The sequence below is a fragment of the Topomyia yanbarensis genome, chromosome 3, assembly GCF_030247195.1.
Source record: "Topomyia yanbarensis strain Yona2022 chromosome 3, ASM3024719v1, whole genome shotgun sequence".
Taxonomy (NCBI): Eukaryota; Metazoa; Arthropoda; class Insecta; order Diptera; family Culicidae; genus Topomyia; species Topomyia yanbarensis.
Window position 1 is genome coordinate 77362682 of NC_080672.1, and position 57751 is coordinate 77420432.

General features: G+C 37.2%; 1 protein-coding gene across 3 annotated transcripts; it reads left to right on the top strand.

The window, feature by feature from the left end:
* Nucleotides 1-230: 230 nt before the first annotated feature.
* Nucleotides 231-52637, top strand: LOC131689451 (aquaporin AQPAe.a-like). Of its 3 annotated transcripts, none has more exons than XM_058974543.1 (4): nt 231-654; nt 51469-51723; nt 51782-52075; nt 52133-52637. In XM_058974543.1, exons 2-4 carry the CDS (start codon nt 51475-51477, stop codon nt 52340-52342), a joined length of 753 nt encoding a protein of 250 aa, XP_058830526.1. In that variant the 5' UTR covers nt 231-654; nt 51469-51474; the 3' UTR covers nt 52343-52637. The 3 variants fall into 3 exon arrangements, with proteins under 3 accessions (XP_058830526.1, XP_058830525.1, XP_058830527.1); XM_058974542.1 differs by having other exon boundaries at nt 238-650; XM_058974544.1 differs by lacking the exon at nt 231-654 and adding an exon at nt 50158-50302.
* Nucleotides 52638-57751: the final 5114 nt, after the last annotated feature.

Below are 57751 nucleotides of genomic sequence, written 5' to 3' on the forward strand. Positions count from 1 at the left end.
ACACATCTAGTCACGAAATTAATCTTCTATGCAAAGTTCCACACCTGCATTGACCAATATTTACTCGGCAAACTTCCATCAACCCCTCGCAGCTTTACAAACAAACCATTCGAGCACCACGGTGCGTTCTGCTCGACTTCTCGCGCCCTATCACACACCGAAGCCACATCGCATCGATTATTATTCGATTCGTCGCGGTTTCTGTCTTAGTCACAGGCACGCGTTTACTTACACCGTACCAACCGAAACGAACGATTTGTCGCTGCTTGTGAATGTGGGCACTACCGAGATACGGTAGCACAAAAGTGCACCACCTCAAGAAGCTCCATTATCAGTAAGTAGGAACGTACGGTGGCGATACGGCGCGCGGAACTTGGCTACTGCGCGCGCGATTGTTTTAAACCGATCTTCGACTCGGATCGTCCGGTAGAAAACAGTCCATTTTCGACGGTGGAAGGCACAGGATTAGCATCAGGATTCCTCGCCATCAGCCAACAGCTGTGATTGGATCCGTGCGAGGTCGAAGATAAATAAACATCAGAGGCGTAACGATAAGTGAAACACGTGTCTAAAGTGCAGTGTGTAAATTTGACTTGAACTTAGCCATCACACCGGTGCCCCGGCGCGGAGTAGAATCCATTACGAGACAGGTGGGTAGGTGAAGAATTCTAATATCTATGAGGATTGATAACGACTTTGTTTGGTGAGGGGGAAGAATGGTACGGAAAGGTACCGGAAGGGGTTGTTTTTATTCGTTCACGGCCTGCGTCTTCGAAATGACATCGAACCAACCGAAAATGGAGCAACGGTCATTCGGTGGTAAAATGCACGCGCAAACGATTGCAACCAGCACTTTGTTTCTTTCTCGTGCGCCTGTGTGACCGAGTGGAATAAAATATTCCGAAAACAGAGGACGTTGGTGCGTCCGACGACCCTTCCGCAATGTGTGCGCAAGTGACTGAACTGTGTTGGATTGAAATGTTTAATTTTGTGCTATCGATTTGGTACCAGAAGTATGTCAATATTTTCTGTCCTGTTGAAGAACTTGACTTAGGATAGTGTTTTGAAAATATTTTGTGATAAACATAAGTTTTGAAGTTTCGGCGCAAATAAATCGACGTAAGATAGGGAAACAAACAAACTGATAGAGCCATTTAATTATCAGCTTTAACCGGTCATACAGAATAAACACGCTTATGTGAATATGATTGAAATGATTAAGTTATTCAGCTCAAGTACATAGGGCAATAATAAACAATGCCGTTGTAGATTTTGACCTTTTGTTTTGGGTTGTTTCGCAGTCGATTTTTGCATACAAAACAATTACAATGAACGATCCTACTAACACAAATTGCAGTAGGCTCCGATCAAGCTAATCTCACCTTCGGATATTATTCTTGATTTTAACACTGAACCCGGTTTTTAAGATTGATACTTGTCTTCACAGAACTGGATGTCACTAAAAGAAAACTCCGCAAAAGATGGTCATTAGACTGCCCAGACAAAAAGGAATTTTTGAAAACTCAACCGACCCACCCTGAGTTGATTCCTAGTAATAGGAGTACTTGCTCCAAATTGGAAGCAAATCGGACAAGTCTAGCTACCGAACCAGCGTGCCTGAAGTTTGAATAGAATTTTTCGTAAATTTGCATGGATAAAACCCCCTAGCTCGCATTTTTGCCGCTAGGTGGCACTGTATGCATCGTATTATCACTTTGAGTAAAAATAAGAGAGATAATTTAATTGTCTACAACTTTGTCGAAGACTGCTAGTCAATCCGACTTTGTTAAAAGAAGTTATTAATTGTCAAATTCGTTTAATAATAAATCTAGTTTCATGGAATTCCAATAAACCCACTGAAAAAGAAAAAATTCTCGATTTTTTCTTCAAATATAAAAATGGAATTAAGCTTCAGCTTCTTTTATCTTCTAACAATCGGTTGTAATTTACGATTTACGGATCCAGCTCTTATCTCACCATGTGATGTAATTTTTCCTGCTCCATTTATTTATTGAAATTTTCCCGACGACTACTTGAAAAATATATTTTTTTGGCTTCCAAAACATGTAAAATTTTAAATAAACTCAAACACCTTTTAGGTGCGCATGCAAATATTAATGTCTTTTATTTGAAGCAAAATTGAGCTAGCAAGAAGAGGTTCCACTAATTTTATCGGCCCGCAACCATTCTGTGGAGTCTCATCGAGTACCCTCAAAATGGAGCATCAATATGATGACCGTACAATTCGTAGTTGTTACTCCGTTTTTGACCAGACTAAGCGAAATTGCATAGAGAATCAACGAATGGGGCTTGGGAGTAGCTATCCATCTTTAATGTACGCTAGAGTGACAGGAAAAATATGACCCCTATAAGCCCACCCCTGAGTCGATTCCTAGTTCCACCAGGAGTATTTGCACCAAATTTGAAGCAAATCGGACAAGTCTAGCTATCGGACCAACGTGCCTGAAGTTTGTATGGGATTTTTCAACAATTTACATGGAGAAAACCCACTAGTACGCTTTTCGCCGCTAGGTGGCACTGTATGCATCGTATTATCACTATAAGTGAAAATAAGAAAGATAATTTAATTGTCTATAACTTTGCCGTAAACTGCTAGTCAATACGGCTTTGTTAAAATAAGTTATTAAACTTTTAACGAAGTGATGTCTGAGCCAGTTTTGCATGGGGCCTAACAGTGCATGGTTGTGTATCAGTACTCGATTCGCACTAACTAAACATTTTTGTGAAATAATCGTTGGGTTTAGCCCAATGATATGTTCAGAAGAATTAAAGTAAACAATACGAGTCATGTTTTGATTAGAAAATTTTAGTTCCACATGTTACCGCATAGAGGGCGCCAAAACTAACTTTTCAACGGAGAGAGATATAAATTTGGTGTCTTCAACAAAGTTATAGAACAGACATTTTTCAGTATTTCTTCCGAACATCTTGATACTCCATCTCTCTTCTATGAAAAGTTAGTGTTGGCGCCCTCTATGTGGTAACATGTGGAACTAAAATTTTATAACCAAAGCATAACTCCCATTATTTACTTCAATTCTTCTGAACATACTATTCAGCTAAATCTAACCATTATTTCACAAAAATGTATAGTTCGCGAGACTCGAGTGCTAATACACAACCATGCACTGCTGGGCCCCATGCAAAACTGGTTCAGACATCACTTCGTTAAATGTTTAATAACTTCTTTCAACAAAGCCGGATTGACTAGCAGTCTTTGACAAAGTTGTAGACAATTAAATTATCTTTCTCTTTTTCACTTACAGTGATAATACGAGGCATACAGTGCCACCTATCGTCGAAAATGCGAGCTAGTGGGTTTTCTCCATGTATATTGCTGCAAAATCCCATACAAACTTCAGGTCCGTTGGTCCGATAACTAGACTTGACCGATTTGCTTCAAATTTGGTGCAAGTAGTCCTGGTGGGACTAGAAATCGACTAAGGGGTGGGCCGATTGAGTTTTCAAAAATTCATCATTTTCCTGGTGTTCGGTATCGAACGTCAAAATTAATTGAAATCCCTCTTGCCTTTCCCTGATCCCCTGCTAAGCCAAGACAAGTTTCGGCTTCACTTGTGTCTCATCGGCATAAACAGAACTTCTGCTCGAACGGGACATCACGTTTGATCAGTCGTTTGATTGAAACACATAGTGTGTTTTAGTTTTAAGGGATTTGCGTCAAGCCGGCGCTAATCTATTCCGACAATGTGTTAGTGTCGGTTTCTGATGAGGCGAAGCCGAAACACAACATAGTATGAAATAAGGATTTGTGCCCTCCTGTACAAAGACTGGTTTTTACCAAAAAAGTTTCATCCTAGTGAGAAATTTTGGTTTTTACCAATTTTTCCTCCTTAGGGTGAAATATAGCATAGTTTCCCTGATCGATATTTGCTATAAATCCTCCACCCACTATCACCCAGTCCATTATTAAATCGTTCTCTTGGAAATAAATTTTATTCCATACTTATATTATTCCCCCCATAGTTCATAAGTAGAAATAAAATGTTCAATCATATCCTATCAAGAAACCCCCTCCCGCTCAGCCGTACCGTCATTAAGGATTTTTTTATGAACGTGTCCACTGGAAAACAGACCGAATGACCGGAACGATGAGAGTGAAGAAACGGAAGAAAATTCACCTTTATTGGAAACACTGAGAAAAGATATGAGACTGGGAGATCGCAGGTTCGATTCCTGCCTGAGGACATATCTTTTCTCAGTGTTTCCAATAAAGGTGAATTTTTCCCGTTTCTTCATTCTCACCTTTCCGGTCATTCTTTCTCTGTCTGTTTTCCAGTGGACAAGTTCATAAAAAAATCCTTAAGAAAGGAAAAAACAAAGACTCACGTCCAAACAAGGAATATATAAAACGTGCCATCATGCTTTTTTGTTTCAATGGAGGTGGGAGGAGCCAATATCATACAAGGCCGATGCAGAACTCGGAAAGCAATCAGCTATAAAAGAAATGCATTTGAACGTATCAGTATCAGTATTTTTGTAAATTTCAAACCGTAAACATCGCGAAATAAACAAATCTAAAGAGAATCCGGAATTTTCCTTTCTGCCACCGAAAGAGCACCAATCGTGTCTCGTCCTCCACTGCTGGATCTGAGGCATCCGTTTCCTGCTGTTGCTGAGCCATCGCAATACAGTCCACTGACTTGCTGCACATCGGAATGCGCACCCAAGGAAGCAATTAGTGTTCGTCCCATCGAACTGATCCACATTTAAACCCTAGCCGCGGTAATCTATTGTGGACACCAATTCGACTAGCACACGGACAACCTATTTCTGTTCCGAATCGACAACCGTCGTCGTTTTGGAGTACCATCAAGAGAAGCCATCCAGATTCCTGATCCCGTACATTGTGTACCGCACACCTGGGCAGTCTAATGTACACGTTTCGTGAGTTCTATATTGTGAAATGACAATAACGGCACTGGCCCCATCCTCACAGTCATCGGGGAAGGGAAGGAGTGTTAGTGGAACAAACGTTATTATGGAGACCATGTATACCTCAGCATCTCCCGTTTGACACGGGAAGGAGATTTTGTTAGTAGGATGGGGTAAAGAGTTACACAAATCTGGATTCACCATGACGAGTGACACGATCAATTCAATTGCTAAGCCAATTCAAGTTTTTGTACGAATAATTATAATCAGCGTGATCAGAACTCCGATTCTTGTGGGACATACCGTAGAACAATGGGTTTGCTCAGAAAGTAGAAACACAAATAAAGTTTTCGTTTTATGTAGCTAGCGTCAATCTGGCTAGCAATGAAGTTCAGCCGGAAATAAGCCGAAATTCTGGCTGGTTCTAGTTAGTTATTTTCCATTGGCACAACCGATTCTAAATAAAAGCGGTAGTGTCACTGGAGCAGGAATACGAAGCAGAATCAGCCAGCATTCCGGCTGAACTTTAGTGGGTAGTGTCAGGTTCTGATAAGAGGAACTCGAAATGCTTCTCCAATAACTAATTTACTTATAGGTGTTGTGCCCTTCATGCGCGAAATAGTTTTTAAACTAAATTTCCTCAACTAAGGAGAAATATATCATAGTGCATATTGCATCGTTGCCTCTGGTTGAGCAGTGGAAAGATTTCAAATAAACTCGTCTTAGACCTATAATACATGTAGAACAGTTCAAAGTTAGTTTCCAGTTAAAAGTGAAGATGTAGCATAATCTGAAAGAAGTGACCTACGTACGGCTACACCACGTTGGAAATTGTGTATTGATAACGTTTAGAAGCTTAGTCCAAGTATAAAGCTTCATTGCAAAGTATATGCAACACGGAATCGAATACGAAAATGTGGAAACCAAGATCTCTAAGTATATACAAATGAAGATAAAATCGAAGTACGCCAGCACGACTTAGCACCACGCACTAGACTATAATGCATCAAGAGATTCATGTCGAACTACGGAGAGGTGGAATACTGGAAGAAACTAACTATTCCTTCCTATCTGACTTTGGAAGTCAAGGGAGGGGAAGACATTAGCAAATAATACTGTTTACCTACTTCAATCAAAACGAACGAATTTTGTATCCAACATACGCTGCTAAATAAACATTGAAATGATCAACTAGTAACTAAAGTACTTTAAACCTCGACACTAACTACCTGTACAAATACCGAAAACCAACTTCCACCACCACCAATAAGGATACTAATGCCGATGAAGATAGCGCCCCAAAAGAACCAAACTAACTACCGTTAATGGCTTGAAAGCAGTACCGATAAGAACATGGACGTGAACGATAACGCAAGAGAAGGCAGACGGACTGACCCATAAATCGCGATGGACAGCGCAGCTAATGCATAATCGCTCCAAAAAGGATCTCAAAACGCAGAATCATTTAGCGCCAACGAGATCCGACAGGCAGGCAGTAGCTTAGTGTTGTTTTTCATTTTTACATGTTGGTAAAATATGAAAGACCCACGGCTCAGTTATGGTAACGCATTAAGTCGTTTCAGATAAATTAGAAGAAACCATATCAAAATTGGTCGACCCTAATATTGCGTTCATACTACGAGTTAAAACGTGTTTTAACGCTATCTTGATGACATTTTTATTGTTACTAATTATTATAACATGTTTCAACTCTGTAGTGTGACCGTGGTATAATAATATTAACAGTACCATTTTTCAAAGTTGGTCATTTACAATAGACAATATAGTAAAAACATCAATTGAATATTGCCAGAGCTCATTATTTGCCTTTCAGTTGTGTTAAACATATTTTAATTGTAAATTCCACATTAAATTTAAAACTGTTTATAAAAATATTATTAGCAAAAAAGATTAGGGTTACTCCATTTTTAGAGTTTCATGATTCCACCTATAGCCAGCTATCTGTACGCTTCTTATTTGAAAAAAATGGACTTATATTACAGGTCACCAACAGTTCTCCTGAAGTACCTTCCTTCTCTTCAATATTTCCAGAAATGAAGAACTACGATAACATAATTTTGCATACCCAAAGATTTGCAACTTTGACTTGTCTCCTTTTATCTGGTTTAGGGCTATGCCAAGAAAAACTTATTTAGATACTTTCGTCATTTTACATTAATTTTCAAACTCTTTTGTGATTTTACGAATTTTTTTTCGATTTTCGGCTCAAAATTTCTGTAAAAGGCGAAGTTCCGGAATGTTTGAAAGGTTAACTAATCTATTTTAACTCAAAAAATAACAGTCTATAACGAACCGGGCGCAGTGGACGATGCGACACCAGCCACACCAGTGTCAGAGCTTCGTGAGATGACGATGATGTCATAATAATGATGATGATGATGATGATGATGATGATGATAATAATGATAAAGGTATATGAACCTACCATCACTGTATGGAATACTCCGGTGTTGCACTTTTAACAGGCAAGAATAAAATTATGTTATTTAAAGGGCTAAAAAAGCGGATCCATAAAAAGATTTATTTATACGCAATACGAAGTGGCAGAGAATATCCTTCCAACGATAAAATACAGAAATTTTAATAACGTCTTTTCCAGTACTTATTAAGGAACTACCCGATGAGTTGTGTAAGAAGGGTGCGTCATTATTATTACCGCTCGTCAGATAAGAACATTATCAACATAGCTCTGGAAAATTATGTCATTTTTTGATTATGTTTTCCATTAGGAGTGCCGTACTTGCGATACCGCAAGTTACCGCAATGAAATATTTCTTAGTTGGTTACTAGCTAGCAACCATAAGAAGATGCTACTCCAAACAGAAATTGGGCGGGATGAAAATTTCTTCAACTTGCTTTAGGTTTAATTGGTATAAGTGGCACAGTAAATTATTTTCTAGGGTATATGGAGGGAAAATGTAGAATAAAGATATACTATGGGACTAAAGTTAAGAAAGTTATGGGTAAAAATAAAGCGTTGAAATTATTTTTAAAAAAATCGCATTATCTCATAACCTTTAGGACTTGTTTTGTTAGCACCTTAGAACGAGTTGCTGATAATAGCATTGCCTAAAACTTCTTCGAAGACACCATCCTTCTATCATGCCTCATTAAGTGGAGTGCCACCCTAGCGGCCGAGTTCCAAACTACTTTGCTACAACCACATAAAGGCCTAAATGACAAGCAACTTTGCCGAACACTTAACACGGGGGGTTATTAATTTATTCCACCTTTTTCCGACTACTGTGCACCGTCATTAAATCAGTATTTGCGGGGTAGTACTGAGCGAAGCAGCCAAGCTATAATTTAAATATTATAGTACACTGCAAAATGCAATCTAAGTTTTTAGAGAGACTTTAAAAGTGCTATAAAACTTCGATTGCTACTAGGGTGATGATGATATGATTTGTCCCCCATTGTAGCAAGAAAACAACCAGTAGCAATGGCTAGTCTCTCAAGAATAAATTGTTCATGCTTCACATACTCGTCATATTTAACCTGTCACTGTCTTAAGGGCCAAAATGGAAATGGATGGACCCGTAAGCAGATACACTTACGCGCATTCTACAGACATTATAAAATTTCACCTTCCAATGATAAAATCTTCATCGCCACCCTCCCCTGTTACGTAAATTTATTCATCCCCACCCTCCGCTGTTACGTAACAAATTCCTAGAAATTTTTTTTTCTTCGGTGAAAACATGTTACGTAACGATCTAGTTAACTCCTCCTATGTCACAACATGTCACAACTTGTTGTACCCCCTACCCCCCCCCCCCCCTAAAAGCGTAACGTAATTTATGAATGGTCCCTAAGCGTACCGTACCGATGTGTTTGCTGTTTTATTGACTGCTTTGCCGAAACTCACAAAATAAATATATACCCACACTCGTCAAACATCCAGCTATACTAAACCTTTTGTTCCCTCATCTTTAGATATTAGGTACGTCAGCAGGGATTATGCTCTAGTTCTTTTTATTTTGTGCTAATCGTTTGTGTTTTTTTTTTCATTGATACTGTTTTTTGCGTGCTGTCCAATCCAGGCCCGTAGCCAGGATTTTGTTTCGGGAGGGGCTTAACAAAAATTGCATAAAGCTTTTAATTCTGACAATTTGATATAGTCACTAGAAACTAAATTAAATTTTGAAAAGCTCATAATGAAATGAATTTCAAATCTAAGACAATCCTAAAAATATGTTCATTGTCACAAGAAAGGTTATAGTACTTACTCTCGTTACAACAAAGTATATTCTAGAGGTCACAGTGTTTATGCGCTAACCGAATATGACAATGCTTGACGGTGCTGGAAAACACTAGGTGTTCCAAGCTACACCTTTAAAAGGCGTAGAAGATGCTAAACCGAAATGAGTAGAAAAATATCCATAAAATGTTCGAACGAAGAGAATGTCGAAATTCGCACAAAATCTTCTGATTTAGCGAGCGATTTGTAGATGCCCAGAGACGGTTCAACTTCTATTTTCTTTGTCTTGCGTTCTGCGAGTATTACCAGTTCCATTTAAATGAAACTATTTTCAAGACTAGCCTTGGTCTGGTAGATTAGAGCCCCAGTTAAGAAGGATTTTTGGTGATCAATAGGATCAAAATATAAATTTAAATGATTAAATGAACTGAAGGAAACTGCCCACAATTTAATTTATTAAAGAAAATTGTCTACAAATCGAACGAAAACACTGATTACTAATATCTTCTAATTTTCCTTCAAGTCGCCAGTCGCCGTGCATGTTTCGTTCACCGTGCTGTTTCAAAATCACGAAATTTAAAGAACTAGCTCCCTGAATCTATCGGAGAGATCCAGATCCCAAATCCTCTCGTTTCATCGTTTTATTGAAACATTCCAACTAAAGTTGAATCAAAATTTTAAATACATGGTAAGTTGATCATATAACGTGCACTGGTGCCAAACAAACTACTTATTCTCGTTTTGTTGCTAATAGTTTTATATTATTTCTAAATTGTGGCGTATTTAGATAGGTATTTTTACGGTGACTATGAGAGCGGTTTTCATTTTGATAAAAAACAGAGTTGGAAGTCACGTCAAATCCACCTAAACGCACGGTAACTGGTGACTTGACGGTACGTGAAATTTGTTAAATGTATTACCAAAAGAACTAGAATGTCTATCTTCTGACGTCGCAAAAAGCAGAAGCAAAAAAAAAATCGCTACGCTTTAGCAGGCTATAGGCACCAGTGAATCAAGCTAGCTATTGTTCTATATCAGTGCACATACAAATTGTATCGTTGCTCCTGGCTGCGGAGTGAAATGAGTTTGCCAAATGAAGCAAAAGTGTCTGTGCTACGGGATAACACGAACAGTTCAGGAAGTGGAACAATTAGTTAAAGTGAAAATGGAGTTTAATCTCGCTGAAGTTACCTACATTCAGCTACATCACGAAAAAAACTGTTTTGATCACGTTTAGAAGCTTAGCACAGGGCGAAAACTTCATTGCAAAGAACAACATGCAACACGAGGTCGAATTTAATAACACCAGAATCAAGATCCCCGTGCATATGGAAAACGACATGGTGGACGTGCGTATCCATAATTTGGCCCCGCGCACGAAGGAAGATTTCATCAAACGAATCATGTGCAAATGGAGAAGTAGAATCTATTACGAATGATACCTAGAAAAAATTTTTCACCGGCATTCCCAACGGCGTTCGTATTGTGAGAATGCGAGTGACTAAACCAATACCTTCTTACATGACTATCGAATGCAAATCACCGAAGGATGGCGTGACCTATAAGCAAACAACGCTAATCACATATCCCGGGCAGACCCCAACATGCCAATTCTGTAACTATACAGCGTACTACGGAAAAACATGCGCCGAAGCAACTAGTCAAAACTCATCTACTACAGCCAACTCTAACTAGCAGCCACCGATACCTTCAGATAAACCTAAAACAACGATCCAATTACCCAAAAATGCAGGTACAACGACCACGACAACCGCTCCCAAACCAACAACTAGCATTGCCAATAAAGAAGCAAATACCGATGAAGACGGATATACAACAGCGACCCATAAGAACAAGAAACAAATAAGAACCTCTGATCGTGAACAGCAAGAAAGCAGTACCGATGACGACATGGACGGGAACGATAACGCGAGAGAAGGCAGACTGAATGACCCCCAAGCGGCCTCACCACCAAGGAAAAAGATCTCAACACGCAGCAGCAAACTGCGTCAACAAGATCTGGCAGACCGACATTCTTAGATTTTTTTTTTAATTTTTACTTATTGACCCACGGCTCAGTTGTGCTAACGCATTGAGCCGTTTCAAATAAAACTTTAGATTGGAAAAAAGAACTAGATATTATAAATATGAACAAGCTCAATAATTTCAGCATCTTTTTATTCCGACACATGGACGGGTATACATCGCACTTACTTCACCTCTGCCGAAGAGTAACGTAAGGCCAACTTTCTTTGATGATTTCTGTAGTTCTGTAGTTGAGTGCCCAGAAAATATAGAACAGCTGCTCTTGGGTCGATTTCAATTTATTTATTATTTTCTCTCTCTTTTTCTTCGTGATCTCTGCTCATCTCTCTCATTTTATTTCATAACGAACACAAATAAAACGAAAACATGAAATCGAAACATTAATCCCAACTTATTGACTGTAGACTCAACTAGTTACAACATTTTAGTCGCTCTTCGTGATAGGCTATTGATGTTTGTTCACTTTATCGTCACGTCGTTTTTAGACTTACATGGACATTAATTGGAAACCATCGAAAGAAACAGAAATGCTACTGCTTACAGCATTAAGTTTATTATGATTGATTGACTAATATGTGGTTTAGCATCAATTGACATCCGTTGAAAAGTAAGGATAAAATTACAACAGATAGTCCTACCGCTACTATGTACGTTTCTGTATGTCAACAACATTAGTAATATACGACGGTATACAATTCGTGGGTTGATGAACATCTCAGAAAAACCACTGTTTTACCACTTTTTGGCTTGTTTATTTTTTGGCGTTTTTCTTGCTTATTGTTCGATTGTTTAAAATATCACTACTTTGCGGACTAATAATGTTTAAATACGGAACGCATTCTCCGCATAAAATGAAATTGAGTGTCAACCGAAATACTTTACTATTGCATTAAAATGACGCGAAAACAAAAACTGTCTTCTCGACTATATTGTCATCAACTAACGGAAATGTTTTTGTCTAGCACGCTTGAGTGAGATGCCTGATGTTTCTACTAAGTGTACAGTGCACTAACCTATTACAGAAATTCAATTTGCTTATGCTTTAACTAACTTTATTCTGGCTAATATATAACATGATATCTGAGTTTTGTTAGACACAACCACTAGCGATAAAGTTCTCATTTTGGGACAGTTTTTGAGCTCACTTTTCTATAAAACTTCTGCATTTTATTATATATTTCGTTTATTTTATTCGGTTCAATGCATTAGCTATATGAAGCCTTGTGTCTTCAATATATTTCCATGATGTGAACAATGAAAGTGATAAAACGTAAATGGTTGTCCTACAGATCTCGTGCGAACAACTAACGATTGCGTGTGGAGAACTATTTACTAGGCTGGGAAATATTTTTCCTAACCAACAGTGTCGCGGTGGTTGTTCATTTCTATCTCGTACACTTCCTTATCATCATAGTGGTTACTGCCATGTCCATGTTCGCGAATTTCTGACGGGTCACGAGTGTCGACTTCCTCAATGATGGTGCCGACCATTGATTTTGAGATACTAGACGCAGTTTTTGCCGTCAATATTATCCGAACAGCAGCCAAAATTTGGCAAATGTTTGTTTTTCAGGAAATGGTTTTGGAGACTATGTATATGCAAAGATATAATGTGTAAAATAATACTATCGCATTCAGTTTTTACGTGCAGGGTCAGGTTGGAGGAAATATGTCTGTTCACCTAGATTTTCACCACAAAAACACCATTTAATATATAGGGAATTACTTCCTAGATGTGTCCTTTATAATAAATACCATTTTGTTTTCAAATGTGACAGGAATCTTTTAATAGTCACGGTGCAAGTAAGTGGTATCAGATCTTGTAGCCGAGCAATGATTTTCTCATCGTCCATATATATGAGGATCAACCACATGTTTCAAGTTGTTATGCAAAATGACTGGTTTCGCTGGGCTAATTTGTTAAATGGCATCAGTACTGAACGCCTGACATGGTTAAACTCGTTAAAGGCGATGTTCGTAAGCATAACCTCCATATTCACCTTCAGCAAATATTTCACATCATGAATGTTGCTCCAGCCAAATACGGAGGCTATTGACTTCAGGTCTTTTCGCATAAGATCGACCTTATGCGAAAAGACCGGAAGTCAATAGCCTCCGTATTTGGCTGGAGCACTACTTCTTGCTTCTGCGACTCAATCATTCGACAGATCCCCACAGCAAGAATTAAAGTAACAGTTTCTTTTGTTCTTCCGGCGAGTCACACAACATGAAGGGAACTGTTTTATCACACTCAGCATACTGAGTAGATATCCTGACCGCTGTCTTCGGTGGTTCGAAATAGCAATCTTCCTCACAATTCTCGCATTAATTTGTTGAAACCAAACAAGATACATTTTGTTTAAGAGTCACCGAAAAACAGGTTGTTTCTTAAATTTATTTTTGAAAATTTTCGGGGGGGGCTTTAGCCCCCTAGCCCCCCCTCTGGCTACGTGCCTGGTCCAATCTGCGTAGCATAACTGACCTGCTCAGGTCAGCTGCAAACCTGCCATCTGCGGAGACGTGAACTGATCCAGACATGCCGACTATAACGACTTAATTTCTTTACAATCATCTACGCAGAATTTCGGTGCTGAGAGTTTCCCGGAGGCTGAATTTCTCCCGATACCTATTCCCGTTTTCGCAAGCCAATTAGTTCTCAGTCACTCTGGCACAGAGATCAGCTGCGGTGAAATTTCTCTAGGCGATGATATCCCAATTTTCTCCGAGCTCATTTTGTTCGTTCGTTATATTTCCTCCTTAACTTCTGTTGTAAGCTCGCCCACAAACCTTTGCTTTGCTGTTTAACTGATTTACTCACAATTGTTGCTAATATCGAAACTTTTCGAGACATTAACCGATCCACCGATGCCGACCAACTTGACTTACATTCTTTTACAGCCATCCTTACAGTGCTTTTTCAAAGACAAAGACATTGTGTGCAAAATAGCTTGCAGTTTAAAAGTAAGTTCAAAAGTAAATCAAAACTCTCATGGGAGAAGTTTGAACTCCTAAAACCCTCCCCTTGCGCACGGGCCTGATACATGGCGATACATTCAAATGTTTGGTTGGGTTACTGTTGTTGTTCCCAGGACATGTATTATTCTTGTTATGATTCTTGTTTATAATTTGGAAATACACAGCCGACAGTCAAACGATGTACATGATTTCAGGAGCTTATCCGCGATTTTTGTATTTTTTTCATCACATTACCGTGCTATTTTATTTATGAGCTTATTATCGGATTTTTCCATCTGTCTCACGGAATTTATGTTCATGACTTGAGGATCATGGTCGCAAATTTCTTAATTTCTATTCACGTTATCGTCATATTTTGATCATTAGAAAAGTTGTTCATGTTCATGACCTTAGGGTTTCAGTCGCAATTTTTTACATTTTAATCACGAGTAATGTGATTTATTTTCACGATTTCAGGATTTTTTTCATGACTTTTGTAATTTCAATTCACGTTGTCGTAATGTTTCAGTCACGAGTAGAGATTTATGTTTATTTATGTTCATGATTTCAGGATCTTTGTCACGATTTTCGTAACTTCTGTTCGCGTGATCGTAATATATTATTCTAGAGTTTTCTTTCGAATTTGACACGTGGAGTAATGTGACTCATGTTTCGTTTCTCGTTTTCGTTTTCTGTCAAGACATCACACTGAACCTTATCAAATGAATAACAATGTTGAAGGTCCTAATAGTTTCCTTATATCTACTGCTCGTAACTATTAGTGGTCGCTAGCAGCTGTATATATCATGAAAAAGTGCATGGAACAAAAATGATTCCACGAATAATACCCCAAAGTTTGTGAAAAAGTTCACATGAAAATTTCATGCGAATTGAAAATGATTGAGAATATATTCTAAATATTACAAGCACACAAAATGTATCGTAAATCATGCATTAGGAATCATTAACACGAATGGTCAGATGTGACAGTTGTAATGTGGATCATGAACCAGTTCACGAATACATGAAAATGTTTTATGATTTCGTGAACTATTTCACGATCACGAATGGTAACTCTTGACTATTACACTAGGTATCATGAACTAGTACACGAATGCATGAAAAGAATTTCATGATTTTGTGAGCTATTTCACGTACACGGTTATTGGATCGTGAATAATATATCGGGCATCATGAACCAGTTCACGAATGAATGGGTAAGATTTAATGATTTTTTGAACTATTTCACGAGCATGAATGGTAGGTAAGTCGTTACTGTCATACTAGGAATCATGAACCAGTTTACGAATAAATGAATAATATTTCATGATTTTGTGAACTATTTCACGAGGAGGAATTATAAATAAGTTCACGATTGAATAAAATTCCGAGTATCGTGAAATAGTTCACGAGAAAATACCCAGAATGTTTTGATTTTGTGAATTGATGTTCCTAAATCTTATGGTTTTATAAATAATGTTAGCAAAATTGTGAACTGGTTCACGTAAAGAAAATCGATTTGATAATGACATGACGGATGACGTGACTGAAGTTCACATAACAAAAACAAATATTTCGACTAATAAAAGCATTATGCGGGTGTTACTTAGGGATGATCCATAAATGACGTAGCATTTTTTGAGTGATTTTTAACACCCCCCTCCCCCATCGTAGCATTTCGTCACAAAATTCTATATACCCCCCCTGATAATTACGTAGCTTGACGGTAACTCTCACCCCCCTCGTTGTCCCTGTGAAAAATCTAAAAAAATCAAAAACTATGTTAGTTAGATGAAACGGGTAAGATTGTCATGACATCAGGTCAACCCCTCTTCCCCTTTAAAAAAGCTACGTAGCATGACATGACCCCCTACCCCCCCCCCTGTCGTCACACGTCATCACAAAATACAAAACTCCCCCCTCCCCCATATAATGCTACGTCATTTATGGATGGTCCCTTAAGGGAATTTGTATATAATTATAGAACACATGATTTTTGTTCATGGTTCTGTTTTCGTATCGTAAAAACGTGTTTGTTCCAGAATTCATGGCACTTTATTCAACAATTTTTTTCCATGTATTTGAATGTTTCGACATATTTTCGTAAGTTTTCTTGGAAATATTCCAAGGCCAATCGAATTTTTTTTATTGCCACTGGCTAGCATATTGGATCTGCGTCTAACACTCCGGAACAGCTTTGCTAATACGATACATTTTTCACGATAATTTATCGGCGTTACTCGTTAACGATAATGTATCGTCATCGGAAACTCCGTTAACGATAATGTATCGTCGCCTTCATCGTCATCGTCGATAATTGTATCGTCGTTTTCATCGTCATCGTCGGTTCATCGGTTATCGCGATACATTTTGCGTTACTTTCCCATTTATTGGAGTTGAAGTTGATCCGGTTAACTTTCAATTGTTTAGAAATAAATACCTATTGAAGGACATGTTGTTGGCAGTTGAAAATCAATAGTTTTGCACATTTTCTATGCACAACGGGGTCCAACGATGCGTCAAAATGAAATTATTTAAACTTTTCGGGAAAGTTTATTATATTGAAGGGAGTTGGCAATTGAAAATCAATAATTTTGGACATTTCAATACGCAGATGGGTCCGACGATGTGTCAAAATTGAATTTTTCAACTTTTCGAGTAAGTTTGTGCACAGAAGAGTCCCAGGTGCACAGTGTTTCCAAGCGGCAAAAAGGTGAGCAAAATTGTTTTGACCATGAAAAAAAACAAATTTTGAGCTATTGTGTAATTAGTAATTTATAGCACGCAAAATTGTAGTGTATTGAAAAAAACTTCTAAACCACTATTATTAGGCCATTCACAAATTACACTACACATTTTAGTGGTGTGGTGATTAACAGATTTTATTATAATTTCAATTTAAACTAGAAGATTTCGGATTTTAAAAAAGAGAATATACATACATATTTCCAATGTTTGATTACCTTTTCTAGTTAGGAAGTTTTTAGCCCCCTCTTTCTTCTCTACACTATGTAACAAGATGCTTCATTCTTCCTTCTTTTACCCTTAAATATGTAGTGTAATTTATGAACGGCCTCATAATAGAGTTTTAGTCGTTTTTTGAATACAGTGAAGACCCGTTTTTATCAGCCCCTTGGCGAATTTTAGGCTGATAAATCGATGACATTGGCAAAATAGGCACATATCTTTTTTGGTTCTGAAGAGACGAAGTCGAAACGCAAACACCTGGACTAACATATTTTTTCTTTCTTTTTAATAAATCGAAGCGGTTAAAATATTCTTCTTTAGTCCCTCGACAAAGCCTCTTAACCCGTTCGGATCATTTAGTAAAAATTTACCTTAAGGAGGTCTTACAGTACAGTATTATTATTTTTGTACATTTTGCATCTCTAAGATAAGAAAAATATGCTAAAGAAGGAATTTACTCGAATTCGACTTGAACGTAGGCTAGAGCCCACCAAACGATTTTGATAGTGTTTGTTTTACAGATTCGTATTGGTATTAATCTGCGGAAATTTGCGGCTTCCATACCAAAATATTGCTTTTTGGGCACTAAAACATTCGATAACTTCTAAGTAGTAAGAGATACAAATAAACTTACATTACAAATATTCTTTATTTTCTTATGCTGAACAAAATCTTGGAACATTTTGAAATTCTACAAAATTACCAGGAAAAGAATTTTTTAAAAGCAATTTTCAGGGGTATATCAAAGAAATCTCCACAAATGTAATTTAAAATCGATAGATAGATACATAGTCTCTTCAGCGACGTTAATACTTAAGATATTCCCAACAACTTTGCCAAAGAAAGTTTTTTTTATTTTCATAAATGACCAAACAAAAACTTGCTGCTCAGCTTTAGAGGGATTAATCACCCAACTAATACTTTTTAAATGCAAAAAAATATAAATAAACTTTGCTGAAGACACTATAGCTAAAAAATGTTTTTCGTGGTTCAAGGAATTTCTTTCACCTTTTTGCCACTTTGGAAACACTGTGCACTGGTGGATCCTCCTGTGAATTGAAAATGTCCAAAACTATCGATTTTCAACCGCCAACAACCTGCCCTTCAATATAAAAAGTTCGCGAAAAGTAAAAAAAAATCTATTTTGACGCACCGACTGTACATTGAAAATACCCAAAACTATTGATTTTCACTTACCAATAACTTCTTCAATATAATAAACTTTCCCAAAAGTTGAAGAAATCCATTTTGACACATCGTCGAACCCCCTGTGTATTGAAAATGTCCAAAACTATTGATTGTCAACTGCCTTTCAATATAAAACTCTCCCGAAAAGATGACAAAAAATTCCATTTTGACACATCGTCGGACCCCTCTGTGCATAGAAAATGTCCAAAACTATTGATTTTCAACTGCCAACAACATGTCCTCCAATAGTAATTTATTTCAAAACAATTGAAAGTTAACCGTATCAACTTCAACTCCAATAAACGGGAAAGTAACGCAAAATGTATCGCGATAACCACCGATGAATTATCGACGATGACGATGAATCCGACGATAAATTATCGTTAACGGAGTTTCCGATGACGTTGACGGGTGGTTAACGTTATCGACGATGACGATTATTTATCGATTAACAACCCTGCTCCGGAAGTCGCGCTTATGGCCCACTGAACGTGTAGTCGCTGGTGCCCTAAGACGATTTCGCTAGATTTTCAGAGCAGCGTGCACTCAGTGCACTAGCGCGACTTCCGGAAGGTTAAGTCTAACGATACGATTTTAATTCTTCATTATCAGAATAATTACAAAGTTTACCATATTCTTAGAACTATCACCAGGAAATCCACTCTAACGATAGTTTATTATTTAAATATAAATCTGGTATGGTGATAATAATGCGTCGTTCTATACGATGACAATCAAATATCTAGAGCCCCATATCAATCAACCAAAGTTCGTCACCTACCTGTCTGTTTAAATACATCCACGCGCGTTCTTTATCACTCGGCGCTGCTGTTGTCCCGTGCTGCACCTGCGTAGCGCGATGTGCGGCATGGCTTGGCTTGATGATAGTCTCCTCTCCCTGACTAACCCAACAGCACTCGAGAGATAAGATGCCAGAACCGAACCTCAGCAGCAGCCCATCAAGCGAGGAGCGGAATCTCAATGACATTGTATTTGCTCTACAGATTTAATTGGCCGTGTGACTATTTTTTACCGGTTTCGTGCGCCATAAATTAAACCGGTAGTATTTGGAGCACACTTGACTTCTTTTTTTAATTATCTGGATGATAGGTTCATCGGATCTAGTCGTTGATTTTGTGACCTGTGGAGCTAGAACTTTTTGTGTGTGATGTGGTTAATGGTTGATGAAATTGGCTTAATCACGTGACAGGTGAATCTTGGTACACTTCGGAATAAGTGTTTATTAATTCCTACCTATTTCTGTAAACTTGCAACAATAAGACTAGAAAACATTATATAATTTATGACCGGTAATAAATCGGTGAACCTCATAAATGACCTGGGTCGTATCAACAACTTTTCGCTTCGTCCTGGCGTCACGACGTTTTTTTCGACTCCTAACTCATCCATCCTCCAGAACGTTCGTCGGCCTTCCGCTCACTAAATCACGACTCTTATCGCGGAGAGGCACTCCGTAGCATGTGCGACTGATAGCAATAACAATTCAAGCACTCGCGCAATTATGCAAAGGTTCAGTCACAAGGCTATCGCTGTCATAGAAAGTGACATTATCAAACACAGTTGTTATTTTTTCTGATCTTCTGTCTGCTGCTGCTGTTACTGTGAAAAGAGAACGTAGCCGGATTATGCGAGTTTTTTTGCATTCGTAGGAATCGTGATACCCAAAGAGCACTGCACGGACAATTAGTTTGCGCCATTTCAACACCGATCGCATCATGGTCATCTACCGATTCTCGGAATGTAGCAATTCATTGCCGCTGAAATTAATCAATCAGAACGGGTGACGGCGATTTAGATAACAAAAAAACACGGTTTTCTCACCGGTATTGGCTCAATTGAAACTAAGCAGATTTTTTGAACTGTTTACACTATAGGCTGAAAATAAAACAGTGAAACTTATCACTTACAATCTTATCGCTGAAGATTGCGTTTCGTATGAATCAAAAGTCCGTAGTTCAAATGCGACGTAGCCCTATCGAAGGCTCGACTGATATGAGCTTGTTAGCAATGATGTAGCGTGAAAACCATATACTTCGGGAATTCGACCACGGATTTAAGGCAATTGTGCACCTCGAGAATTTGATCATGGGATTTTGTTCCCCATGTATTTCGAATGAACAAATCTATCCAAATAATTATGTAAATAAGTGTAAATCGTCTCACAAAACTCCGGCAGGAAATAACATCATCAACATCCGACGGGAAAAAAGATTTTTCATTAATCCTGAAAGTCAAATACGTTACTTTAAAAAAACAGTGGAATTTTTTGTTTTGACGGTTTGGAGAGATTAAGCAAAGCAAAGCCGTGGTTCTACATTCCGTAGTGGAACTTGACTTTCTTTTTCGACAAACTTCGCAACCGATTATTTGTGTAAAGGATATGCCACGGTTAGTGCTACGATTTTATTAACACTAAGAATTCTTTCTGATTGGAACTCGAACAAACGACGAGTGGCCTGCGAAACCAGGCCGTACGCTTTGAACTGCCAGGCTTGGTGAGATTACGGCGTACAATTTTCTGTTATCAAAATCCGGCACAAATCTCGTGCCAATATCCGTGGTCAAATTCCTGAGTAGTACGATCACCTTTATCAGCAGCAAAGGGGGCTGCCGCACGTGTTGATGCCTTTATTTTTGAAATGATTCGAATTTTCTACTCACCAAGTTAAAAGTTTTCCATGACGAATTGAAATCTAAACTGACATTTAAATCAAGACTGTTAAGAGAAATAGAATTTTAGTAAGTGGAACACAACGGAAAATGTGGATTACCCAAACTAGACTAGAAACTAGAATTCGTTTCGCTACACTCTGGAGTTTCTGTTGCTGATCAATTAGAAGTTTTATAACTATTGCCACAACAATACGTGATATCCCTTAAGCAATACCTTAACAGCGGGAAAACTGGTAGTAAAAAGTTTGGCCAATTCGGACCCCCAGCTGTTTCTCTGCTATGGTAATGTTATGAAACAGTGGCGTAGCCAGAAGGGGGGAGTGAAAAAAAAACTTAGTGCTGACTAATTTAATTAAATATTGAACACTAATAATTTTGGAAGTATATTGTATGCTCACCACATTGAGAATCTATTGTTTTAGGCATCATTAGGACTTTTGGAAAATTGTGGAAATTGAATCTTGTAACTGATCTCTTAGCCGAGGTCCCAAAGTTGTCAAATTATCATGAGCTCTTTTTTGAAGGGATGTACCGAAATATGGATTAGGGAAGCAAAGTTTGATTAAGTTGATTGTCATAAACTTGCTCACCGAAAAATTGCATACATTTCAATGCTCGGTAATTTTTTTTTTTTTTGAGAATACGCAGAGTTGGCACAAAAACTCAATATAATTAACAACGATAACAATATTTTGGAAAGTATAAGGAAAATGATGAAAAATGACGTTTTCCGTGTGGCTCTCAGGATCGGTTTTTATAAGAATTTAATTTTTGTGGTATTATCAATTGTATAAATAGCCTCTAATAAGGATCGGAAATAATCAACATTTCAAAATATTTTAAGTTAGTGGCTATTAATGTATATTTGAGTGTTGAATTGATTGGTGTAATAAAATGTTGTATACGTGGACTCGTTTTGGAGTTGTGAGCTTTCATAGTGAAGAATAGTAAAATTACCGCTCGTAATTATTTTTTACCGTCACGGTCACATTATTTCGAAACTGTTAAATTTATTTGTTTAGTATCTTTGAAGTATATTACAACGTAAAGCAGCTCATCTTCTAATGAAATAATTTTGAAGGGTTATACTCCTAGAAGTAATTACAAAGTATTTATTCTTCAAACATATTTTGTTAGATATTTAATGTCTTCAGCAAAGTTTTCGAAAATGCTACTTCAAACAGTTTTCTTGCATGGAGTGGGTAAAGCATAGTTGGTAAGTCGATTCACTGGGTTCGATTCCCAACCTCTGCACATAAGGTTAGAAATTTTCTAATCTGAAAAAAGAGAAGAAAAACCCTAAGGTAAAAGCCTGTATCAAAATGAAATAAAGAACTTGTTGAAAACATTCCATAGCTAATTTAGAAGAAGACATGAATACTCCGTGTGTTCAGAATATCGAAATATACTAGACTATATGTGTAAGAAAACCTTTAAAATAAGTTGTGCTGATCTTACTGTAATTGATAAATCTCTTCTGCTGTGTATAAACAATAACATTCACAGTCTATTCAAGATAGTCTCTAAAATCTAGTTTTATTGAAGAGAACAGGATTTAAGACAATTTGTTACATATTGTTTTGTATCTCGCTATATCGGTTGTAATCTTTATATTTTCCACAAAGTTTATCAAAATGACATGATCAATAACTTGGCTGAAGACACCAAGTCTCTTACTATTTTTGAAGAGTTACTTCTCCTTAATTGCTTCTAAGAGATTTAATCGCCAAAATTCGCATTTAAAATGTCAAAATATCCTCACACTTGCTTGCAGAAAACAATGGGTTTAATCGACGGAAAACTCTAAGCTTGCTCATATGACCCTATTCCACGCTTTTCTAAACTTTCTTCCTTCAACTCCCTGCTCTTCCTTGAGTACTATGGCTCTAAATATTGGAATATTTCACATCTTCCAGTCCCTTGCTAATTAAATGTCGTAGCAATATAAAAAAATATCAAAATAAGCGCTTTTTATGTTGGAAATTTTTTTTGAGATTGTTCAACCTTCAAAGTTGATGGTATCGAGATTATGTGATCTTGACCATTAGAAAAGTTTTTGAGCATTTATTCCACTTTAAAAATGCACTTTGTATTTGCATTCTTTGACTTTATTTACATATTAGAAAAGAAATCATAAAAGGCATCTGTTAGATTAATTTTGTTTCTGAACATCCAGTGATTAATCAAACTTACATTAAATTTTGGCGTTTTCGAAAATCAACGATTTTCATCAAAATACCCCCAAACCAAATTTCTGGCTACGCCACTGTTATGAAAAGCGTATATCGTCGCTGTTGTGCTATCTTATGACAAGCGCCATTTTGCACATTTCGAGAAAAACGATTTTTAAAGTTTAAGATTGAATATCATGAAACTTATAAATAATAGAAACAATTCAGAGAAGACAATTGATGTTTGTACCTATTCTGTACTAATCTCTCAAATATTACGAAAATCGGTTGACTATGTTGCGAGTTTTCACTAAAAATGTAAACAAAAGTCGCACTCACACGTGTCATAGGTGTGTATTGATGAAAAAATTTGTATGACGTGTCATAATCGTGCATGAAAAATTTTCCATAGAAAAAAATCACCAATTATAAACTTTTATTCATATCTTTGGCTTCATTTGTCCTATAAACAATCGGTTAGATGCATTTTGAAGGAAATAAGTCAGGGAATCTAGAAAAAATAGTTATTTTTAGTTACAGTGTTGCCAAATAGGCAATATTTCCAGTTTAAAGATAAAACTGCGTTTTTCTCCCAATACATGCATTTTTCTTTTGAAAATTATTATGCCATTGTGTTCTGATGACATTTTTACACATAAAAGCAACTAAAACTTTATTATAACTTGAGCCAATCCTAAGATATTATGATTTGAAGCAAAAAACTCACAATTTCTTATCACTTTTCTCGCTTTATTTCAGTAACCAAGCAAAATTTCAAAATTCTGGAAACGCCATCTTGTAGAGATTCGTTAGACGAGTAATGTGGCATATCTAACTCAGTTTACCCCAAAATGGCGTTTGTCATAAGATAGCACAACAGCGACGATATATTATTTTCAAGGCTATCATGTAGCTCTGTTCTACCTCACAAAATTTTGCAGTTCTTTTTCGTGTACGTGCGCTAGAGGCGAATGTTGTTTCGGAGCACTTTTTTGATAAATGTGAAAGTCAAAAAACAAAATTTTTGTTGGTAACAACAATTAATTAAATCAAGTGATTTTGAATCTGCCGGATAATATCTTTTATTTGATATCTTGTTTTGGGCAAGACTACCAACTGTTTTCGTTTAATCGGTGTGTGAATAATAGTCAAATATGGACCTATACTATCTGATACACGATCGCGAAAAACCGCATGGGAGGAACGGTATGCAGTCGGTCGAGCTTTCAGGAAAACATAAGTTTTCGCAAATCGGTTGACAGATTTCGACGTTATAGCTCATAACCTATTTTTAGGTAATTTAGCCCAGCTCTTACTTTTTACTACAATGTTTTAACTTTTCATTTCTCTATTTGAAATTTAGTGAAAATCAAATAGGAATAACTTAGGCCAAAATAGGAATTCATTTCTATTGCAAAAATTCGATAAGAAATGGTTGGTCCGAAATTGGAACAGGGTTGGGGTAATTCGGATCTTTCATGTACTTTTGCACTTAACCGTTTATATACAATACGGTGAAAGATAGGAAAAAGTCCCCTCAGAAAAAAAATGTGCGCGATTCATCAGGCTATCAGCAACAAAATATTTATTTGTGAATCGGTTGACACGTTCCAGTTCTGTAGCTCATAAACCCTTACTAGGTCCGAATTGGCCCAGTTCCCCCTATGATTCAATATCTCTCCCATTTCAAACGTCCGCACGGAAAAAAATCCGTTCATAAATTAATGAAAAAATGCTGACGATTTCATGAACTGAGCGATTTACGAAAACCGTGACCAAGTTTCTAAAAGTATAAATAGTGAACCTCGTATTCATGAAACTATTTGTGTTTCCAAAAAATTACTTCGCTCTGAATATTTACATGGCGTTACATTCGAATATTTCGTTGGGTTACTATTGCTGTTGCCTGGACACGTTTAGTTGTTGTTATGATTCTTGTTCGTAATTTGGGAATACGCAGCCGACAGTCAAACGCTGTTTGTGACAACATAAACTTATTTTTGTGATTTCTCATCACGTATCCATGCTATTTTATTCTTGAGTTCACTGACGGATTTTTCGGTCAGACTGCCGGGATTTATGTTCATTATTTCAGGATCTTTTTCAATATTTTTATCTTTTAGTCACTAGTAATGTGATTTACGCTCATGGTGTCAGGAATATGTCATGATTTTTATAATTTCTATTCATGTTGTCGTGATATTTTATGTAGACATGAGTAGAGATTTATGTTTATAATTTCAGGATCTTAGACATGATTTTTGGTATTTTTTTACCAGTTGTGTGATTTATGTTCATGGTTTCAGGATTTCAGTCACGATTTTCGTAATTTCTTTTCATCTTATCGCGATAGTTTATTCTAGTGTCTACTTTCGAATTAGACATTTTTTTCGTACCCGGAACCGACCCGTACAATATTATTTTTGTAAACTTACCCGAACCCGACCCGTTTCCGGATTTTATAAAAATGCTAAACCCGAATCCGACCCGTCCCCGGTCCTGTAAAAAAAAATCCGAACCCGAACCCGATCCGTACCCGACCCGAACCCGACCCGAACCCGACCCGTATCTGACCCGAACCCGACCCTTACCCGACCCAAATCCGACTCGCACCTAAATTAAAATAAATTAAAAACCGTGTCCGGTCCGAACCCCATTTTCAATAAATAAATTTGGACCTATTTGATTCGAAAGAGTAGGATAGCTCGGTGCTGGTTGGCGGAGTTTACATTTTTCATATCTTTTATTTAAGTAGATTATGCACTATTGAAAAATATTTTAGTATTAAACTCAACGGAAATAACACAAACTCGACAAAATTAAGAAAATTCGTTTATTACGTTCGAAAACTGTCACCCATGATTTTCAGAAAACAAAATGAAATGCAACATATGAAAACACATTTTACATAATTTGAGGTAAAAAACGAGAGATTTCTAATACAAACAAAGCCAAAGCATCTCTGCCAACTTACGCCTTCCGCAAACTAGGCCCCCTCTCCTGTTACAATAGTTTACCAATTTTGGGGTGATTGCAGTAAGCTAAGAAAAAAGGCGTTTTCTATGTCAATTTTGGGTCGCTGAGCGCGGAAATCATACTCATTTTCTTTTTCGTAAAATCGTTTTTGAGCTTTTTGAAAAACATGTTTTGGCACTTTTTGCAGTCTTTGGAATAAATCTTCCGAATAACAATTCAGAAAAAAGTCTTTTAAAATCTTATGTGACAGAGAAGCTCCTCCCATAAATTGTAAGCCTAAGATAAGCTTTTATATAAAATATTTCAGCCAATAATTCTCTGGGATTATTTCACATTCAATGATGGAATGATGACATGTTTTGGTCGACAAAAGTATTCGAAGGGCCAGATCAAACGAACCTCAGCTATTGACGGCTTGTCGTGACATTATGTATGGGTTTCAGCACATACGAAAACTTTCAAGTGGAAATGCTTATTTTCGACCGAAAGTGTGATTGGATGAAAATCACAAAGTTCCTATATTTACTTATGTCCAATTTCTTCACTGGATGAAAACCGATTTTCACTGAAAACTAGTTTTCGGTTTGTTGGTGGTCAATTAGCCGAAAACCGTTTTTCCACGAAAAGTAAAGAAATTTTTCAAGTTAAGAAATTAGCCGTTAGTGTCTCATAACATTCTTGATGGGGGCGGGCGTAGCGTAGTTGGCAAATTGATTGCCTTGTACGCAGCGCACCTGGGTTCGAGTCCCGACCCCGCACATTAATTAGTTAGAAATTTTTCATAAGATATTTTTCTAATCCGAAAGAGGCGAATGACCTTAAGGTTAAAACCTCTACAATCGAATTAAAAAAACATTCTTGATGTGAGGACATTTTTTCCGAAACTACTTTACCGCAAAATCTGGGTATATTTGAGCTTATATCAGACTTCTTTTAGTAAATTTTCGATGAGATCAATTCTTCCAAAATCAGCTAAATAAACATCAATTTTATTCTAAACACGCTTTACTTCTGTCCGTCACGATTATTTTGTAATTTAGTGAGTAATTTTGCAATTGAAAAAGGTACAATTTATCAGTATATTTTGGATAATTTGGAATAATCTCATGTACGCATATGTGAACATTGCTTCTTAATTAAACTAGCAGTAGATTTTGTAGTAACGCCAAACATTTTTGTCAAAAAAACCATAAAAAATCTACAATTTTTGTTGTTTGGTGGTTATTTTAGACTATTTTCCTTAAACAGATCGATAGAAGTCATACACTACATATCTTTCCCATGCACCTGTTTTTTTTTAATTGTGGAAAGATGAAAAAAATTACAACATTAAAACTTCAAAAATGCTCGAGAAACTCCACAAAAAGCGATAAATGGTTCCCTGTTTTATAGTACAGCAAAATTCTTCAAAAGAAATTTTCTAAATGATGAAATTCCAGTTCAAAATTTATGGATAGTCCCATTCACTCGATACACGCTCACCTACAGGACGAATGTATGTCAACATGGAAAATTATGCTTGTTTTAATATTTTCTTACGAGGATAAGTTATCATTTTTTGATTTTTGTGGACAAGGTCATCCGAACACTCAAAAACGGGTAAGTGCGCAATTTTTCGAAAAAACCCGACCCGACACGTACCCGGAATAAATATGTTTTAATGGACCCGACCCAACCCGTACCCGGTGATAACAAAACCCGAACCCGCCCCGATTCCTACGGGTTCGGGTCGGGTATCGGGTAAAAATACCCGTACCCGCCCATCTCTATTAGACACGTGGAGCAATGTGACTCATGCTCATGATATCAGCAGTTCTATCATGGCCTTATCGAGATTTTTTGGTTACTATCGGTTTTTTACCCGGAGTAAAGTGACAAGTCCCGTAGTTTGCAGACGAAGACAAAATTCGTAATTCTTTTATGCAAAAATTGTAATTCTTTTATGCAAAAATATCCGCAAGTGACTCGGTTATGAAGCATTTTTTAGAACGTCTCTGGAAAAACACTATATACGGTGATACCTGCCATTCAACAACTACTTAACCGATTTATTTAAAATTTTGCATACACACTCTATGTGAAAAATATCTAACCCCTCCGTTGAGTTTTTGAGATAATTGGTGCTTTTTACTCATTTGAAATTAAAATTGCTATCTTTCACGAATAATTCCGCCATTTTATGAGTAAAAATTCCCCTAATCGAAAAATTATCTGAAAACTCAACTTAGGGGTTAGGTATTTTTCACATAGAATGCAAAATTTGAAATAAATCGGTTAAGTAGTGTTTGAATGGCAGGTAACACTGCAAATCGTGTTTTTTTCCAGAGACGTTCTCCACAAAACTTAATCAAAGAGTCGCTTGTAAATATCCTTGCGTGAAAAAATTACATAATGTAATTTAGATGATACATTATAACTCACAAAAGTTTTGGTCAATTCGCTTTACCCCAGCTGTAAACAGAAATTCGCAAAAAAGTGATTTTTTACTAGCTGAAACCCTTACCCCCTTAAAATAGAAGCCTCAAACTTTCCAAAACACTTACCTGCTTTTATTAAACTTTTATTTGTTGCTTTAATCACGGTTTTACCATTATAATGATTTTTGTTTTGAGGATGGCAAAAAAATGAAACACGTTGTATCTCCTTTCTCAAAGCACAAAGGAATTAGATTTAGCGGTCTAAATTAATGTTTAGTTCTACGAATATGTACGACACCCAGAAAGCCTTGCGATTTTCTGAGAATTTGAAGGGGTCCGAATTACCCCCACGGTCTTAATAGGCCCAGGTCCTCCTATACTTAGAATCATAAACCAGTTCACAAATACATGAATAATATTTTTATGCTTTTGTGAACTATTTCATTGAATAATGTTCATAAAGTTGTAAACTAGTGCACGTACAGAAAATCGATTTGGCGATGAAATGGCGGAAACCGAGAATGAAGATCACAACACAAAAGCAAATATTTCCACTAATAAAGGCGCTATGCGGGCGTTACTGAAGGGAAATTGAACATAATTATAGAACACATGATTTTGGTACATGGTCCTGGTTTCGTAACGTAAAAAAGTGATTGTTCCAGAATTCATGGCACTTTATTCACGATTTTTGGAACCATTTTTTTCGTGCCAGTCAATTGTAGAAAAAACTGGGGGAAAGATGGATGCAATAAGCCATATCGCCGTGCGATACGATGTGAATTCGACCAAAAACCCTCCTCCAGGGTCCTTGGTTTGCAAAATCATGAAATTTGTCATGCCGCAAGATGGGTTTAATAACTGGTCGGAAATTTTGTTTTCTTTGCCGGAGGAACCAGGTTCTCGGAATACCACGAGATGTGCCCAATTCGACCAGAAGTCCTCACAATGTCCTCCAGGGTCCTTTATTTGCAAAGTCATAAAATTCATGACATGCCTTAAGACGGGTTTTATAACCAGTCGGAAAGTGCCCGCTTTGTCAGAGGAATTAGATTCTCCGAATGTCCGGGGGTGTGGTCAATTCCACCAAAAACCCTTAAAATGTCCTCCGGGGCCTTTGTTTCAAAAAATCATGAAGTTTGACATGCCGTAAGACGGGGTTTTTAAACGGTTGGAAAGTGTCCTCTTTGCCAGAAGAACCAGGTTCTCGGAATACCCCGTAATGTGGCCAATTCGACTAAAAACCTTTAAAATATTCTCCATGGCAAATTGTTTCGCAAAATCTTGTAGTTTGGTATACTGAAAGATGGGTTTTATAACCGGCCGGAAAGTGTCTTCTTTGCCGCAGGAACCAGGTTCTCGAAATAATCTAGATTGTAGCCGATTCGACCAAAAGCCCTTAAAATGTCCTCCAGGGCCGTTGGTTGCAAAATCATGAAGTTTGACATGCCGCAAGATTTCATAACAGGTCGGAAAGTGTCCCCTTTGCCAGAGGAACCAGTAGTCCCAACAATATATCCGGAACTAGGGTCATTTTCAAAAAGATGGCCTCGGTTTCGAAAACTAGACAAATGTTCTGATCATTTAAAAAACATCAAATTGGGTTGGAACGGGGCTGAGAATTATTATTTTGGAATCTGATATTTCCAATGAAATGGGGACAAAAAAGTTAACAGGTTAGTGATTACCTTTAGTTCAGATTTACTTGAGACGAGTAATTCTGTAGTGTTCCTCTTTGAGTATTGAACGCACAGTCTTGGATGGTAGGGCATCAACGGTCCAAATCCTAATCATGACTCTGAGTTATATTTTTTTTCTGCGTATTGAATCACGATGATTTTGTTGAGGGTTTGCGCTTCAATTCTCCTATTTACACCATTACCATGTTACGTTAAACGCGGTTCTAAATCGTAGATTATTTCTTACCCCTGGCAGTGATGACAATGTCGTCTGTGTAACCTATTTCCTCGAGCCCAAGACCTTGCAGCTCATTAAAAGTCTCGTCAACTACCAGAGACCACAAAAGTGGTGACAGAACTCCTCCTCGAGGGCAGCCTCTACTGGTTCTGATGGTAATGGTTTCGTCTTCTTAACGACGCTATCCTAGGCCAGTAGCACAACATTTCAGGGATCCATTTTATTTTTAAACTTTCTAGCGTCTTAAATTCAGCCGCACGCCGAATCGATTCGTAGGTCGTATTATCAATGATGATCGATATTGTGCATTTTTTCATTTTAAATTTTTCAGCTAGCCAAAAAGGTTACACATGCATCTTTTTGGCAAGTTTGTGTATTGCCGTAACAGTTGATTTAACAGCTTCTTATCAAACTGTTTAATGATCAGCCGTTGCCTGCTGAGAAATTCAATCCTTTTGTGCGAGTCTAATGCCTTCTCCATACCTTTGAGAAAAGGCGATATAAGACTGATTGGTCTGTAGTCTGTACACTAATCAACGTACTTATGCGTTAGGCATAAGTACGTTAGACGTAGTGGATGACTGGCATAACATACGTTAGGCATAATGGGCGATATGTATAATTTACAAAAAAATAAAATTAATCCAATTTTTATTGTCGAAATCTCAGTCTTAGGCTAGATTTTCGGATTAGAAAAATCTTTGCTATGGTACCACGATCATCAAACAGTGAGATAACATCTCACAAGTTTCCTATCTCATGCCTCTACGCGAGTCTATGTCTATTGATGACATTTGGCCTTTAAACCGGCAACGAGTGGGTGCTATCAGCCTTCTTTCAATAGTAGCAGAATGAGAGGGTGCGAACAGATCTAGTCGAGAAAACACTACCGTAAAAATGAATAGTTGATAGGAAATCAGCCCCAAAAAGACTTTAAACTGACTAGTATCAATGCTCACGGGTACTGTACTGAAAAATCGTTGCGTATGTTTTTTATGAATCTAATTTCAAGTTATGTTATTGCTAACAAGCCCGTACATCAGATTAACAATCCTTTGTATTTCCCTTCAATCGTCGTTATTATCGTTCGTGTACTTGTATTTTACAAGCAATTCGGTATGAAAATATTAAATACTTAATTTATAACATCTCGCGCTATTATAACTATTTGTCTGTATCATGTTATCACTCGGTAGTTTTCAACCCAATAAATATATCGTAGAGAAGAAATAGCATAATAGCACTGATGCATTAAATAGTGATCCGGCCCATTACGCAGATAAGATTAACTTTTCTACACAATACTCCCAGGTCGGCTGTGTGGAGTTCAACTTGCTTTTGTTTAGAAAACATGGGATACTCTCGGTATCCGGCTACCCAGAGTTTAAAAAGAAGCGATGGGGCAACCGGCAATGGTGGTTATCATACGGTTGAGATTCTAATATGGGTCGGGTTGGTATGAATTCCTACTTACCATTCCCTAAGTAACTCTTAAGTAAAGTAAAGCAATCCGTGGTTTGGCCTACTTTACTGACTTCGACCGAGTATTCCTTTTGGCCATATAGTCAGACAGCATGACATTGAACTGAAAATGTGCTAACTTGACAACACTGAGTTCAATTTCAGAAAAGGATCTGAAAGTTTGGAAAATTTATAGACAAGTAATTTAAATAACTAGACTTATTTTCGGCCTTCCCCTACCTAGTTCCTATCGCTGTCCACAACTCATAATTTTCAGAAACTATTTTTAACTCAACGTGAATCTGAACTTTACGCACCGGAAAGAGTCTGTTTATTTGAATCAAATGATAATCAACTGTTGCCAACATATCGATCACTCCGGACATGACGGAACAAGAATTGGAGCAGTAATTAATTCGAGTTGATTGAAGATAATGAATTGCACAAGTTGTTTTCCCTGCCGTCGTTCGATCGGGGATCCACACTCATCTGACCCAATTAGCACATTTTGGCTAAAGCTGCCAGAACAAAGTTATTGTTTCTCAATATCGACGAGAGGGTTCCCCAAGCGCATCTGCGAACTGATAATCGAATCATTAGAGATTGTTAAAACACCGGGGTGTCAATCATGTTAGCCATCATCAACAATGTTGAGTCAGTGGGATTTGATTAGATAACTGCGGTTCATTTGTAACGGGACGTACTCCCCATGGCAACCAAGCGGCAAGTGTCAAAATTGCACAAATGCCAAGAATGCTTGCACTGTTGCTTGAGTGATGATTGAAAAGATACGCCATCGGTGTTCAAGTTCACGCTCCCTTCAATATCGAAGTTCGGTGACCTTCGCCGAACAGTGTTCAAAGCACAGACAAACATATTTCAACTGTCACTTGGGGTGACACCGATGATGTTGATGGAGTGTTTGGATGCCATTTCTCGATCACGTGTGCCGTGAAAACCGCACACTACGCGATGGTTCTAATATTAGTCCTGCCTGTATTTTCGGTAAGTTAAAGAAAAACAATCGACACCACACTAAGTGTGGTTCACTTTCGTAACAAGTAGAAATTGGCGTTCGATAGCATTCCTCCACTAGAAGCAATGTAAGTATTTTTAGTTGACCTAAGTGGTACCATGACCTGTTGGCGTCAGTAGCTAACATACCTAACGAAAAGAATGCTTTTAACTGTGGGAATAGTTGCTTAGAGCTAAGTTTGATTTGCGATTTGCAAGAGTTTGGTATCGGTGAAATTTCCATGGCGTCAAGACAAAGGGGAAGAGCAAGCGATGCATACTGGTGGAAATCTAGTCTAGTCTAGACTACACATACACAGCCAATATATACAGGGATTCTGGAAAATTGCAAACGTCGCCTACAATTTTTCTTGTCAATATTAATGTTTGTGGTACATATGGTATGCAACACAAACATTAAAGCGGCCACGCTAACTGTGCAGCGCACAAAGTGAAGTTGATTGCAAAATCACACGGTAATCAATTAATTTAATGAAGAATTTAATCAACGAATTATTTTGAATCTTGAATAAGGAAGAAGCGCGGACAACCATATCGACCGTTTCAATTTAAAGGGGGTTTGATAAAGGTATTTAGACTTGTCCTGGTTAATTAGCATAGGTTATGCTGCCTTTACTCGCTCTCTGAAATAAAGAAAAGCAATCATCAAAAGTTAAGTTATACCACAGATAATCAGACGTTTGGGCTCGATTTGAAACGTGTGTAAATACCCGCTACTGCAATTCCGAATAATTCCGGAAACGTTTGGCAAACGTTAGTAGATAGTGCACCACCGACGAAATGCACTTGGAGTGTAGTTGACAAACACGTATAGCAAACAGTTGCCTAGATGACAATTATGAAACACGGATTTCCAACGTTTATCAATTTGCAAATTTACATAGGTTTTCAAAGAAATTTTATTTTAAGCTAAATGTCTGTTATCTGTGGTTTAGCTAATGATTCGTATTAAATAAACGAAATATAAAAAATACATATTTTAGTATGTTCTGCAAAACGAACCTTTCGGTTTTGGCTGGCGCTTTAAATTATTAATATAGTAATGCATGGCGCAGGTGGTGAAACTGAATATAACCGTCTTCCGTACACCTGAGCTTCATTTTTACGATCTTAAGATATTCCACCACACAAAGCCACGGATAATATAAACAAAATTTAAGGTCAACAACCCCTTTGGGGATCAGACGAGCGTTTAATCGTCAATTTCATTCAAGACGGCAAGAATAAAGCCAATGTTTCCATTGTTTTGCACAATGTACATGTAGATCGAGAGACTGTTAGTGATCGTTTGCTTTGTTCGTATTCAGCTCTGACGCAGACGAAAGAAACAGATGGTGTAAAATTTCGATCCTCCTGAACTGTTCTAACAAACAAACTTTACAGTTTCGAAATGAAACGAGCCCTTTTCATAAGCTGTTGAAAACATGCTTTCTCTCTTCTCATCAGTCGCTTAAGAAATGTTACACATCCCGATAAGATATTCTATAATTAGCAATGAGACCGTTCAGAATAATCTTCCCGCTATGCGTGCAAAGTGTGCCAAGAACAAACAACAATATTGCAATAACAACTTCTCATCTCAAAAGCCGCAAACAGATAGCTTCGTCGCAGTGTCATGTTTTATTGGAAAAGTTTCACCCGACAGCTTTTTGATGCTGGGTCAGCATCGGTGATCGTGCTATCTTAATGTGCCCTAATTACACTAGTTTACAAGAAAAATGAAGCTTCAAGAAAAAGTATTTTTTAAACTAATTTTGGGTCGCTGAACACGAAAACAATATTCATTTTTTTGTTCAAAGAAGCGATTTTGTGATTTTCTCAAAAAACTCGTTTTTGAGCACTTTTTTTTAGTTTTTAGTCAATATTTCGTGTCAAAATCATTCAATTAATTTAGTCAATATGCAGGTTGAAAGGTGCCGAGATGCCCTTTCCAAAAACATATAATATGTGTCGATCATACGTAAAATTTTTGGTGCTGCAAGCGACCAAAGTTTTAAAAAAGTGCATTTTTGACCTTTTTTAAAAGTTACTCATTTTTAAATGATTTTTTTACCGAAAAACAATTTTTTCTTTCGGACTTTTTAGAATCTAAGATGACAGATAATATGTTTACGTTAATTTTAAGCCTAATATCACTAACATCGGATGAAAAATGTTGATGCTATGGCACATTGAGTGAAATGGAAATTTTATGATTTTAGCGGACCCTGCCCTGGTGCGGCAGTTGAGAGGGTGTAGCACTGGTCTCATAAGCCAGTCGTCAAATATTCGAGTCCCTATCGGGAAGGAGTCTCAGTGGGATCATAGCACTAGTAATATTCTGTGAATTGAAATCTGTTGTGAAGCCTGTTGAAGCATTCAAATTCCGCAGGATGGATGGATGCAAGCTCGAGAAGACAGTACCCAACACAAACAATAACTATCAAGTATAGAAGATTATTTCAGCCGAAAGTATGATTGTGCGAAGAATAAAAGGCTAAAATTTTCACTCAGTGCTTCATTCCATCTACATTTTCATCCAATTTTTGTGACCATTGTCTTAAAATTTATGCAAAAAGAATATTTATTTCATGAGATTCTAAAAGAATTTTCTTCTGTCCTTCATTTATTATAAAAAAAAATTACTAGAAATATGCATTTTTTTTAAAAAAAAGGTCGAGCATTAGACTTTTTTTACTTTGGTCGATTGTAATCATAATAAATGTAAATTCCGGACAAACCGTTACTGCTTAAACACAGTTCATATGTGTTGCTGTTGATTTTTCAAAATGCCCCGTAAGACCAGCCATTCGGGAAGTGGAACAGTTATTAAAAGTGTAGATGGAACTCAATCTGGCTGAAGTGAAAACCCTACAAATGCATCATATCAAACATTGCGTGCTGATTTCGTTCAACAACATTAACCAAGCTGAGTCATTCGCCTCGCGAAACAACATGCAGCACACCGCCGAATGCGGCAATGTTAAATATAGCATTCCCGTATACAGCGAGAACGGCGCTGTAGAAGTTCGGGTCCATGATTTGGCTACACGTACCCCTGACGGCGCGATTAAAAAATGCTTGCAAAAATACGGAGAAGTAGACTCCATTACACATGATACATGGAGGAATTTTTTCCCGGGCATCCCTATCGGTGTTCGTGTGGTGAGAATGCGTGTGACCAAGCCAATTCCCTCTTACATAAGCTTCACAGCGTTAGGAAGGGACGATGCTCTCATTCAGCAGACATCACTAGTCACGTACCCAGGGCAAATTCCTACGTGCCAGTTCTGCACGAAGAAGCTGCACTTCGGAAAACCTTGCGTAGAAACTGTTAAGGAAAACTCAAATCCAACTGAAATCAGCACACAACCATCTTACGCTAAACCACTAACAGCTGCAAGACCAGCTTCTCCGGATCAAGAAGCAACAAACATGAATTCTACAACGATCGCGTTTAATGTCTCTAAGCCAACAACCAGCAACAACAACAATGAAGCGAAATCAGAAGAGAACGGACACACAATAGCGACCCATACGATTAAAGCACAAACCAGAACAACCGATCGTGAACAGCATGCGAGTAGCACCGATGAGGATATGGACGAGTACGACAACGAGAAAGAAGGCAGACCAAATGACCCTCAAGATTCGGCGAACAACTTTTCACCGCCAAGGAAACGAATCTCAACACGCAGTAGCAAGCTGCGTCAACAAGATGGCACGAGTAAAAAATAAATAATGTTTAATTCTTTATTTTTACATATTGTAAAATATTGAAAGATGTCCGGCTCAGTTATGCTAACGCGTTGAGCCGTGTCAAATAAACAGAGAAAAAAAACACAGTTCATAGCAGTTAATGCAAGAGAAAACGTTTTTCTTTTGTTTACTATAAACATCTGTAATTGGCGGGTATTAGTTTGTCTGAAATTTCCATTCAAAGAGAATTTTGACAGTTGGCTTTTTTGCCGTAATCATATGTTTGTCGAGATTTGATCTACGAAAATGTTTCTTTGAAAAAAATGGACTTGGTTTTCGTTTTCAGCGATCCAAAATTAACTGAGGAAACACCTTTCTTCTTAGCTTAGAGCAAAAACAAAAAAGCGGAAGAAAAAGAAAAACGTTTTTTTGAAACTCGAACTTCTTTAAAAGAGAAGCAGAGTATTATTTTCGTATTCAGCGACCCAAAATTAATCTAGAAAACACTTTTTCTCGTAACTTCATTTTTCTTGTAAACTAGTCTAATCTTATTTAAGACAAAAAGAGATATGTGAAAAACTGAGCATTTTTCACTCGGTGTTTAATAACATCACCAGTTTTTGTCGGATTTTCGTGATCATAGGCTTAAAAATCACGTAAGAAGTTTGTCTATCACATAAGATTTTAAAAGATTTTTTTTGTCGATTTATTTTTTTATGAAAAATTAACTAAAAATTAGTAATTTTACGAAGCACTACTTTTTTGAACTTTGTTGCTCTTAACCCTAAAGTGTTGATATTTTATCCTAACGTGTTATACATTTTTGGAATGGGCACATTAATACCTTTCGAATGGTGAGTCGTTTGTGTTAATCAAAAGATTTGTTCCCGAGATATTGACCAAAAACTGCAAAAAGTGCTCAAAAACACCTTTTTCATAAAATCACAAAAACGGTTCTTTGAAAATGAAAATGTATTTGATTTTCGTGCTCAGCGACCCACAATTGACTTAGAAAATACCTTTTTGCTTAACTTCATGCAATTAACCCAAAATTTGTAAACTAGTGTTATTTACCCTATACCATTCCTGCTGACCACGGCATGCTTCCCATGTTTCTATAGATATATACATTCCACTTAGCTCAATTAGTGGAAATTCGTAAGATTAAGTTTACCTGTTGTTTCGTGCTTATCAAAGCGGGATACAGTTCAACTGGTTTTAACTTGTTATTGCATCAACAGTCGACTAGAGTCGCGTTGTAATTTGGTTCGTCAAGTGTATTAATCTTTGCTGATATCATTTATAAAAAACGAACTTTTGTGTTTCGATATCGTAACATCACCAAACATTACCAAAGCTAAAAATATCACACAATTTTCGAACTCGTTTCTTGATCGTTTGTAAATAACATCTATTATAAGAGGACAGGCATAGCGTAGTTGGTAAATCAATTGCCTTGTACGCAACTCACCTGGGTTCGATTCCCAACACCGCACAGATTAGAGATTTTTCCAAAAGAAATTTCTTTAACAAGAAAAGAGACCAATAACCTTAAGGTTAACATCTTTATAATCAAAATGTAAAAAAAAACTATTTTAAATAAAAAGTCTTATATAAAATAAATTTTAGCGTGACACCTATCATTTTGCTGGGTTAACTGTGAGAGACGCTAACACCATGTGGAACCAGTCATATAAGAACGATAGAGTTGCACATGGGCCTGTTTACATGTTCCAAGAAAATCTAGTAAAATCGTTATGAAGGTTGGCGGTTTGGAACAATATATCTACACATTTTGTGCAAAAAAAGAGTAACATTATTCTTTTTTTATTGACCCAATCAACATTATTCGTGGCGAAATGATTTTAATAACCCAAACTGTTTTCTATTTTATCATGAAATAGGTATGAAATAATTATTCCAGCTCACGTACTAATATAAAATGAATACACATTTAATGAAAAACGTTCAAAGTTCGTCAGGTTTTAACCTGACACAGCTTCAATGTTAAGCAACAAACCGGCATACGTGAGAAGAACCAAATTGAGCAAACCTCTGTCGTATATTCATAATCGCACTCTCTAAATTTACGTAGCAAAAACAGAACAACAAAAATTAAAACGTGTGCAATCAATGCAAGATTTTTATTACCATTCATAAAAGTTCTACGATTGCAGCACAATTCAGTTATCATGTGCTTCCTCGGTTACCACTAGCGGGGAATATAAAGAAGAAATCTCTGCCGTATACCATAGCAGAGCACGTTATCAGCTGAGACATGGTAGGAAGCTTCCACGCGGAGATAAACCCAAAAATTTCATAAAAAATTAAAGAAACTTGTTCACGAAACAAATAAATGATTACCAGTTAAATAAAAGTTCTAAGATAGATTTAGAATTTTTTTTTTTTACATATTAGAATTGTTTGACTTTAACAATTCCGTTTCCGTGTGCCGATATTTATCGTCCGCAGTGTACGTGTCTAATCTATGCGCACTTGAAAATTTTATAATTTTATAATTTTACGATGTCGTAATTCAGTTATCATTAGGTGGTGTAGCTTCTTCAGTAACCTCTCATTTCATCTGAAATAAATGCTTTGTAAACAATGCCGCTTCTTATCAAGTCGTTAACGTCACAGCCACAATAAGATGTTTTATGATCGCGCGAAAAAGGTGCCATCTTCGTTGCCACAGATAACAGACATTTAAGCTACAAAAAATATATAAAAACCTGTGTAAATTTTCAAATCGATTGATACACTGAAAATCAGCTAGTCCTTCCTGCTGCTAACTCAACTGCTTGCAACAGTGTAGTTTGACAGCTGTATTCTAGCTACATTGCATCGATCGCTGCGTGCGATACCTTCAAACATTTGCTAAATGAAAGTTAGTCACCGACAACATTCAAAATGATAGTTGTTTTGTATAAATATCAAAAAGTGAAGCTGTGGGCTTTCAAATAACCGATGTCCGTTTTGTGAGCCATTTAGCTCCCAGTTTTGTTTTTTAAGATATCGATTTTCGTTTTCGGATCCATTTCATCGCGATCTACTCGATCTAGTCCACGGCGCTGCTTGATCACTTTCCGGTTGAATAGGGGGAACGTGCCTGCCGTGCCTCCCCCTGGAACCATCAGTGACCCTTTTTTATCTGTACATTTCTGTTGAAAAAAATCGTACCGAATGCTGTAGCAAATCAATAACAGGGTTCTTTTAAAAAAAATCGATTGATGTACATATTTTTCATTTGGGCCGGTTCAGTTTAACCCTCTGGAGGTCACGTAAATGGCTCACTGAACTAATAGCCGCTTATGGTGCTTAAAAACGATTTTGCTGGATTTTCAGAGCGACGTGCACTCAGAGCAGTAGCGCGAGTGCCGGAAGGTTTAAAAACTTCAGAAGCTGAATGAATTAAACTATTTTTAATACAACCCTCCAAAATAATAAACCTTATTGTAAAACGAAAAACAAAATAAAATTATTTTCAGTGCCTTCGTCAATATTTCTTAAAATATGATTGGTTTGGTTTTAGTTACCCTAGCCACTATTTATACACTAATGAAATTTTCAGATGGTCGGTGTTAAGTCAGACTGGACAAAAACCGTGAAAATGTCCCTCAATTCAAAACTTTTTCGTAAATTGAAATTGTTTTATCAGAAACTTATTGATTATATTCAAGCTGAAGCTCAAGCGACCACCCTTGGCTGATACTCCATTATCGATCTAGATTAGCTGAAGTTACACAGAGAATTAGTAGATAATTTTGCTTGGGAGTAGCGAAGCATCTTTCAATGCGCAACTCCTGGTAATCCCAAAGATTGCATAAACCCAAAGTGTTTATTGATTATCTGGCGCCGGCCAGGCCCGAAAGTAGATCGCGGAAGGAAAGCGAAGGAACGTTAGTCCGATACATGCTTTTGCTAGAGGCCGTGTATACCACTGTGCACTCCACAAGTATCATGGAAGGAGGATAATTGTCGTAATAAAAGGTTTTACGACAAGCACGCGAGATAAGATGTTTGAAGTCTTTGGGCGCCCGGCCACCATGAGACTTAGTGACTGCCCAAATTCACCATAGAGCAATATTGAAACGATCGGACTGTCTAGACCACATTCTTATTTACGTTTGGATAAACATAGAGCGAATTAGTTTCGAGGGGACATGTATGCTCCTACATGTATTCATCTATACAAGTCACAAACTAGATCAGAGTAAAGAGAAGACTCATGACACGAGAATAAGAACCCATTGGATCCATTCTTGCATCAGCCACGGGATGCTACATCGTCGCTGTTGTGCTATCTTATGACAAACGCCATTTTGGGGTAAACTGAGTTAGATATGCAACATTACTAATCTGAAAATTCTCTACAAAATGGCGTTTTCAGAATTTTGAAATTCTGCTTGGTTACTGAGTTATAGCGAAAAAAGTGAAGAGAAATTGTCAGTTTTTTGCTTTAAATCACTGTATCTTGGGATTCGCTTAAGTAATGTAGAAGTTTTAGATGTTTTTATATGTAAAAATGTCTGAGGAACACAATGGCATAATAATTTTTAAAATAAAAATACATGTATTGCGAGAAATATGCAGTTTTACTTTTAAATTGACAATATTTCATGTTTGGCAACACTGTAATTAAAAATTACTATTTTTTTTAGATTGCTTGCTCAATTTCCTTCAAAATGCATCTCATCGATTGTTTCTAGGCCGAATAAAGCCGAAGATATTAATAAAAGTTAATAATTGATGCTTTTTTTCTATGGAAAATTTTCCATGCACAATTATGACACGCCATACAAATTTTGCCATCAATACACACCTACGACACGTGTGAGTGCGACTTTTGTTTACATTTATAGTGAAAACTCGCAACATAGTCAACCGAATTTCATGATGTTTGAGAGTTTAATACAAAATAGATTGAAGCATTAATTGTCTTCTTTGAATTGTTTTTACCATTTATAAGTTTTAAGATATTCAATCTCAAACTTTAAAAATCGTTTTTCTCGAAATGTGCTAAATGGCGCTTGTCATAAGATAGCACAACAGCGACGACATGGCGTCCAACCTGATCCCGCTCGGAAACAAACAATCAATATCAATATTCTAGCGCATTTCAGCCGCTAGTAGGAGAGCTATGAACCCATTATTTGTATTTATTATTCATTAACCCTTTCATGTTCAACTTTTTTCTAGTGCTTATAGGATTTCATAACTATTTTTGCTTGAAAATGGTGGGGTTAAGAAACACGGAAAACCTTTTGTCATAAAAATAAGTGCTTTCCTCGCAGTGCTAGAAATTGTTCAATTTTTACCTTACAATTCTCAATACAATTGTCCTAGAATATTTATACTAGTTCAATTGTGCGAAAAATTTAGTCGAACACAGTCTTAGTTGAGGTGGTTTATCAGTTTTTAAGAATATTTCGAAATAACGAAGATATATTAAAATTTCATTTTTCGTCGTCAAGGCAAACTATCTCTGGCAGCACTGCATCAGCGAAATCAAACCAAATTAATCGCTATGACTTCAGTTCTAGAGCTAATACTTGTAACTGTAAGTGCTCAAATGAAAGGTAATAATCATAGTTTAACTTGTTTTTGTGAGCAAATCTCACCTAAATCGAAAGTTCTAGCTACTTAAAAAGGTAGTGGTTTATAAACAACATGAGCATGAAGGGGTTAATTCTAGAACGTCGTACTTGCGTTTTCCATCCTAGAACGTTGCACTGGGGAACAAATGTACCCCTCGCGTTTGATCGCAATTTTTGCAGGTAAAAATGCAAACAAAAGAAATGTATAATACACCATTATCTTCGTTTTTTTAATTGCGAAAACAGCTGTGTAAGTGAAAGTACGGAATTTATTGAATCAATGATACAATAATTGATTTGAACAAAATAAAAAGTGAAAAAAATCGCTGCTTTGACTTTTTTCACAAAAATTACTATAATTTTGCGAATTTTCAACCGATTTGAAAAAAATCAAATGATTCTAAAAGTTGAAAGAATGATCATGATACGGTATAAAATTGAATTTCGATATGCTTGAAAAACTGCAATTATTTTGAAGAGTGAAAATTTAAAAATCGGGTTTTGGAAAATACTACGAAATGGGGTGGAAATTGAAATGAAAAAAATATTTCCGACCAGTAATACATTGGTAACACGCAACGTTACTGTTACAGCTGTTATTGTGCGCAAATTATACTTGAGAGCCATTGCTTTGAAAAACTATAAAAAAATAAATTAAATTAATTAAATAAAGTATTAAAAACGATTATATAATACTAATTGTTACCACCATAGTAAAACAAACTTAAACTGGTATTGTCACGAATCACATTTCCACTGAAAGCACGAAACCTGACGAAACACTAACGGCAACTGCACGCTGGGGTACAAATATACCCCACGCCAACTTTCCAACCTGCTTCAACGAAGGCTATAAGCAAACTGACTATACCATCTTTTCCTACTCTTACTAGGAACTCTAAATTGAATTATGGTTAGGGTCCCAGGTCGGTAAATGCCGAATTCTCGTTTTTACACGGCCCCAAAGAAGGCGTGGGGTACATTTGTACCCCAGTGCAACGTTCTAGGGTTAAAGGTGTATAGGACATCTTTCAAAATTCAAATCAGCACACAAGCGAATGAAACGTGCGGTGAAATATTATGCAATAAACCTCGTGTTCGTGTGCCAGCTTAATGTGCAGGTTCATCTCATGCACCAAACTCAAGCGAATGGTACTATCCTGTATGTACAGTAAGATTTTGTTTTTGGCACGTTCCGTTTTTTGCCATACTCCATTGTTGGCGAAAAAATCAGTTTCGTTTTTGGCAGTATTGTTGTTGTACATAATAAATCTTTTGAAAAATGCCAAATATACATTTTGTTGTAATAATTGATATAACTTTTGACTTTATTTCCAAATACGAGAGTCACATTTACTATATTTTATGTTGCGTGCACCGCACCACCGGAAAGATGCGCACAAATTTAAATATGTCAAAACCAGTAATAAGTTTACAGCATTTCTGAACTCAGTAAGCTGGTGGTCATTTTCAATCTAAAATTATGTGCTGAATACGAAAATGAATTCCAAAAAATTCCCAGTAGAACAGTTTTTGAGTTAGACTAATGAATTTTACCTTTAAAATAAAAAATACGTTTAGTAAAATTCATATATCTTTGGTTAGAGAGCATCGATACGAAATATAAATATGTTAAATTAAAGGTGAATGAATGCACTTTTGATAGTCTGATCATTTTGTTTTAATGAAACTAATGGTTCTGATGTTAGTTACGAGTTTGTTGACTTTTTTTCGTAATTTTTCCTCATTTTTAATGAAATATAAATGTTTGGTCAATATTTTGGGCAAGATAAAGGAATTCTTAAAATCATATTTGTAGTCGAACTAAAAACCAATGAAAATAAGCCCTTATCAGTTTAATTTGGATGGAAATTGTGAAAGTTATTCAATTTTTTATGGAATGGAAATTTTTGAGTTTCTTGGTGTCAACTTATTAAAACGACTCGCTCCCATGTTTTTTTCTAAAGTTTATTTCGTAATGTATGAGGGATTCTCTGTTAGTACTCTGTAAAATAAATAAAATGAAATATTGTGAGAGAAGTTAATCTGGGATAATATTCGATCTCGTTTATCCAAATGATTCAAGTCTTCTGATAATAGTAATTTCTGGCTAAGTAAAGTGATAAGTCAACAAAAAATTGGTAATAAATGTTGCTCATAATATTTACCGATAACGAATTTATTCTTATTTTGTTTCCAGTTCCAAGTTCAACAAGGTACAATAAATAAAAATTGATTGTAGAATAATAGAGATATAAGGTTGCAAAGTTTTCTGAGATTTTTTCACATTTGAAAAACTGCAAAATATGTATGACATGCAGCATAGAGCAGAATGGTTTTAAGAATAGGGGACTTTTGAGGCATACTGTCCCAAAACTCCAGCTTCTCGTATTTTTCGAGAAACAAACATATTTTCATTACAATAAAAATTTCCGTGCTCTTCTCCAAAACTTATAGCATTTGAGTACCATTTTCACTGCATAAATGTGACGGACTTCGGTCAAATATTAGTTAAATTATTCTGAAAGGGCTACTAGAAGAGTTGAAAAATGATATACTTCTTCAGTTTATAATCAGTGCATTTGGAAGCCTTCTTATTTTACTTTGAAAAAGTACCAATTTTAAAAACATTTTAACTCTTTGCAACAACCTAATTGAGCGTATGGATGAATTTTAGAATAACCTTAGGACTAAAAACTTGTGGAAATAACTTTCTTGGGTGTGTTAAAATTTGCGAAATATTACTTTTTTTCAGAAACTTTATATTTTAAAAATTATATTTTTACTTGGGGTTCCTTCAAACCAACATTTTATAACAATTCTATCATTTTTAGATTTTTCAGACAATTCTGCCCCAATTTGATGTAATATAGTCATTCTTTTTGTAAAAAAAAACTAGGGTTTCGCACGATCGAAAAACATCTTTTTCAAAAACGCATCAGAGCTCGTGTGGTCCAGAGAGATTTTTTTGAGCTTGAGCCTGTGCGACCACCCCTGGCTGCTACTCCGACTACTACTGTTACTGGACTAGCTGAAGTTGCTTGGGATTAGCGAAACATCTTTCAATGTTTAACTCCTGGTAATCCTAAAGTGTTTATTGAACAATACCGGCGCCGGCCAGGCCCGAACATAGATCGCGGTAGGAAAAGGAATGAATGGTTAGTCCCATACTTGCTATATACTACTGCGCACTCCACAAAGATCACGGGAGGAGGATATTTGTTAGTAAGTATAGAAGTTGGATTCTACTTCTTCTTTACCGACGCCAGAGAGGTGACTACTATTTGGACTAGATATCGATCCATCAACTCATGAACCAAGACCAAGGCTATACTTCCCTTCCGAAGACATGACACCACTTCATTTTTTCACCTCAGAAAAATCTCAACGACCTCGGTTGGAATTAAACCCAGGTCAATTGGAATGAGTGGCGGTCACGCTTACCACTCAACCACCGGCGCCGTCTGATTTTAATTCAAGATTTTTTCCCAAAACTTGTTTATTCTCTTTATTATTTCAGAAGCTGTTGCTATGTGAACAAATAGTTTAGAAGACTATACAAAATATAACGTGAAAAAATATTTTATCGATTGAACATCGCTCTAGACCACGTACACTGATCATTGGTGCAAATTTTCATTTTCAAATGCCAACTTACAAATTCAAATTCAAAGCCTCCCTTAATCATTCACTTTCAAATTGGCGGGATTTTCATAACCAAACCGTACGTCTTGATTTCAAATTGATGCTTTTTCATTCATCAATCAAAATTGTTATTTTCTCTGTAGAGCCCAGTTTAGGTTAAATGTTGACATATTTTGCGTTTTCAAGTTTACATGAACAATAAGAAGCATATTCAGAGTAGTTTTGCTTGAAAAACCTAGTCAATAACCTAGCACAGAGATATTCACAGGGTCAATGAAATCGAAAATAAATGGAAAATGATTGAGCAGCTCGGCAATTTGAATAAATGATGCCAACGAAAAACAACGAATTGAACATAGTAGCGCATGATTTGATATTTGTTCTTCAAATTTGCATAGTAGCGCATGATTTGATATTTGTTCTTCAAAATTTGCAGCTCTGTCACTGATGCGTTTTTTTTTTCAAAGTAAAGCCTTTCAATCCTGCTAAACCTGAGATTTTCCCATAAAATATATAATTATATTACATCAATAGAGGTAGAATTGTCTGAGTCTGAAAAAGAAAGAATTTTGAATAAAAAAAATGTGTTGGAACGGAGCTTCGAGTGAAAATATGATTTTGAAAAGATGCAATTTCTGAGAAAATAAAATATTCTGCGAATTTCAAAGCAGTCCTAAAAGTTATTACCAAATAAAAATTAAATACGCCAAGGTCCCACACAAAACCATCATCAAATTATGGCTCACCGAATAAACGAATTATTCTACCCTATTCGTCTGTTTCGCCTTGACAGTTTACAGCATTCGGAAAATATTGAAACTGGCAACGCTACCGTATCGAAGCAGTCTAGAATAATTTTTTTGCGTTTTGATGTTTTGTTTTTATCCGGAAAGTGTAATCCGTTAGTTTTTCATGGGTACGAAAATGCATGAATTTGAAATAGATAGCGGAGCAATTCTCGGCTGCATGCCAGACAATGGACGTCATGGTTTGTGTGATTACTGGTGGAAGGGACCAGCTACCGTAGTGGATACAAAATCTTCCACCCTACCGTTTGCCTGGGAGCAGAAATCGCTCATTTTGAGCGCTAAAGCTTTTGATTTTGAACAAGCCGACAGTGTCAGAAGTTGACGATTTTGAGGTGATAAACAGGTATATTCAATTATCTATGATCAATTGTATAGAACTAGGAACTTGTTTTTCAATAGATTCTTAACCTTCCGTCACTCGCGCTAGTGCACTGGGTGCACGCCACTCTGAAAATCTAACGAAATCGTCTTAGGGCACCAGCAGCTGCTCGTTCAGTGAGCCATTTGCGCGACCCCCGGAGTGTGAAAAGGGGATACAACCCTTTTGTCTACAGTAGATACATTGGATCAACGATATATTCTTTGTGCGGATTATGACCGATATGATTGAAGTTATGCAGAAGCGCAAGGAGGAAAACAGTCCATTTTTACTACTATAAACGAGTATAACAAAGACGTTCAATATTATTTGACTTGGATTTGACTTTTTGAAACAGAAAGAACGGGCTGCCCAAGGCAAACAATTTCAAAATGCGGTCGAATCCCAATAGCATCGGATGTAGCGAGTTGCGGTTTGGATATTCTAAACGTACAGTTGGTCCTAAATCGTCGGCTGCCGTATATTTGTAACGCTTAAATTTATCGAATCGCAATCTCATGCCGGACTGAGTACATTATCCATCCCGTGTTTAGTGTTTCTCGCGATTAAGTTTCTCGAGGCAGTTGTAGTACTCACTAATAAGGAACTGGCGGAGCATCCGATTGGTCCGATAGAGCGCACTTTCATACAAGTCAGTGTGGCTCAGGGAAACGGAGATTAAAAAGTAGCATGAAGAATGGCAGCATAGTTATAAACAGACAATGTGCTTCAGGCAATGGCTTGATCCAGCGAACTTGGAAGACCTTCCAAAGCAAGAGCAGGAAGCGCACGCTACAAAAAATAAAACTCACTGATCTGGCGATAAAGAATGATCGACTTTTGGAAGTGGCTGAAAATGAGAAGTTAAACAAATACTTTGAGGCGAATAGTTGAAGAAGCTCGTTTAACCCTCAAAAAAGCAAGCTAAAATTATGACTTCAAGAGGAATCGCTCATAAGACCCAATGATATCAAAAGCCTCTTATCAGTGAAAAAATCGAAAGGCCGAAGATGCTCGATTATTTGCATTTGTAGCCAGACCTGTAAGACCCCTTGCCTTTTTTAGGGTTAAAAGAAAAAGACAGTTGGCTACATTTCTACACCTTATGCGAGGTCAATGAAAAAGGATTCGTATGACGGTTCTATACTCAAACTACAAACGAACATTCTGAATCCATAAAATATATATTTTACATTAGATGGAATGATAGGATCTTATACAAGTGAGAGAAAAATTCAAATTAGCACAAGCATATCATTCTTAACTTTTTGACGACCTGTCCGACCTTCTGGTTACCGCGCACCTTCTTTGTACTATTCATGCGTTCTTTATGTTCCCTACACGCCATCTTGTTCTCGAACAGTACATGGGGCTCCGATTCGCAAAATGATTACTAAAGTATCTTCTCTTATGAATCAAAAGTATTTGCGTTTTAAAAATCCATATTTGAATTCCATTAATAAAAATAACTGGACCTACCCGGTCAAATCATTCGGAATACTGAATGGAGTCAGTATGGATTTCAGTTCAAACCGATTGAGTAGGAATCGGCTGTTGTATTTGAGTTGGAAACCATACTGAATCCATTCATAATTCCGAAGTAGCTCAGGAATGAGTTTAGCTGGGTATTCGCCAACGATATTTTTTCATAGAATTTGCTCGCGTGTTGTAAGGCCGAAGATATTCTGCTTTCTCAAAACAAAATTATTCGTGGGCACCCCCTTCCTTCTTTGAAATTACTTATGGCTGGAGAAAGATTTTGTAAGATCAATGATCATCCAAACTGATTGGCAACTACCCAGTAAAGTTCAGCCGGAAAATAAGCCGGCTGTTCCTAGTTAGCATTCCGGCTCCAGTGATAACCGATTCTAATTAGGATCATCTGGGTCACTGAAGCCGGAATACTAGCTAGAACCAGCCTAAATCCCCGGCTGAACTTACTGGATATTCGAGACTACAGCAGTGGTTAATTCGCCCGAAACCAGTGATGGTCAATGAATAATATAGCAAATGTTGATGTATCCGTTCAATACCAACAGATCTTCGCTCATGTGATTGTCGTATATAAAATATTTACTATGGGTTTGTAAACTGACTATGAACAATATCTGAAATGGAAAAAAAATACATCAATTGGTTAAGGCAATTATATTATCAAACCTGTATAGGACAGAGGCAGCCGAAAAGATTTCAGAATTGTTACCGTAGAAACCATAAAGTTGTTTGGGATTATCAGGGCAGCCTGTTTTAGCATTATTTCATCAAAGTGCGCTGTACCTTTTCAGGTACAGGGTAGCTTAAAACGTGTCCTCGAAAAATCATCCGAGCATTCCGTATTAACATATTTGGTTATTACCATAAGCTTGTAGTCCAAAGTTTACTCTTTAATTTATCCATACAAACTTACCCTGAATGAAGTTTTTGCAAAGCGCAATAACGTTTTCAAAATTGTCGATTTTACAAGGTAAAATTTTAGTATTTTTCAATATTTCGGTAACAAATAGAAAAGGTTTTCAACCCCTCCTATAGCCCTTCCAGAAAAACTAGACAGACTCAAATTTAAAATCTGAAATTGACTATATTATTGATACTGAGTACTGACTATTTGTCTAAGTCGTTGATCAAATTAATAAAAAGATTAGAACTAAACTCCATACTATCACACGTTTGAAGTATTTCGTTCTAGAACAAAAATGTGCAGTGTGTTATTGCAAATTATATTTTTATTTTGCATTTACCAAATTAAGTTCAGACAAGGTGAATAGTGCCTATCATAACGCACTACTGACGAGCGATTAACCAATCCGTTGAGCTTGATCGAATTGTTCAGCGAACAATTGAAAAACTGGGGATACCCAACCGTTTTTCATCCAAAAAGCTGCCCGTTTCGCTTGTCTCTATCTCATTTTGGCTGACGACGGTTCCATTTCGTCGAAATAGCAAGAAGCCATGTTTTTATAGAACAAATTCTTCGATTCAGTGTTGAATTGTTTGTTGGTGTTGAAAAGCAGCAAAAAACCATTTTGTGCGAGATCATGTGATAATCAAAGCAATCCCTGGAGTACCAATCATTTGTGCCGTCTCATAGTCTATGTCACCTTTGAGTCATAGCGTAATCCAGGGGATGGAAGTAAGGGTGAAATTAAAGCGACAGGCAGGCTTTGAGTCAGAGAAAAACAAAAATCACGCAGATTCTAGTGATCTTTCAATTGTGTTTGGTGATCAGTTTCAATTGGTCGGCAATAGATTTTAGTGAGTATTAGCAGTTGTAGGTATGACGGGAAAGTGAAATTAGTGTTTGCAGCAGCTCTTTTAAAGATTGACTGTTATACAGTGGCATTCCATATTATTACTGCAGAGGAACGCAACAATTCCAGAGAAATAAACAGACATTTGTTAGCAGTTACATAGTGGTCTACTATGTATATGTTGCTGTATTATTCTGTGACTCTGGCGTCATTATGTCATAAGAGACTGAGATGACAAAGAAATTGCTACCGGGAGTGAAGTGTGTCGAGGAAAGTAATTATGAATTTCAAGAATAACACTGACTGGCAAAACTTGTTGGACTTAGCCAATTTTTTTTAAAATGAAACCGTTAAAAGATTCAAAAAATGTTTATCTAGGACAAATCTTCAGCTCGTGAATTTTCTGGGAGTAGAATTTATCAACAATTTAACAATCTTGTGAATATGTCCTAAAATAAGATTTTTTTCATAATTTTGATGATTTTTTCATGCCTATTAAAGTAGGTTCATATCTTTCCTTTACCTTGCCAAAAATTTCCATCAAATTAATAAATATTCAATTTTGTCTTAAATCCAGGAACACAAAATGTTTCTTCGGCCATAACGAGACATTCTCTCATATGATTTTCAGGAAGATATCTAATATTAGTTGTTACGTCTTATCATTGCGGCTATTATATCAAAACTGAAAGTGTATTCCCATAAAATCTCGACCCAAGCTAAAAACAAGATAAGTATCGACAGTACATTTAATCGACGTTTCGAAAACAATACTGTTCATACCCCCGCAATACTGTCACAAAGCAAACAACTCATGAGAACCGACCAGCTTGTGCCGTATGGTCCGCACAAACTAACTCGTTCCAGTTTTTATATGACACACTCGAAACTATACAAGGGGGCACTCGACGTGACTTGAAATCTTGCCTAATGGCAGTCGTAGAATCAGGAAAAAAAATATCAAACACTTTCCGCCTAGAACAAGGTGCACTGCTTTACCGACTGATAAGCCACCAACGACGAAACACTGATAGCAGTGTTGTATAGGAAATAGCTCCGTTCGACTACATTTGTTTTGATTACCATCTAATCGAAATCGAACTTATTGACCTGCTTGTTAATAATCGTCACGCTTTTTCTAAACAACACGTTGTTGTTTTCCCATTACAGATCATCATGAAGAAATCAACGTTGGATAGCATAGCCATTCTGCTGGCTGAACTGATCGGCACTGGCCTGCTGGTGATGCTGGGATGCATGGGTTGTGTGTCCGGACTGGGTCATGTACCGTCCCACTTCGAGCTGTGCATAAACTTTGGCCTGGTGGTTATGATCATCGTACAGGTGTTCGGATGCGTTTCCGGAGCACATCTCAACCCATCGGTCACAGTTGCCGCCTGGGTTTATGAAATGGTCTCGACAAAGGTAAGGTAGATGAGGTTTTCGTACAAAACTGCTGTAACTCTATAAGTAAACATTACAGATGGCGCTCGGCTACGTCGTAGCCCAGATCATCGGGGCCTTCATGGGTTTCGGTGCATTGAAGCTACTAACTCCCGGCGATGTGTTTTCAAATGCGCTGGAAAACGGAGCAGGTTTCTGCGTGACTTCACCCAATCCCAGAATCACCTTGGCTCAAGCAGTTGGAATTGAGTATCTGGCAACCGGAGTGCTGGTGCTGGTCTGTTGTGGCGTCTGGGATCCTCGCAATGCCAAGCATCATGATTCGGTTGCTCTGAAGTTCGGTTTCACCATCGGTTGTCTGGCCGTTGCAGCCGTAAGTCTTCAAACGAAAATCAATCCTTCCAATATACGAACGTTCTTAAATTCGCAGGGTCCCTACACCGGTGCCAGCATGAACCCGGCTCGTTCCCTCGGACCCGTTCTATGGAACGGTGACTGGACCGCCCACTGGGTGTACTGGGTCGGACCACTGACGGCCGCCTTCAGCATTGCCTTCCTGTACAAAGCCGTGTTCCGACGTGAAGTGCCGCAGCTAACCGGCTCGCCCAGTGAGCTTACCGCGCTGAACACCGAGAAATGAATCTGTTCGGTTTTGGCTTTACGTTTCTATGCGAAGCACGGAACATCAACCAATGCCAAAATCGTTTTAAAAAAAAGTAACTGCATTTGAATAGTACTAGTGCCGTTCCGGGGCTCAAATGAACTGGCTTACAATACTACTAGTAGGAAGAGATAATCATAATTAAAATTGAAATTATTTTTAGATTCACTTGAATCAGTGAATAGAAAATCACTTCTCTGTTATAAGTTACATGAAGATTGCGATTAATTGCAAAATAAAGATATTATCTGTTTATAAATAACCTCTAGAATAATTTTCGTAAACTGTTAGATTAACCGTGTCACCAATACGTTGTAGGGTAGAACGGGGCAAGATGAGCCCCCTTTTTTGCTTGAAGCAAAAACTAACTCAGTTTTGGATCTAACTGCTGTCCTAAACCGTTTGTTTGTAGCCAGTTTCGAACCTAGGTTATGTGCCACTGAACTGAAAACCGAGTTGGGTTCCAACCTGTAATATATTTCGGGTTCGCTTCCACCAGCACTGTTTTGGGAGAACCCAACTCAGTTCCATTAAAAACGTTTGTTTGAAGCAACTAACCTAGGGTAGTGTCTGGGTTCTCAATCGAAAACGACAGCTTCTAAAACGATTTTTTGTTTGAATCTGAGACAAAACATGACAATAGGTGAATGTTCGTTTTTGTTCCACTTTAACGTCAGAATCTTCCAGCTCCTGATTGGTTGATTCTGACAACTTGCCTCGTATAAATCGTTACTGCAGAGATAGTAAAATGATGCTTGGCAGATGTTTTCTAGGAAAATATAGTCATTACTTTTGACAAATATAATTATTGTCGTCAAATCAGTAAAACTGATCAAATTGAACAGAAATTGTGCGGTAAAGTAGGACAAGTAGTCCCATCTCAATTAAAAAATATTCCTTGTACAACAAAGACAACCTTTCAGCATTACCCCAAATCTCGACGCTTTATGACATTGTTTTTCGATTGCGCTCAAAATTTGCATGGGGACTTTTTTCGAGGTACCAATACTTTTGATGTTGGTCCGATTTGAAATTCCAGGAAGGCAATAAATATTGCCACTCTACCGTACATTAAGTGTACTCTTGAATTGACCCAAATGATCCTAAAATGGATGTGGAACAAGATTTACCGCAAAAGATCCGAGCTTTCCTTTAAAATTAAACATATTGAACTGGTTTCGATCGTATCCGATCTTCTTTCGAATCAAAGATAGTCCGCGAAGTATTCTAATATTCCGCAAGACGCAGACATATTCAGCTGTGCTAAATATCTCGAAAGTTCGTCTAGATAAGCACTGGATTGTGATATTTTGTCTAAAGCAAACAAATGACGTTACAGGCGACAAGACTTTCATGAAGAACTAACGAGTTTACATGCCCGTTCACAAAGTTGAGATCGATGGTGTAGTTATCGATTCGAACTTGGCATGCGCGGATCTACTGAAGGACGAGATTGTCTGTTTCAATGACCCCTTTGAACTTGTGTCTGATGACCTTTTGACAAGACTGCTTTGCGTCTTCTTCGACAAGGAGCGCCTGCATGATCGGTTGTTTGTGCCTCGCATCATGCATGCAGTATGGCACTAATTACAAGCATATGAGTCTTCGAAACAACATTTTTTCCGTTATACCAGCATGGAAAAGTTCTGCCATAAATCCGAAGCAAACAGCACCTGGTCAATTCAGAAAAAACAAAGACTTTCCAACGCTTCCAGGAACACCAAAAGCCATCTGACATTTCAACCAGAGATTCAATATACTGCAGGATTGGTTAGACCTAGGTTGGGAATCGGCAACATTGTGATATTACGAAACTCCTCCCGGCATCGAGGAGACTTCAATTTTCATCATACGGCATGGGGTTATCTTCTAGATGATAATAGATCTGGCTTACTCTACGATATTTGCTACAGCTCACAGAGGAGTAACTGGGGTCGAATCCTGGCCAAAATTGTTTGCTGTTGCTTTTGCTGTTACTACACCTTAAGTGGGTCTTCTACTCTCACGGTTTCAAAAAATCGATTTTTTTTCTTTGTTTAATTTCATCTATATGTATCTTTTTTTTTTTTAATCAAATCACGTTTATTCAGAACATCAGTTTACAATTATTCGTGGTTATAAAAACATATTATGGGCAGTTACAATCTACATAAAAATCAAGCGCAGCCACTGTCAACGTGCTATTACCATCTAAGATAAAATTTACAAAGTTTATAACCATTTTTAGTGCTTTTCCCCTATCTTCTGCTCTTGTGTTTCTTAGTTCAGGAATTAGAAAACTGGAAATTTACTCGTCTGTGCAAAATTATTTCTAACTTCACATTGAGATTATCCCACAAATGTTTTACTCCATAGCACAAACTAAACTTATGTTCGAGGTCTTCAGCAGTATTAGGACAATTTGGACAAAAAGGGCTGCTTTGACGGTTCTGTCGGTACAATAATTCGCCGTGAGGTATCTATATATTCACCAATTGATAAAGAGTGGATTTTTCCATCGATGTTAGTTCTCTACAATTAATATTTCTCCAGACTCTATTCCATTGTATGGTTGGGTTTGCTGTTACAATTTTGGGGGTTTTTAGCTGGTATCTGCATAAATCAAAAAAAAAATTGCTGCTGTCGGATTCGTGGTTGTACTTTCAGGAAGATAAGGAAGCTCTTTAGCGATTACTTTGAGACACGGATGTAGTGCTGGTATTCCACGAATGTACGGTGGGTTAATCATTTGGTCGTTGAATGAAGCTGCAAGTGGTGTGTGCTCTCTTTCGATAATAAACCTGTTTATAAGAAGTGACTTACACTTTAATATCGGCACGTAAAGATTCAAACCACCTTTGCTTACAGGAAGCGCTAACTGTTCCATTGCTACTCTTGTTGGGGTTCTTTCCCAGATAAACGATCCCATTTGACTCGTAATGCGGGCCGCAATTGCATTTGGAATACTTAGAATAGATGCCAGGTACCACAATTTGGATGTGATCATGCTATTCAACAAGACTACTTTTTGGCGAATCGACAGAATTCGCGGTTTGAACATCCACGTTAAATAGGACATTTTCCTTACGATATCGGTCCAGTTTGTATCTATTGTTCGCTTGAGGGAGTTGTAAAAAGAGACTCCTAATATCCTTACTGAATCACTAATTGTGAGCCATGTTACTAGTTGCTGTGTATTGGGATCAAATCTACCTACATTAATTGCTGTCGTTTTGGTCATGTTGAGAACAGCTCCCGCGCATCCCTCAAACTCAGCAAATGCTTGTCTAATTGCTGCTAGCTTCTTTTCATCAACGATGATTACGGAGATGTCATCTGCATACGCTACTACCAACTCTAGCGGGTTGTTGCAAATCGTAGTGAGTTTGTCAAGCAGAGGGTGCAGATATATTACGAAAAGGTGCATACTGAGTGGATCACCTTGACGAATAGATCGTTTGATTGGAAATTTGGGTGATAGATTTCCATTGATCAGTAATCTAGAACGAGATAAACGCATGATTTTTTCTAGTAGTATCACCATATTGTTGTTGAAGCATATGGTCCTCATGTTTTCGAAGAGGAAGCTTTGGTTGACCCTATCAAAAGCGTGGTCCAAGTCAAAGGATATGAGCTTTCCCTGCTTTCGTTTACAGTTTATCTCTGCAATTCTGTCTTTGATAGCATGCACTGCCTCAAAAATGGTTCGTCTAGAGTTAGAGCATTTCTGACTTTCGTTTAATATATGGTTCTCTTCGATAATTTTTTCCATGCGTGTTTTCAGAATTCGCGACAAAAGCTTATAATCATAATTTAGAAGTGTAATAGGTCTATAGCCTTTTATTGTTTTGTCATTATTACTCTTTTTAGTCAGAACAACAACTCCGTCTGGAAACTTTGGCGGGAAGTTGCCTTGTAGAGTCTCATTTAAAATTAGGTTGAGTTGCCTATGGATTATATCAAAGGTTTTTAAATAAAACTCTTTCGGTAAGCCATCACTGCCGGGAGACTTCCTCGAAGCACTAGCTTTAATGGTATTTAAAATCTTTTCGGTACATATTTCCTCCATTGCCCTATGATTGGTTTCGCAGTCCGATGCAATCGTGCGGTTACAAGAAAAATTTGTATTACATGCCGCGTTTTCAGCGCTGTACATCTTTTGAAAATATTCAAAAATATGGTTTTGGATATTTTCTTGATCAAACAAGGGCTGCCCTTCATTGATAATCGAATGAATCATGGTTTTCTGTCTCCTACTAGTTCGATCTCCCAATTGAAACGTGGATAGTTTTTCCTCACCAAGCATTTTGTCGTTTAAGCGTTCGTATGATTTTGAGAATTGACTCTGGAGCAAAAGTATTTTGCCTTTAATTTTATTCATTTTAGATATCATAGAAGGGTTTTGATAAAGGTTATCATAAGCGGCTCGTAAATGGCTATAGAGTATTTCATTTTCGGCATGAAAGGATAGGAAAGTTTCATTCGTTTTCCACCTGAAGAATTTTTGAATTGTGGGTTTCGCGCATTCTATCCACCATTCTGTCCAGCTATTATAGTTTCGTTTTTGTGCAACCATCGATTCCATTTCTGTTCAAATTCTGCTATATTCTCGTCTGTTAGTACAAGCGCGCGAATATACCAGTAGGGGAACTGGGGGTAAGACGGACATATTAAGCATATACTGAAATATGACATAGTAAGAGCATGTTTTTGTCAACATGTAATACTCTATGTTGTAGCTCCATATGTTGGCTTTGGAGTGCCCAGAGGAATTATATTACAAAAATCAATAATTAGCATTTTTAAAGAACTGGAAAACGAAGAAATATCTGCACTTTTTCCAGACTGCGGGTGAATCGGACATATGGTGGAGGTAAGACGGACATGCTGCAGAAAGGATGATCACAATGCAAAATATTAAAATTTACTGTTTCTTGCGGATGTTTAGAATGGATTGTGCTTCTTCTTAATATATATGTTCAATTCGAGGTGAAAAATGACGTTTTGGGGTTCGATTTAGAGTTGAAGCAAATGATGTATTTCCTAATATCGTTTTTGCCGTTATCATAAAGAGAGCTAGACAATCAGTTCCAATGATCAGTCACAATCACTTATACAAAACTGGAAAGTTATATATTAATCGCGTAATTGGTAACATTAGTTCCTCGATTACACACAGCCAGAGTATGGGACCTGCACAAAATCGTCTACCAGGTTCTAGGAATTCCGTATTGAGCCTCGGGCACATTAACGTACATTCTGCAGTCTACTGCATGTGAGACTTCAGCTAACTTGATGGTTCTTCACGTTTGACTGCTTTAATTTCGTTTCAACGGGCGAGACATTCATAAAAAGGATGAATCAATAGAATTAATCAAGACTGTCCGTCTTGCCCCACCAGTACACATA

Bases quoted from the DNA above. Each gene is read 5' to 3' on its own strand.
- LOC131689451 (XM_058974543.1), top strand. From the start codon at position 51,475: ATGAAGAAATCAACGTTGGATAGCATAGCCATTCTGCTGGCTGAACTG. The intron at 51,724-51,781 runs GTAAGGTAGATG...TAAACATTACAG, and splicing joins ATGAAATGGTCTCGACAAAG to ATGGCGCTCGGCTACGTCGT. The intron at 52,076-52,132 runs GTAAGTCTTCAA...TTAAATTCGCAG, and splicing joins GTTGTCTGGCCGTTGCAGCC to GGTCCCTACACCGGTGCCAG.